Genomic DNA, 72,089 nt, shown 5'->3' on the forward strand with positions numbered 1-72,089 from the left:
CTAAATATGACAAGATAAAATAAGAACTTTAAAAAATCACGCAATATTTACTATGTGATTGCATGGTGCTGGCATAAAAGTGTATAAACGCGACTGATTAAAAAAAGATTGATAAAAAATTAAGGTCACCTAAAACGTTAAAATCCATCAAGCCGTTAAAAGTGAAAAACTCGTAAAAGAAAGATAGTCAGCATGATATGTGTAAATATACAGCGTATTGTAGTTTAGGGTGACCATGATTGTAGAGAATTCAATTCCCTGTATACTGTATAGGCAATGTTTTTCGCCCTATATATCTATACATCTATACATATAATAAAGCTGAAGACGGTCGAAAGTCTGTACATGGAAGATATTTGAAAAAAAGTTGGCTGGGGATACTTAGAATCGATAAAAGAACACGTCCCAAAAGTTTTTAGAATTTTTGTCTGTTTGTCTGTTTATCTGTTTGTCTGTTTATTTGAACGCGCATCACGTGAAAACGGCTGAACGGATTTTGATGAAAACTTTATTAATCTGTCGAGAAAATCCCCGGCCAGGTTTTAGGCTATAAAAATTCAACCCCTAAAAGGGGAGGTAGCCAAAACACTCGATTGACTTAGGTTTGCCCCTGAATCTTATGGCGTTACTTAGGAAGGAGGGGCAAACTTTTTTCAAAAAGAATAGATAGTATAGAGGGGTCCTGTCATTGTCAATTTTGTAGTCACGGTACATTTACTGCCATCTATCGACACACGATTAAAACTTAAAATAAAATTGAAAATGTATAAAATAATCAAAATATGTTTACGGATAAATGATTCTTAATTTTTATTGTTCCATACTGACCCATGTTCTTTCACTGATATGTGTTAAAATTGTTAAATACCAAACGGTGTCGTTACCGCCATCTAGCCGAGAATAGGCCAAAGGTAATGGCGCCATCTATTCGAGAATGACTTTTTCTTGGCCGTCCGAGGCACGTTTTTTTCTTAGGCTTTATTTATCTTATACGGAGTTATATATAGTTATCTCTGCTTTTTTCAAATATGTGCTACCACTATAGAGTACCCTGGTAAACTAACAGATGGCGCTGAATTTAATACGTGCTGACATGAATAAGCCACCGAGGAAGGATTTTGCCAAATTAACTCTAAGTTTAGAAGAGAGGGTACGAATATCAACAAATTTAATTGAATAATTATGTTGATTTAATATACAACAAAATTAAACGAGTAGCGCTTTCGAGTGAAGCCAAAGAGCGAGCAGTAGAAGAGCCGTGATTACATGTACAGATTCGAATTCAAGCCACTCTTTTGCAGTTCGGCGTTAGGTCTTATGCGAGGCCTTCTACCTTACGGCAAAGTTGATCTGCTTTAATTATACTTGGGCGTGGATCCAAATCCAAGCTTTCCTCTTTCGCAGCTGGGCCTTCTGCCTTGCTCACACTTCGCCAATTCAATTCACTTGGTCAATTCCAAGCTCTGCTTTCTTGCATCTTTTCACCTCTCTTGCATCAAACAACCTCGCTGAGACCCTTAAATATCGAGCCCTATGCGAAGCTAGGCTGACAAAAACTGTCCCATCCCTTCTCTGTATGAAATCCTGGATTCGCGCCTGGTTGGGACTAAAAGTAAAAATGTACAACTGTCTATCAAATTGTGTTTTTTATATCGAAAAATTTTCGCGCTCGCTTCTCTCGCGTTTCAATAACTTTATAAAGTCTGATAAAGGTGACATTCGGGTGGCGAATGCAGCAGCATTACTCTGTTGCAACGTTACTGCTGCAGCACTTTAAATTTTTGTGATAAAATTATGTGACAGATTTCCATACTAAAAGTAAAAATGTATAACTGTCTATCAAATTGTGTTTTTTATATCGAAAAATTTTCGCGCTCGCTTCGCTCGCGTTTTAATAACTTTATAAAGTCTGATAAAGGTGACATTCGGGTGGCGAATGCAGCAGCATTACTCTGTTGCAACGTTACTGCTGCAGCACTGTAAATTTTTGTGATAAAATTATGTGACAGATTTCCATATTAAAAGTAAAAATGTACAACTGTCTATCAAATTGCGTTTTTTATATCGAAAAATTTTCGCGCTCGTTTCGCTCGCGTTTTCTATTACTTCCTGGGATATGACAAAGGTGATAAAATCGTGATAAAATGATGTAAATGATTTCCATACTAAAAATAAAAATGTACAACTGTCTATCAAATTGCGTTTTTTATATCGAAAAATTTTCGCTCTCGCTTCGCTCGCGTTTTCAATTACTTTCTAAGATATGATAAAGGTGACATTCGGGTGGCGACTGCAGCAGCATTATTTTGTTGCAACGTTACTGCTGCAGCACTGTCAATTTTCGTGATAAAATGATGTAACTGATTTCCATACTAAAAGTAAAAATGTACAACCGTCTATCAAATTGCGTTTTTTATATCGAAAAATTTTCGCCACCCGAATGTAATCTTGATGACCCTAGGGAGAGGGGGCACCATGGTCTAGAAATGCTTAGGGCATCAAAATATCTTAATCTGGCACTGGTCGTTTGCGGAGTCATCCGATTTGGGACTCGCATTTTATACGCATTTCCATGCCTTCCCGAAAAAAATCGAATCGTTCGCAAAAGTCTCGCAACGCATTGAGGTTACAAACGGCACGCGGTCTTCCTCAGGAGTCTGAAGAAGACCACGGTGAGTGGCGCTCTAGCCAGGCAGGCCGCTTCGCTTTCGTTCGCGCGCGTATACCTTACTGTATCGTCCGATATACACTCTGTCGTTAAAATCACGTGTAAAATTTTAATAAGGGCGAAAAAAAAACTATCGATTTTGGAGTGTAGTTTTATTTAGTGGTATCTAAGTGTAAAATATTTTATCTGGACTACAGTCCTCTAGCATATCCATCTGTCAACTTTACTTCAAGTTCCGGCGCCAGGGGAGAGGGAGAGAAAATAGCCGCTTACTGACACAAACCGAATTCCACGCGGGCGGAGCCGCGGGCACAGCTAGTATATATATATATATATAGTCCTCCTCATCGTTTTCGATGACGGCGACTCCAGATAAACATCATGGACGCTGTCTAGCGTGAGCCCTTATGTGGCTGGCCAGGCCGAACTTGGTCTTAAACACTCTATTGCACGTGTGACAATAAAGTTGGCCAGCTCACCCTACCTACATAGTAGACTGTCAGGCCAATTCAAATGTACTTAAATGTACACTGACATAAGAATTATATTTGAAGATTTGAAGCATTTTATGAGTAGTACGAATGAAATGCACGGTATGTCAGTATCACATTCGAATTAGCCTGTGTGTGCTGTGTATATACTAACTGTTTGATATTTCAGGTCCCAAGCCGTTTGGTAACCACTCATTATATATGCGATGAAATTGAAAACGATACTTATGGACATCTGAAACAAAATAGTCACAGTTTTATAATATAATTTAATACCGTGAATCCGTTTTATTTTGCCCTGGAGCGTAAATCTGCTGTACTCTAAAACCTACCTAACCCTCAAATTATGGTTTTGAGATAGGGCCAACTACAACGTTGGCGTGCAGTTCCTATAGAAGTTGCAGTCGGGTTGCAGTTCGTCTGTACCGGCCCTTAACACTTTCGTAGAAAAGGGGACTCTGCTAAATTTGAGACGTTTCTTAAGTCACTTGGAGTTGGGCAACAAGCTCAATTTTACCCTACTATAGTTCGTTTATTTTAGCATTAGAAAGAACTTGAAAGAAGGTAAGCGATCTTGACATGTCTTTTAATTGGAAATCGGCTTTTTAAAAATCAGTAACTGTTACTTATGAAAGCAGAAGAATATAAATGATCGTATTACATTCATAATTGTTACATATTTGCCGTAACTTATTTTTAGAACGTATTTTTCAATTAAAAGGCACATCAAGATTGTTTACCTTATTTCTAATGCTAAAAAAAACGAACTATAGTAATAACGATGATTACGATCAGCTTAACATGCACTTCTTTTCTTCTGCCACTTGTTCTGGGTCAATGAAATTGGACACCCTTAACTTTCTTTCAAATGCCTCAACTCCTGACTATCACCCCCTTTTTTCTCTTGCTCAACTTACTGATAGTGACGTTAAGAAGAACGTAATAATCAGTGATCGGAATTTAGTGAACTAAAATATCTATTCTTCGCAAGAGGACATAATATAGAGTGGTTACATGTTTTTTATTGAATACCGGATATTTGATATTTATCCGGGTACTCCAAAATATACTTATAACAAACAGGTTATGTAACATTAACATGACCAACAGAAAAATTAATGTACTGTTTCAAACGGAATCACGAGTTCCATTTCCTGGCAGCTTAAACGGTTTTAGAGACAGAACGGCAGAAATTTTCGCTATGAAAAAATTTACATAACGGATAAAAAGGATAATTTTGTAGTTCAAATACAAACAGTTTAAGGTAAGGTGGGATAAGACTATCATCGGGGTAAGATTCGACTATCACTTGTATAGAATCCCCATACTGTTCGTCTTGCCCTGAGCAAAATGAACTATGTTAGTCTTACCCCACCTTATTTACCTTCCTTAATATTCGTAGTCTCATTGTAATGGGTGTTATATATGTACCTCCAGGGCAAAGTTGATCGGTTTCACGGTACCTATCTGTAATAAACTTCAGCTGATAAATAGATTCCTAAGCTGTATTTACCCGCAACTTTTCCATGTCAAAAGTGTTGTTTAGATTTGCCATAATTTTTTTGTATATGACTAAAGAGTTTTCTACCATAGTAACATGATGACTTTCGTTATAGGTATTGGAACTTCGTTGTTCGAAATAAGCTTCCAAGTGGTGCCGCAATAGTTGCAGTCGAGAACGCACTAAATCCAGCTGTGTAATGGCCATCAAACAATCCATTTTGTTGGCAAGAACCATTATAGAAGTTAAAATGAAACTCCAACTCAACCGAAACTTGTAAAATACATAGGAATAAATAGAAAAAACAATTGCAGATTCTGCAATAACTGTCAAAAAGAAACATTGTAATCGGGAAGTGATTAACGGTAGATGTTCCAACCCCATTATTATATCAGTTTCTTGAATTCCCTTACAAAAGCGGAAAAAAAGTTGTTCTTTCATTACTAACGATCCAATAGAGTTTGCATTGTAACGTATAATTAACATTAGGAATAAGGTCAAATGTACGAATTCTTGATCTTTCACCCAATCCAAAAGCGTTGCGTTGAAGATGCAGACCAAAGAAGCACAGTAAAACCAGGCCATTGCGTTTAATATATTATTGCTGCTTATGTCGGAGTATAATCCCAAGAGTATCGTACGCGTTCGCAACATAGCTTGTAAAGTTATCAGACTGCCTCGAGAGGTCTTGGACACTGACAATGTGCCTATCATTGTGACAAGCCCAGTGTTCGAACTTTATGAAATGCGCCGAATGACTAAGTATTGATTTCGTTTCGTAGCTTGGGACATCACATTTATATTCTAGGGTAGGCCGCGTTCAATTGGACCACTTTTGAAGTAATATATTGTTACATTGCATTTCGTGTTAGCGAATTTTTATTGACGGTTTTAGAATTGTATTGTTTTCCAAATAGTTTTAAGTCATAATGTATCTCAGAAACGCGTAACTTTTTAGGATTGCTATAAAACAAACCTAACCTAATCTAACCCATCTATAAAATAACCTTACGAAAATCCTGAAAAGTTAACGGTTTCAGTTTTATGACTAACGTTAAGGGGTCATCCATTAATTACATCACACGTTTAGGGGGAGGGAGGGGGTCAAGAAAATGTGACATATTGTGACATGGGGGAGGGGGGAGACACAAACTTTGTGACGTCACTTTAACTTCATCAGTAACCGAAAATTTATTTAAATTATTTTATTCGCTGTACATTTAATCAACAAGTTTTTAAAACGATAATCGTTTTTATTCGTTTAATTTTCTTTCCTAAGCAGTTTTGGGTTATAAAATTACTAATATTTATATCGTCAAAAATATTTTGATAAAATATTAATACGTACTTACTTAATTCGATTTGGCGATTTCGTAGAAAAAATGTGACGTCACACTAGGGGGGAGGGGTTTGCCAAATGTGACCAAGTGTGACAAGGAGGGGGGGAGGGGTCAAAAAACCTAGAAATTCGTGTGACGTAATTAATGGATGACCCCTAATATGACAAACAATACATTATGACTTAAAACTTTATGGGAAACAAAGGGACCCCTATTTGTAATTTATTTCTTATGGTAACGAAGTTATTGATCTAGCAACAATATCAGTATTAGCTAATTAAACTGCAAAACGTAATTCAAGACCGAAAAAAGGAAGACAATGTTTTGCCACTGCAATAATTTGTTTGTAAAATCGCAGAATTCGCGAAGCGTCTGGTTGACGTAACTGGTGACCGAAGAGCTGGCGGCTACCTCGCACAACGTATCAACATTGCGATACAGCCGGGAAATGCCGCCAGCATCCTTGGTACAATGCCTCAGGGGCCTATTTTAGATTTAAGCTAGTTATTAATTTCGTTTAGTAGTACCACTGTATATATATTTTATGTAAATAAATGGTTTGTAAAATAGTAAATTCCTTTTTATAAATAAACACGCTAAGATAATTTATTTATTGGTAATTTTACTCCTACGATTTGAAAAAGTACTTTTATTTACTTATTTTTGCATAAATACAAGATGCGCTAGTAAAAAGTGGCAACATTGTCTTACTTTTTAACCGACTTCCAAATCCCAAAGGAGGAGGTTATCAATTCGGTTGTATGTTTTTTATTTTTATTTTTATTTTTTTTATTTTTTTTATTTTTTTTATTTTTTATTTTTATTTTTTATGTTTGTTACTCCATATCTCCGTCATTACTGGACCGATTTTGAAAATTATTTTTTTGATTGTATGTATATGCATACAGATTGGTCCCGTTTTTGTCAAAATCCAGTTCTGATGATGGGATCCATGAGGAATCGACGGAACTCATCAAATCTTAAAGGCATACATATGGTGATCTTTGTGTTTTTATCAACAAATCAAGCATATACATTCAAAAACGTGACATTTGATGAAGTGGAACTGCTGATGATGATCAGAACGGAACTCTTCAACGACGCATAGTTCACCTTTGGCGATTTGTCCTCATCGTTATGTTTGTTAAGCAAGTTAAGTTTTTAAGCCACAATTTTATCAAGCTTGAGTTCTGATGATGGGATCCATGAGAAATCGAGGGAACTCCTCAAATTTTAAAGGCATGCGTATAGAGATTTTTGTATTTTCATCAGAAAATCAAGCATTTTCATTAAAAACTGTCGCATTTGATGAAGTGGAACTGCTGATGATGATCAGAACGGAACTCTTCAACGACGCATAGTTCACGTTTGGCGATTTGTCCTCTTCGTTATGTTTGTTAAGCAAGTTTAGTTTTTAAGCCACATTTCTGTCAAGCTCGAGTTCTGATGATGGGATCCATAAGGAATCGAGGGAACTCCTCAAATCTTAAAGGCATACGTATAGAATTTTTTGTATTTTCATCATAAAATCAAGCATTTACATTAAAAACTGTCTCATTTGATGAAGTGGAACTGCTGATGATGATCAGAACAGAACTCTTCAACGACGCATAGTACATGTTTGGTGATTTCGAATTTCGATTTTGACTTGGACTGGGACCCGGACTCATACCCGGATCCGGTTCGGACCCGGACTCGGACTCGGACTCGGACCCGGACTCGGACCCGGACTTGGACCCGGACCCGGACTCGGACCCGGACTCGGACCCGGACCCGGACTTGGACCGGGACTCGGACCCGGACTCTGACTCAGAGACCCGGACCTTGACCCGGAAAACCACTATGATACCTAAACTAAATAAACCACTATGATTACCTACCATAAAATGTGGGTATGATGATGCCAAACCCCTCCCGCTCAAACTCCCGTACACCGCACCGCATGCGCCGTTAAGTGGGTTAGGTTAGGTTTGAACTGCGATCCTCACAGAACCGAACAAAAGTGGGTTAGGTTTGGTTAGAACTGCGAGTCTTACAGAAATGAAATGCTACTAGAAAAGTGGGTTTGATTAGGTTCGAACTGCGATCCTCACAGAACCGAACTGCTATCAGAGAAGTGGCGGGTTAGGTTAGGCTAGATAACTACGACCCTTACGGAAACGAAATGCTACTAGAAAGTAGGTACTGGTTTTACCTCCTTTTCTACATAGTGCACCATCTACCATAATCTTTCACCGGGCCCCATAGAAGTCGGTTTTTTTTTCTTAAAAATTATTTTGGTCTTGAATTACGATTTTCAGTATAGTAGAAAAGTCACATAACTGAAAAAAAATAATTATACGTACATCAGACTCTGCCGCCGATGTTTTAATTAAATAAATTATAAGATAAATGAGTCCACCCCAAATGGTGGGAAAATGCCGATGACAGGGTCGGATGGAGAAAACGAGGGGAGGCCTTTGCCCAGCATTGGGACACCAAAGTAGGCTAACAAAAAAAAAAGATAAATAATGAAACTGAAATGTCCCTCTTGCTCATTAATTTCGTGCTGTGCTGAGCGGTTGTCTGATTAGCAAGTCGAAGCTTGCTCTAAGTATGCTCGTATCTCTCACGTACCATCAGCCACAAAAGTGCATGGCGAATTTATCAATGAACTCATTCATAATTTCTCCATGCAATTTCGCAGCTCACTGTACAAAAACAAATATGTACATGTTTAGGTACGGTGTAGTATATCATAATATGGATGGTTTTTCAATTACCCCGTGGTTCAATTGACACCGGTCTACCCTATTTGTATTAATACACTTTCATAATTATAGCTATTGCATTATGTTGGCTACATAAAGGCATTGTCTTTAATTTTATGTGTGTGTTGGACCATGCATTGAGGAAATTTCCATACGCTGATACGATTCGAAAAACTACAAATAAAACCTCGATGAAGCAAAACAGAGTAGGTATGTTCGCTGCATTTAGTCTAAATAATAATAATATAACCATGATGTCTATCAGCCGTATTCGAACCTGTTTCACGAATATTCAATAGCATTCCTCCGGAAAGTGACTGCTCAACTAAACAAATATTTAAAAATAAGGTCGTCATTACTAGAAAATTCTGTGAAACAGAACCCAAGTAATTAGTCTGTAGAATTAGCAAGTAGTAGAATATCGCTCGCAGATGTATCTGCATGTTTAAAAAAGTTTATTTAGCAAGTAGAATTAGATTCACAATTAAGTAGATTTATAGTGTATTATTTTAAGTTATGTAATTTATGTAAGCGCACACAATAGCTTAAGAAAAGAGTGTTTTTATTCGCCAACAAACTGTTTCGCAGTTTGGCGAAATTTCAAATATGTAAATTTGTTTATTGTGTATGTTAGAACTAAAAAAAAAAAAAACAAAGAAAGACGTCAAATACTAGAAATTGAAATGATATAGATTAGATACTTGATATGTCAGTGTCAAACAAGTGTCAAAATTGACGTTTCTTCAAACAAAAACGTCACTTTTGACATTTGTTTGACACTGACATATCAAGTCCATATCGTTTCAATGTCTAGTATTTGACGTATCTCATTGTTCGAATACGGCTGTATGCCTTAAATATAATAAGTACCTACGTTTAGTAGGTACCTGTTTCACAGATTGCTGTCAGTCCTGGATTCGTCGCAATAACTCGGTCATCTAAGTTGCAATGCAATAAAGCTGACGTTTTACGGTGAGACGTAGATTGTAAAAGTAAGATTGGAGCAGAGGCGTGCTGTCAGCTCTAAAAGGGGACTTAAGGATAAAGAGTCGGGAGATATTTTTATTGCGGCCGTAAAACTTTTGTATTTATCTAAGTAGTGGTAGTAGTGTATGATATCACTGTAGCTTTCGCTTAATCAATTGTTTTAATTGCGTATTTTATGTATTTTTAATTAGTAATAGACAATGTATTTGTAGGAAAATAAGTAAATTAGGATTATTTAAAAAAAAGGTAGACTTACTATAAAATAAAAATAAAAAACGAACACTAATAAAAACTAAAATACAACATTGGGCTTCTTTAGAATGGTAGCCCAGAATTTCCCCGCTGTATTGTAGCTGCCAGTAAAGTTGAACATTATTTTAGCTCTTTAAAAAGCTGAAAGGTGGTAAGATTCCACAGGCTTAAGATCCCAAATATCAAGGTTAAGATTCTCAACGCCAAACGCATTATAATAAAGTACTTAGAGCCGAGACCTCTGTAGGTATTTTTATAGTGCTTAAGTTTATCGATCGCTTTAGCCGCCGCTTTTATTTCCTTAATTGGCAGCTCCGGTGAGGTGGGAAAAAACCAGTGTCATTAGTTAATTGGGGCATTATCAATGAAATCGTCGGGCGGCATTGTATTTATATTAGAGCATCGTTAATAATGGCGTAAGCACCATCGACAATGAGGTCCCTTTTCATAGATAACGTCACAATTAATTAATTTATTAATCAGCTTAAGCCAATAAATAAAACTGTACTATAAGAGCGACAAAGAAGTCATTCTCGATCCTACCCCATTACCTGCGAATAACCAATATGTAATACTAAGTAATATATCAAAAACAATTTAATAAAGATTATAAATTTTGAATGACGCTCTATTTATCAATCAAACCCGGCCGCGTAGCCAAAATGCCAATCGAAAGAATAACTGTCACTAAACGCAACTGTCACTATCGCACTAATATGGAAGAGTGATAGAGAGACACAAAGCGTTTCGTTGTCGAAGCGATAGCGATTGTAACCTTGGCTAGGCCGGCCGTAAATTGTTAATATCTATTCGCTGTCGCCTCTGCCTTGCATTGCCCGCACAGTCCAAGACGTGAACACAATAATGAGTGGAGCATCAGAGAGCGAAGTTTTGGCTAACCTAAAGTGCTTCTAGTAATTTTTCGCGACTGTCAAGTGCTATTCTTCGTGTAGAAAATCTGAGATTTTATTTTTCACTCTCGGAACGCAAAGGTAACGCTGTCGAATGTTAAATATTGTTGTTTATTGACAAGTGACATTATGACATACATAGATGACATTCGATTGTCAACTACCGTTGCATTACTGTTGCGACATTACTGTGGCGGCGTTCATGCCGCCCGTTGTATCTGCCAATTTCCTTCATAAAATGAGTGAAGGATCGAACGTCGTAATCGTGGCAGTAATGCGGCGGCGAACGTCACTCATTTTATGAAGCGGCGGCATCAACGGCACTGCAGTAATGTTGCAATAGTAACGCAGCTGCAGTTGACGTCCGAATTTCAACTTTGTTTTGTCACAAAGTGACAAGAGCATTTCGTCACTATTAATTAACCAGCTTATTTAATGGAAGGAGGAATGTAGCAATTGAATAGGATATATAAATATATAGTTATTTGTACAACAAGAGATCAAAGTTTGATATTTCTTCGAGTGCTTATTTTGAGTCCCGTGCAAGCGAAAGATTCTATAATAGATTCACGAGCGTAGCGAGTGAATCTAATTTAGAATCTTGAGCGTAGTAAGGGATTCAAAAGCGCACGAGATGTAAGTAGCTTTGATCTCGTGTAGTACACAAAATTTTTCACCCTAAGCAGTGAGAACATACCTAGAGGGACAGAGATAATAGAACCCAAGTATATCGAACTTGTATTAGACCCCGCATGTTGAAATGACATTTGACTATAAAGGTCACTTGAATGACATTTTGTCTCACTCAGTGAGCAAAATGCGATTTTGCTCACTGAGTGAGACAAAATGACTCAGTGAGCAAAATCGCAGTTTGCTCACTGTTTTCAAGAAGCAAAGTACCCTTGTTCGAGCTGCTGGGGTGAAAAGTATATATGTAGTTTTACGGATGTAAGTCAACAATTAAGTGCCTGCTACGTGAATTGACGTTACGCGTCTTACTAAACGTTAACAACGACGCCGCGCTTGGTTAGAAATATAAATGGTTGGCAAATATTAGGTTCACCTTGCCTTTATACCGTCGTAAATTTAGATTACCCTTCACGAGCTCCACTCTAGTTTCGTTATTGATACATACCCGTATATTAAGTGCAGGAACTTTGTGATTAAGCTCGTGGCGCATTTACCTCGACGGAGCCTTCCATTTAGCCCACCTTTTGATACCACCAGTTGATATTAGTGCGTTGTTCTAATTAGCGAGCTGGTGCACTTACCTAAAGTAGTAACTTTACAGAATTTAAACTGTTGTGAGACATACTAACATTGAATAATTTGTTTGTTTGGAGCTAAACCCTAAAATTATCAATAAAATATACTGCTCATAACGGTAATTTTTAATATTAATAATAATTTTGATTCACATTTATTATGAAAACTGTTCGCCAACAAATCACAACGTTTGCTAACATATATTTTTATGTTGAACAGAATCAATTAATGTAGTTAGAGTCAATCAAACCAGACCCATGATAAAAATAAAATATTCTGTAGTCAACAAATGCTCAAACACGTACCATGGTATTTAACTAACTTTCCAAGAATACATTATATACCTAGTTTTTGGTAATTTTTTTGTGTAATTTTTCTATTTAGGTAGGTGCAACAGGTATTCGGTATTCGGCCGAATAGTAGGCAACATTCGGCCGAATACCGAATATTCGGCAAAGTGGCCGAATAGGCCGAATACCGAATAGCTGATAAGTTAGTAAAGTTAATAATGAATATATAATTTATTAAAATGAAATTGTTTCCGAGTTAGTTCCCGGAGTATCCCAAAGTGTCTCCATTATCAATCATATTTAAGCGTGAAGAGTTAAGGTCTCTGCCCACTACACCGTATCATACCATGACCGTGCTATGAACGTGTCAGGCAAAAAAATATTCTTTGTATGAAAAAGTATGAAACTATGCCCACTAGCCCGTTCCGTCACCGACCATACCCGTCGCGTGCCATGCACGGACAGTCAAAAATAGTCGGCGAGGATATTTTCAATATTTTGCCGGTGCCGAATCGCTCCGTGCATGGCACGCAACGTTGCCAGAACGGTGAGTGCAGGCGGCGAAATGGTGGGCATACGGGTTTTAACCGCGTATGGTGACCGTTCTAAGCCCGTTATAAACACGTTGCTATATTTCTTGCTCACTCTTACCAGTCTGAAAACTATTCGCTGGCTCTTTCTGACGAGTATTGCTCTCGCGAATAAAACGCGGGTACTAAGGGGATGAAACGCGGATGCTACGGGGATTATAGGCGGATATGCTATGGGGATGATGCGCGGTTACTACGGGCACTAAACCCGTTATGTACAATGTGGATACAGTGTAGTGGGCATAGTAGGCCGTATCGCGTTACATTCCGTGCCTGATACGTTCATAGCACGGTCATGGTATGATACGGTGTAGTGGGCAGAGACCTTTAACAGACAAACGCGCAGACAGGGCTACCTTCGCATTTATAATTTTATTAGTAGGGATGTAAAAGTGGCCAATGCTCCCCTCTGCCGTGTCACGCCTAACTCTGTTAACTCGAGTTACATAAGTTACGGATAACCAGTCTAAATCGTCTTAAAAACCATTAAAGATGTATCTTCTCAAATATTTTTTTTATAATCTTCATTATTTACTGAGAAAAGCATATGACTAACTCATGTCATGTAACTTCATTTTTTTGCCGATGGCGTCAGGCACAACTCAGTTAACTTGAGTTGCATGACTGACACAACCAAAATATCACCATCGTTTTAAGAAACGAGTTGCCGGAGTTAGGCTTGACTGGCCGAGCGCTTGGTTTATACGAAAACAATATTGGTCAAGTAATACGTGTCACGTTTGATCACGCGTATGTCATGTAAGAGTGAAATTCCATTTCCAACTGCAGCTGCAATACTGTTCATTTTACTATGGAAACGCGTCGCTGTCATTGTCAATTTCCATAGAAAATACAACAGCATTGCAGCTTCAGTTGGAAATGGAATGTCACTTTAACTTGACTTACATGACTTCGTGGGACCACTATAGTATGGAAGAGCTGATCATGCGGAACCATTTAATTCGAATAAAATGAAAACTATTCAATTATGCGAAAAAAATATTAATGGGCCTATTCTGTGACCATATTTCCTACATGTAGATTAGAAAAAATAAAAAAATACGATGAACTGTCAACGATAACAGCATTTGAATCCTTAAAATTTTAAACGTAATTATCTCGAAACTCAACTTTTAAAGTTACATGACATGCACGTGACACAGCAGCCCTCTTCCCTAAGAACTGGTTGCAGCATTCACAGCATGATCCTAACTATTCAGTCAATCTAGCTAGTCCTAGATCCTACTCTATCTATCGCCTGCGTTAGCGACAAACTTTACCGCCAAGCGATTGCAATTTTATTATTATGATTTAAAAACTTGGCCCGTTTATTATCAATTACCTTGTAATTATTAACTTACTAATGTAACTCATACAGCTCAATTCAAAACTTACATCGTGACATCAAAATGATTGGTATATATGATGACAGTCGAGTCGCCTGTGCGTCTCGCTCGCATCAATACATGTGCCTTATACGCTCAAGTACCAACGAAACGAAATGCATGCGAGAATGATTATTAAATGTCGTAATTTAGATATTAACGTGGCTACATTTGTACGTTCAAATTGGTATCCTTGTATGTTTCAATTAATTAATACTATATTCATTTTTTATTATCAACTCATTGAACAGAATTACGTGTGCAATAGCACGCCGCAGCAATAGCCGCTTTTAAAACTTCCATTAATTAATCCACCGTTGAACCAGTGAATTAGGGCCCGATTCGGATTGTGAAATAGACATCTATTAGACATCACCAAGATACTATAACGATATGTTTAAGATCTAACCTGTCAAATTTAACATTTGCGCGATTCTGGAGATACTCTTGAACGATTTCCACAGGATATGACTTAGAGATCTAATTCACATTTAATAGATATCTTACTCTATCTAACGTAAAAGTGACATTAGTTGCCCGAATTGCGCTGCAAAAGAGAACTAGTTGATATCTAAACTATAACGTATCTAGAATGGATCTAGAACGTGTCGTCTTTTGTGAATATCTTGAAGTTCGAATACGGCAGTTAGGAGGTCCAATCTTTTATTTGCGCTGAATTAATTAAATTGAGCACTGGATTAGACTGCTACATATTTTTGTGATAGGTTAACAGTAACGAAAAAAATTCTAAAGCCAAATTATTAATATGTTCTCTTCATACTAACGTAAGTAACGATACTTATTGATCGACTTCGACAAACTTATTCGTCTTTCGTCTACGGTTTGTGAAAACTCTCATGAGTGCCAGCGAGTTAGTTTGATTTTTTATTGAAGGAAACAGTTAAAACTTTCTCAGAGTTTACAAAGATAAGTCCGCGACTGTAGAGGCGATAAATTTTCAAAGAAAAATGTGTTGAAGTTTAGAAAGGCGTGAAGATGCCCGTAAGGTGTAAATTGGTGTGAAATCATACCTAAGAATTTTTTTTTTTGGAATTATGATAACTAAAGAATAAGTAACTAAATATCATACCTAGGATAAGTAGATACCTAATCATGAAAACAAATCTGGTTTTCAGTAATCACTTAAGCGAAACTTTTATCATCATATGTCAATATATAAGATAAAAATAGAAAACCGATACATGTGGTAGGCCAGGTAATAAGTAACTAAAATATTGTTATGTGTTTGACGAACTATAATTTTATGCAACAAGTTTTGTGCAAAACTATCTTCAAAAACTCAATAGGCAACTGTGAAGGGAAGAAGTCTAAATAACTTAATACGAAATTGAATCTCTTTCGTCTAGACTTTTAATGATTTCGACGTGACCTGGAAGACATCTGTCGTCGACCTGTCTGGATCTTTTGAAGTAACCGACAAACTTCAAGATTTTGTGTAGTTCATTGCTGCTTCGCAACTAGGGTTACTTCTGGTAGGGAATGAATGCCGGCAGTGTATCGCTGCGGGCGAGAAGTTTCGCTTATTCTACACCGTAGTTTAGTTACATAGTGCAGGTTACTAATGGAAGGGGGTAGCAGTAGTCACGAAGGCGCAATTAGATCGAAGCGAGCTAAGGAACCCTTTACTGATAATTTTATGTAGTTAGCACGCCTGACACAAAGGACTTGCAGTATAGCGAGTTTGAGCAACTTTTACGCTCTTTAACTTTTATTAAGTCTTAAATGCCTTGCTGATGTTGAAGTTGTCAGATTTATTCGTACATCCGATACTTATTAGGGTAACATTCCATTTCTGACCGCAGCTGCACTACTAGTACGAACGCGTCGGTGTTATTGTCAATTTCTATAGTAAAATTAATGGTAGTGCTGCTGTCGGTGGAAATGGACTGTCACCTTTAGGGTAACATTCCATTTCTGACCGCAGTCGCACAACTAGTAGGTACGAACACATCGGTGTTATTGAGAATTTCCATAGTAAAATGAATGGTAGTGCTGCTGTCGTTGGAAATTTACAGTGCTAAATCGTTACAAATACACTCAATGCACCTAAAATCTTCTAAAATATGTTTTCTAAAAACGCGGTTAGTTGAGCAGAATAAAACGCGTTGATTCCAAATTAAGGGTCGCAGGTTTAAGGATGACTCACGCTAGACCGGGCCGAGGCGTCCGACATGCCATTTTCTATGACGGCTGATCGGTGATCACGTGGTCGTTTTCATACAAAACTAAGCGATAGACGCCCCGGACCTTGAAGGTGACAGTCCATTTCCAACGACAGCTGCATTACTGTTCATTTTACTATGGAAACTGACAATGACAGCGACGCGTTCAGTACCGGTAGTGCAGCTGCGGTTAGAAATGGAATGTTACCATCATCCTAACCGCAACTTGTGTCATTGAGTTTTTAGGCATTCATGTAAGAAATATCATTAGCTTTTCGGTGAATGTAAATATCATTTGGAAACCTTCATAAGAAAAGTCTAAGGTTTACGATCGCATTTAACTCATGTGGGAACAATAGCCTAAACCCTCTTGTATAATGAGGGGACGACTGTTCCCAGGACCCCTATTCGACAAGCGACGTTTGACGTATCGTGTTGATCTCCCGTTGATGTGGGAAAAATCATAAGTTCTCGAATACGTACAATGTCAACATTTGACATTAACAATCCACGGTTAGGGTGACAAGCAAACCAAACCGAACCACCCTTAGTTTAGAGTTGAGTTTTGGTTGTACCAAATGATATTATCCACCGTTGATGGAATCAACACTCAGTATGCAATAAAATCAACTGTTGATTTGACGTGGATGCAAAATCTGACAGTTGTACATGTCGAATTTGGCCCCAGCAGTAGGACGTACAATTATACATATGTTGGTGATGATAAATTGTCTCATTCCTAAATTTTATGGTAGAATAATTTATTCTTCCTTTGAATTTAGAAAGGATACTCGTACTCACATAATAACATTACATATTGCATTTTTTGATTAATTACTTTGACCAAGAGTGGCAAGAGTACGTACTCTTCCACGTGGATAAGTTTAAGGGCATTTATAAATCTGAACAAGCTTTTATTGTTATCTTTATGATAATCTACAAGTTCTCGACTCAATGTTCACTACTCTGGAATACTTAACAAATAAAAAAAAGATAAATAATAAATTCTCCCTAATAAATCGTGCAAATCCTGTATTTTGTTACTAACTGGTAGCTCTTAAGAGGATAGCGGACGCCCGCTTCTCCATATAAACGTAGCTCGTAGGCTCGCTATAGGCGCCAAGGGTATATGAATTGGGAGCGAAAACTAAATTCCATTAATTTTTTTAAAAGCTTATAATTTTTTTAAATCTAACGAAAGCTGTTAAAACACATCAAATTGTGTAAAATATTTCCTATAATGTCATTATTCAGAGCTAGAGAGGAAAATGAGAACTACGTTTGTAAGGAGAAGAGGTCTTCCCCATTCGTTTTAACAATCTTCAGGTGTCATCAGGCGTTACAAACGGTGTGTAGAGACCAATAGGTATAAGGAATCGGACCTTCGGGCAGAATCAAGGTAACACGAAACTCTGTGAGTGTACCAATCATATGGCCATTGTTAGAAGGATCGGGAGGCAGCCAGCCTAATTGCACTAACGAAACACACACCTCGTCACTAAATCAACAGTACTAGAACTACATGGCTAAGGGAAATAGACGCAAATCCCACGTAACACGGTCACAATTCAATCCGAGTTGGACCGCGGTCGCCCACTAATGACTGGGCCAACGGGGCCAATCGTGATTTATTCGCCACGAGCTACGTTAGTACTTGGTGGGATAAGCTATGAGAAGTGGTAAAGGAGGCTAAACAGAATGAAGGTCTAATCTGATGGCGTCTACGAAAAGCTCAGTAGGGTTTCTACAAGCTTTTATTTGACTTGCACTGTTTGTATGTATGCATGTATGAGGTCAAATCTTGCGAGCTAATTTAGACCCACTTTTCATTATTCGATTGACATGAACCTTCACATTTATAATGATATATGTTTGGGTGTCAATGCCATATTATGGTACCATCCAGCTGACCTAATGATGGACACAGGAGGTGGCCCTTGAAACTCTGTGATAAAACAACGTTTATTTGAATTGTCTCGATGTGTTTTCGAAGCTTTTTGAAAGAAAAGTACAGTCAGCGATAAAATCTTGTAGGTTCTATTAGACATAAAAAAATATATTATTTATTGTCACATTCAGCTGTAGCTATAACTCTTTTCATATAATATTCCTAGTAAGGCAGTAATAGGCTGATGGTCCTCACATCGCCGGCTCTTGTGACTTGGCACCGGACCGTTACGTGCACCTGCTACGGACTTTCGATATTCGAACGCGAAAACGATAATTGGTTTCGATTCGCCAGTTGTTTGCGTGAAACGGCGTCAATTAAATTTTGTTTGAATAAGACTTGTTTTAAAGGGAAGATGTTCTAATGTTTTTTGTAACAAAAAAAATAGCCATTCCTGTAATGTTTTTAAATTGTCAAACTGCACAACGGGACTTAATCGCGTATTTAAGTTTTAAGATTTACCTCCGACGTTTCGAGGACGGCGTTGTCCCCGTGGTCTCGGAGAAGACTGGCTCAAGTTGACATCAACATCTTCTAGCCGCGCGAGTTTTTCGAACTACCCGCACTTGGTCTTGTTTATCAGTTTGAACGTTTTGCGCACTAGGGATGTCACTCTGTCGACACACAACACTAACGATATTCGATTTATCGACTGTCGATATTCGTTTCCGCTTACATTTACTAATGACTGGATTCCATGTGGATGAGATCTTAAAACCCTCGTCCCGATTAAAATTGCAATGTTTTTTGATTTCAATGGCTTCCCGCACTTTTCTACTGTAGAAATGGCGATCCGTGGAGAGGATTTTAGGGTTATGCAGCTCAATCCAGTGGTTAAGCCCCGTTGTGCAGTTTGATAATGTTTAATAATCGTGAAAGTTTAAATCAGTGTTTTTAAATTGCTCAGGAAGTAACAAGACTTGTGCTGTTATGTGGCACTTAATGGCCATCGTGACATAATACTTGCTTTAATATTTATCTCAACTTTATATAAACAAATATAAATGACTGCTGGTAATGAAATCTGGTTAAGTTTTCTAATGGCTGTGCGTCCTATGGCAAGGATACGAGCAGCAGCATCCGTTATCCTTAGCGCCACTTGCACAATTCCACTAACCCGGGGTTAACCGGTTGAACCTGGAGTTACCATGGTTACCAGTACAATTTCACACTGGGTTAACGGTTTAACCGCTTAACGCTTAGTGGATGGTGCAAGTGGCGCTTAGTGGGGCTTAGTGGGGCTTCGACTCCGCGCACACCTCGCACCACCCAATACCATTGTGTGGTTCAGTGTACCTGCGGAAAAACAATAATTAAATTTGTTTTTTTTGTAGGTAAGTATATTTTATAGTTTGTATTTTTATTTAATTTCTAGCTTTAACTTTAGTTTTAATATTGTATCCGTTATATGTTTTTTCTTCACTTAAATAAAGTAAGGCATTATGTGCGATTGCCAAGGCGATAAAAAAAATTAAATTAAACTTTTAAATTACTTAGGTCTCCATGAATCTGCAAATGAAACATCAAATATTTATATTGAGTAGGTTACTACTGATTTTCCGGGATTTCAGTTTGCCGCGACCAACCGAAACCTGTGTCGAAACGTCGGTAAATAAAGGTAATTGAATAAATTTCGCGTTAGAACCATCTATTATAATGTGAGTTAATGTGTTCAAAACGCTAAAGTTTTTAAATATTATACTGATTTCATGATTAGTTGTTGTTATATTTGCTGTTTATGATTATTCGTAAGCAAGATGTTATCGCGTCAAAAATACTTGGCACCCAAGCGGCTTTCGAGTTTAATTTCACAGTTGGTTTGAATGAGATACTTAAACCTGAACGTCTCATTTTGAAACGGATGCCAAACTGAGACTATGCCCACAACATGCTTGGCAAAGCACCAGTATTTCTAATGAGTGCAATACTTTTCTATTTATTTTAGCCATTTGTTTCTATTGCCTATAATAGGTACCCAGGAACAAAATGGTTACAGAATACAGCTTCAACATAAAAACGCTGGAGCGCCTGGAATTTGATGTTTTTGAGGAGATATTTTGATTATTTCATGTTTTGTTCATATCCCTGGCTGGAATTCCAATTTTCGAATATATTGTCGCGGATATTTCAATGTGTCTGTCGTATTTGTTTTTTGCCGTTTCTAGTGTATTTAAATATTTTGATCACCGAAAGCACAGAATAAGTAATAGTATTATCATACCGAAAGTCAATTAAAACCCTCCGGCCGTTTTGGCAACCAAGTTTCGCAACCAGTTGTTGAAAAATAAGAAATAATCTTGTTACGCAACTAGTTGCCCAAAAAGAAATTCTATTCCTGATCCACAACTACCGTAGATGACAGTGGAGTTTCGCAACCAGTTGTCGGAAAGGAATTAAATGTCTTGGTTTACAACTGGTTACCAAATAAGACTGTCATATCTCATTTCACAGCTAGTCATTACGTGACATCTAGAATATCTTAAAATCACCTGGAACGAGCGTTTGCAGTCAACATTGCGGAGTAGGGGAAAATGGGTGGACACAAGTATTTATATGCCCCAACAACCGCACCGATTTCGACGCCCGCCACGCACAGGATATTGCTGATCTGCTTAGGTTCTCGTTAGAGATGGTGAATTCCGTGGTGTCAAATATGTTAAGCAATGTTGTGGACTAAAATATTTTTTTATAAAATATTAACCTGTACGCGTTATTTTGTATTTTTTGTGAAATTTAGTAAATCGCAGCCATGGTATTTGTACTACCACTCAACTAGGGGGCTGTCCATAAATTACGTCATCGATTTTTGACGATTTTTGAGCCCCCCTCCCCCTAGAATCATCCAAAAATCATGCTTCGAATGGCCCCGTTTCCTCCTACGTCATGCTACCATCATCCGATGTCCAGACTCCACCGCCCTAATTTGAAATGACGTAATTTATGAATAGCCCCTAGGTAAGCTTTATAGCTTATTTATCTGGCTTTAATTATTAAAGTCAGATATATAGCTATTTTTAGCTAAATTAGCTAAAAAATCCTGATTATTTTTATTTGACTAAGAATAACTTATTCCCATTAAATTTTCTCATCTACGAATTATTCCAGACAAAATTATTCCGGACGAATTATTCCAGAATAAAATCACCGTAATTTTATTCTTGCAAATTCTAATTCAAATAATGATTTTATTCTTGAATGCCCAACACTGTATGTAAGTACTTTTATATGTACATTTGTTTTTGAAGCCTTGGAAACTAGCCACATTTTCTCTAAGTGTCTGAGCTCTATTCTTCGTTGGCAACTGGATGTCAAACAGGAATAGAATTTCTTTTTAGGCAACTAGTTGCCTAACACGATGATATATTCTTTTTTGACAACTGGTTACGAAACTTGGTTGCCAAAACGGCCGGAGGGAATTAAAACTTACATACATGTTGATGTCAAAACGATGTCATTTTGTTATCATTTACCCGTGCGCCTCGCTCGTGCTTTTTCATTTACGAACAATATATTAGCGAAATGCACGCGTAAATGATAAAAAATTACAATAATATTGATATCAACATGTCAGTTCGAATTTGCGTTGGTCAACTGGGCAACGCCGAAGAAATTTCAATCATTGACAGAGATAATCATAACTACTATCGTTGTCTTACACTAGTACTAGCATCCAAAAGAAAAGGATGAGTATAGTGTTCCATGTTTGTTGACCAACTATATAGGAGTATGCAGGTTAAACAGGATCAATGGATAAACCGCTGAGAATTTCGAAATTTAACGCAAGCGAACGGTGCGAGTGACGGCTCCTGTCAACGCATATCTTCTAAATACTGCTGCAGAGATTGTGGCTGGTTTAATTCTAGCATTGATGGGTATTAACGTGTAGATACCTCTTGTTTACATTATCGCAGATTCACAATTACCATGTTTTTAGGGTAAAAACGGGACCCTATACTAAGACTCTACTGTCCGTCTGTCTGTCAGTCTGTATCTCATGGACCATGACAGCTAGACTGCTGAAATTTTCACATATGATGTATTTCTGTTGCCGCTATAACAACTAATACTAATAAAAAAACAAACAAAATATAGTACATTTCGATGCTAGTGCGGAAGGTATGTCATTACTTCACGAGTACCGAGATATCTTGCCACGACCCGCGTGGCGAGTGGCAAGACTCGGGACGAGTGAAGAATGACATTTCCGCACGTGTATCGAACGACGTTTTTTAATACAGTTGCGAAAAAATAAGAAAAACATTGTTAATCGTACACTAAACAAAAGTGGTAACAGTGACAGCTCGGTTAGACGTCGTCTTTAAGTATATTATATCTATGGGCGTTTGGCAGCTATTCCGTTCCATTCAGTCAACTTATTAAGAACGGAATTTTCAATATTGAATATTAAAAAATAAACGTGTTATAATTATGAAGAGGTAAGTAATTAAATATGAAATATGTAATTTTTTTCGTGTTCTTACATTAACGGTAGGTTTTTATGCTGATTACGACGTTTAAAGGAAACTAATATTAACACTCATCAATAAGTAGTCGTGAATTGGAACAAGTATAAATTTAAAAAAATCGGAAAAGTAAAAAATCACTAGTTCGAGATAACCAACTTTCCGCACGCTAAACAGCTACGTAAAGTAGCACTTTTTGAGCAACTGTATTAAAAAAAAACTGGTCAAGTGCGAGTCGGACTCGCGTTTCAAGGGTTCCGTACATCACACAATTTTCAAAAAATTTTTTTGTACGTGTAACGCTACGTCTTACGTAGGCGAACAACGCGCGAACGCGGCGCGGCGCGGCGCGGCGAAAGCGGCCGCCGCCGCGCCGCGCCGCGCCGCGCCGCCTGACATTCGCGTGCAAATCGCGCCGCACCGCGTTCGCAACGAGATCGCTTACGTAGGACACTTCTATGGGCATCAAAGGATTGATTTCGCCGCGCCGCGCCGCGCCGCGTTCGCGCGTTGTTCGCCTACGTAAGACGTAGCGTAACGTGACGTGAGTGAAACGCCTTGAAAAACCCGAATGAGTCAATCAAGTTTTCAACACATGTAACATGAAGTTTTCTGGCGTGGTGGCTTATATCTCTGCAAATATGCAAAGTAGCTTCTAGATAGGAAATTAAATGCCGAACAATACCTACCTACTGAGCAACATTTACTATGGGACCCGAAATCGCGAAAAGAAATATATCCTCCCATAGAAAACGGACCAGTCAAAACATATGAAACAGCCAAATTTTTCTTTGCGATTTCGGGGTTGCACGTCGGCAACGGAAATACACTTAGTTTATTTTTTGGCCACCATGTATAGTGCTTTTTAAAACACGTGACAATACCTAGTAACCTAATCAATCAGTACTACAAGTAACATTGCGGCTGTGTGCCAGATACAGCTTAGTCGCATTTTTTATCTTAAGTCCGACTCACGCTTGAAGCTAAAGCCACGTCTCTTCGGGACGCTTCGGGTCTTCGGCCTTATGCGGATTTCGGCCTAGGGCCTTCGCAATAGCTGTCTAGAACTCTAATACATCACGTTTCACTTAAACCATTGCGGCTGTGTCCCTAAAAAACCTAAACCGCATTTTTGTTCTTAAATCCGACTCACGCTTGACTCTAGATTTCTAATAGGTTTTCCTGTCATCTTTAGGAAAAGGACTATTTTGTGTATTTTTTTCAGAGTTTTAGACTTAGTAGTTTCGGAGATAGAGGGGGGGGAATGGTCATTTTTTGTCTATTTTCTTGAATAACTTCTAGAATTTTTATCGTAAATTTATAAAAAAAATATATTTGAGATTGTCACAATGAGCTCTTTCGTTTGATATGTAACACGACATAGTTTGAAAACTTTGATTTTTAATTTTATGGTTTACCCCCCAAAAGTAGCCCCTATGTTTAAAATTCATTTGTTAACGTTACATATCCGTCTTTGGGTCACGGACTTACATATGTGTACCAAATTTCAACTAAATTGGTCCAGTAGTTTCGGAGCAAATTGGCTGTGACAGACGGACGGACAGACAGACGCACGAGTGATCCTATAAGGGTTCCGTTTTTTCCTTTTGAGGTACGGAACCCTAATAATTTAAGTACTACAAACGTAACTTTTTTGCTTTTTTTTGCGTAATGGTATGGAATCCTTCTGCATGTATTTAATACCAATTATGTGAAATAATGCTCACACGCACGAAATAATTAATAAATCGGATAGAACTAGAAAAAAAGAAGGTAACTTGACCGTAACGTCACTTGTTCTGTTTTTATATAAATTCCATAGTCGCTAATCGTTTGACTTCGGAAAATGAAACTTTTTTGAGTAGTAGGCCAATACCCTAATATTACATAATAAATTGTCTCGTATGCTAGTTTTTTATTGGTCAGTTCTTTCCTGATAAACGTAAAACTTATTATCATCATGCAAGAATCATTTTCCCGGCTTTTCTACCTTAGCTTACTGTGGAAGCCCGGTTTCCCGCTCGGCAACCTGATTCCAAGGATTTACGGAGGAACTAGTTTTTATGCGGAAACAGTACGTCGAATCATAAAACGACTTTCCATTTCCAAGCAACAATAGTTGATTTATTCTCAACAGAAAATTCAGCGAATTTAATAACAGTTTCTAGCGGACAGGAAGAAAAATGACTGCGTGATAACGAGCCCTGCTTTAAATCTAGCGCTAGATCCAGATATTCTACGAGATTCTTATTGTGTCGTTTTTGAATGAATTCCAGTCACAAACCGTAATGTACAGGTCATTATAATAATTCTTATTGGTTATTTTACTAGTACGTAATACTAATATACTTAGGTATAATTAAGATATGCCAAAAATAACTAACAAAAATATCATTTCATTCTAATAATAGTAATCCATCCAAGCAAAAACCTTCAATAGGTATAAATAGCGTTTGAATACATGTCTTAGTTCGTATCCCAGTTGTGCTTTGTATATATAAGTCTCATGATTTCCAGCTATTCGTGTGCTTTCCGACTCTAATTGAAATGTTAAATTTTCTGTTAATTTTGAGGTAGGTAGTAGTCAAACGTAGTTGTGGTGCATTGTGTTGCCAAAACGGACAGTTGCAGTGGTGGTGGCGCATGTTTACGACGTGCTCCTGGGTCCCGTTGTGGCAGTTAAAGGCAACGTTCACGGCGGAGGTGCTAAGGAATTTATGTCGTAACACAGACAAATGGAATAGTTGTTTGAAATAGTACAAGAAGCAAGTTTAGGACGCGAATTCGATTAAGCTTTATGAAAGACGCCTTTTTAGGGTTCCGTACCAAAAAGGTAAAAAGGATCCCTTAAAGTGCGACTCTGTCCTATTATGCGATAAATTACACTAAACACTCCTTTCAAAAAGAAACAAAATAATGTTGAAAATTTCTTTGAAATAAAAAGTAGGTACGGTAGCTTTCATTAGCAGTCACTATTGGGTACTAAACATTTCTTAGTATTTACCAACACCACCATGTGCTGAAAGACGTCTACTTTAGGTTTAAATATGCCGAGTAATGTACTCTTTTCTCACAGTGAGTGTACTGTGCTCTAAAGAAAGTACTTTTCTGATTGCGGTCTTAAACGCCGCGTATGCCAATTATGCACGCCACTCTACCAGCCTGGTCCTGGTCGCTTTTAGACAGTTTTGTAACAATCGCTGTTTAAACTATACACTAAAATACGGTGTATGTAATAAAAGGTGTATCAAAAATAGTGGGGATCTGTTAAAGGTCATATTTATTCGGTATCGTGTTCTGATTAGGAAAAAGAAAGTAGAACAAAAAAAAAGATTTGCTTGACCAACTATAGTACCGTACAAGCAATAGGGTATTTGACTACGAGAGTCAAATCAGTTTCTTTTTACGAATTTTTTTTGCAATTTATAAGAAACACTGGCATGTCGCGTCACAATCAAATGACCTACCTACTCTTTATAGTTTTATACGGGTTTTAAAATTTAAATTGTGTCTAAAAATAACTGCAGTCTACGTTTCTCTATTAATTTTCTGGTGATTTATCTCATGCCTTTATATTATCACTATTGGATTTGATCCTAAAAACGGCGTCACTAGTGATAATAATTTTTATTCATAGTCATTATAAGTAAATACGTTTATTCTGCCCCATCACAAATAACAGCCGAGCTTAACAGCCTTTGTCAAGTACATTATTTACTCCATTCTTTCACAAAAAGTCCAAATGCAAATTGGATTTTCAATGGCGATTGTTAATTTGTTACGACTGTTATCTATACTGGAGCAGGATAGGCTTTTATTTTGCCGTAAATTTTTCTGCAGATTTTCGTTTCACAGAAAAATTTTCAAGTAATTTCAAATCGCAAAATAATCTTTACATAGAATATTTACTTTAAATAATTTTAGTTCGGATTAGTTACGTTTCACCAAAAATTTAAAATATTAGTTTTGTTTCAAGAACAATTTGTTCATATAATTTCATTTCACAGAATCATCGATCTGTAGTAAAGTCACTTCTTATAAATACGGTTCACCAAAATTTAATATACAGAATAGTCATTTAGCCGAATTTTATTTATTTAGTCGTTAATTTAACGCAATCTGCTTCTCTGGAAGGAATTCGTTTTTAGGGGTTGCCGTTCTAACCTAACCCACTTTTCTGACAACAGTTCGTTTTCTTGGGGGTCGCAGTTCTAACCTATAGTCCGTTTTTTTTAGCATTAGAAAGAACTTCGCAGAAGTTCGCTTGTGGTTCTAAATCTGGCACTTTTAGCGGTAACAATTTGAAGTAAATTATATGTATTGACCATGCTACATTAGATAATTCAATAATAATTAACAATTAACGAGCCTGATAAAAACTGCACGCTTGCTTCTGCGGAGTTCTTTCTAATGCTAAAAAAAACGAACTATAACCTAACCCCTCTTTTATGGAAAAAGTTAGTTTTTTTGGGGGTCTCAGTTCTAACCTAACCTAACCCACTTTTCTGGCAACAGTTCGTTTTCTTGGGGGTCGCAGTTCTAACCTAACCTAACCCACTTTTATGGAAAAAGTTCGTTTTTTTGGGGGTCGTAGTTCTAACCTAACCTAACCCACTTTTCTGGCAACAGTTCGTTTTCTTGGGGGTCGCAGTTCTAACCTAACCTACTTTTCTGGCAACAGTTCGTTTTCTTGGGGGTCGCAGTTCTAACCTAACCTAACCTAACCCACTTTTCTGGCAACAGTTCGGTTTCTGGGGGGTCGCAGTTCTAACCTAACCTAACCCACTTTTCTGGCAACAGTTCGTTTTCTTGGGGGTCGCAGTTCTAACCTAACCTAACCCACTTTTCCAGCAAGGGTTCGTTTTCTTAGAGGTTGCAGCTCTAAAGTAACCTAAACTCCTTTCCAGCAATTTCAGTGGATACTATGAGTATGTGAAAGGTAATTTAGTAAAATAATAATTGTTGAAATAAATATTCTGTGAACTGTAGTGTCGCACAAATAATATTCAATGAATGATAATTCTACAGTCAGTCTTTTATTTTATTTAAAATTCTTTGAATAAATATTCTGAATTTTAATCAAGTTACAAAATTTAATATGTTTCTTTGAAATGAATAATCGAAGAAACAGAATTAATTGTAACAAAAATGTGTGATTCGATTATTCTATGAATAATTTTCTGTCTAACAAAATTCTGCAAAAAATTTGGCGGTAAAATAAGGGTACACCTTAAGTTTATATCTTCTCGTATTAATGAAATTTATTATATACATAAGACTACCCTTGAAGATGCCTCAAAAAAGAAAAATTGGATAAAACAAAACTCAAACTCGATAGTAGGCAAAAGAGGAAAGACATGGAAAGTGGCTTGACTTGCGACTGATGACATGCGGGAAAGGAAGATACCGAAAACAGGGCAAAGTGGAGAAGAAAAATTGGGTAACCGGAATGTCAGAAAACATGAGTTTAAAAAATCACGCAGCAATCATTTTGTTCGGTGTGATGGTTACTAGTTGCACTAGAAGAGTAAACGTCGCCGTAATCACAATTTTAAAACTTGGTTGCATGGTAGGTACTTATGACTGGCATACATGGGAATTCACGGTGTTTTTATTTTGAACAGCTGCGCTGCGACTAAAGGGTGAGATTTTTTCACCATAAATTCAAACAAAACAAAACGTAGTTCAACCTTATTGTTCGTTTGTTTTACTTTTATTTTCTCGGGTCCCTAAGTAGCACATAAAACTAAAATTCCTTTTGTAGAGTTTACTAAGCTGACTGTATATGCCTACTTCTGCTCTGCACATTGCACAACCACAAAGTGTGGCAGTGGCTTTAAACGTCATATTTTCATAGAAATTTGACGTTAGTGGTGGCAATTTCACAGTCGGACACTAGGTATAAAGTCTGAGCAAAATTAGCTTCGCCCCAAGGCGCGTGAGGGGAACCGACTTTCGGTTTTACTTAGTGAAAAGTAGCGATTGGAAGAATAGTTTTAATTTACATTTATCTTGTTTGGTATATTCTTATTTGAAATTCAAAAAGATGATGTGGACAAAATTGCAACAACTGATCATGTTACGACAATTGTGAGGGGAAGTAAAATATATCACTTTGATAAATGTTATATATTTGCCCATATCACTCTTCAGCATTTCTGTAGATATGAAAACAATTCTGATTCGAAGAGAACGTTATCGGGCATATAAACATTATATTTTCAATGCTCTCTCCCCTCCGTAGAACTCCCGGTAGACGAATTTCCTGAGGGTTGCATGCACGCCACAAATCAGAGCGAGGGGGATGCTGCAATTTGCTTACAGCCACTTGTATACCGTCTTCATGGGAAATACAATGAATATTAACTTTGTTACCTTAGAAATAATTTTCCTGTCGCAAAAATCACGAAAAGGAGAAGATAACAGAGTTTTTATAATATTCTCCTACATATATAAATATAGTATGTTAAGAGTACTACCATCTAAGGAGCTTTAAGAAACTACCGGAAAAAAGTTTCTTAAGTGCATGTAATTTAATCATGGATTATTATGTGCATGATATAGTTATGGGTACTTAAAACACAGTTATAATTAATAAAATAATTTGATTGGTACTATTTCAGTTGTAGAAAAAGAACTTTTTTGTAAACAATAGATTATACAATTTGGTTACCCGCCATCAGTCATCACTTATCGGTGTTATGTTGCTTCATAATATTATTATTTGTCAAAAGTACTCCACTGATATTATGGTTGTTCACGTCTTTCAATCGCACTCTGTTAAAAAGTGAAGGATATTTTGTCACGTGGATAAAGCCATATATAATAGGCCTGCTTTTTTAATTGTATGGCGTATACACATAACATAAAAACATATTGTTTGAGAATAGGCCTGCTGCCAGCGTATTATGGATAGCTTTATCCATCTTTATCCACGTGATAAAATAACTGTCACTGTTTAACACCGTGGGATAGAAAGTGACAGACACCGTTTTATCACGCTGTCACGTAGACAAGAACGACCATCATATCCGTACTGATAGAAAAACATGCGCGATGAAAATTGAAGAAGAGATGAACACTGTTTGCGTGTATTTGTTTTATTTAAAAAAAAATATTGTTTGCTTGATTTAGGCTTAATATAGGCTCACGTGCCGAAAAATACGATCTTTTGATATTTAGCCACAAAATATGGTCAGGTTTACTTATGTTTCATGTTGCGTCTAAAATAACGGGACTAGGGTAAATAATCTACCGTAAACATGCTTCGGATCGACTTGTGTGCTTAAGAACAACACGGACACTTGTCGGCCGTAATGGTGTAATTGAGTTGACTGCAGAAGTTATGAAGAGCGCGGCGACGCGGCGGCGCCTCTCCGGATATCAACCGCCCACCCCCCTGCGGATACGGGCGTAAGGGCAGCATAACAGGTCGGGGGCACAACTGAAATTATTAAGTTTAAAAAACATTTACACTGATATGATTTTAATCATACCATAGGGAAACAGCTCACTCCATACGTCGATTTTCTTACCAAAACGCTTATTACTTTCGTAGTCGATATTAGCGTCAAGTAGCGGATTTATCAATACTGCTACTTGACACTAGATTTCACGAGTGTCGCGACCCCGACGAAATGACATCATGTTTTAGACATCATTATTTTTTATTATACTCAACAATTTTTATAGCTACATGATAGATGTGGCCATACTGGTCATGACTCATGAATAATATCAAGTGACTTACATAAACATTTTTTTCTGTCACGTTTATCGTATCGCTTTCAGAAAGGGAACTTGTCGACTAAATAACAATTTTAATGCTTCAGACATGTAACGTTGTCTCGAGAGATGTTGCAACTGAGACCAACCTGTTAAAATAAAAAAACGTACCAAAATAGCTGAAAAAATTGCAGCGTGCAGCAGTGGCGGCGCGTCAAACATATCCATAGGCAAGCTGGGGCTAATTTGACTCACATATTTCCTTTACAACTCTGCTCATACGTCCAAAAACAGGCAAGCGGTGGGAATCGGCTTTTATGGACACGCCGCCACTGGCGTGCAGTTGTTATACTGTTTTGCAATATTCTTGAACTTGCAGCGTGTATGGTGCTATGAGGGAGTTTTACAATTATACATGTACACTTCAGTCCTTTAAAAAAAGAAACAATAAAAATCATGAACAAACTCCCTTTATTTGTGGACGCTACCGAAGACGAACTCATTCTAAAGATCTTCCGATGAACTCACAAAAACTTATTTGAAGGAAGCTAGGGAGTAGTTTATTTTTATACGCCACTATTGTTTAGTCATTTCTCATTTGGCCGAGGGCTGCTGGCTTTATGTGCGTCGTTATGTGATCTATTTATTGCCACTTTATGTATTTTCTTTGGGAGGGGTTCGATCATTGAGGCATTGCGATCTGTAGGTATTCGTATACAGCTATTGTGTCATTATTTGGGTTAAGGATGGGTTTATTACATGTTAGTACAGTCACAGGCATTTCATTCGTACATTAAGGTCCTAGGAAATAAATTGAGATGTTTCTTTTAATAGGTAATACATAAAAGGGCCCTAATCTAATACCCACCTACTTCGGCTACCCACCATACGCTACGGATACGATTATAGATTAACAACTCAACATAAACATAATATATTTCGTTTAAAAGTAATATATTTCGAAACAGTAGGTAACTTGTTTTACAATTGAATACCTACATAATATTTTTTTTTCGTTTGTGTTGTCACAGGAGGAGCTACGTATTATTTTACACTTATGTCTTAATCTTATCATTGTATTGTATATTTTTTATAAGATACTCATATTAAAAACAAACTTTTGCATGATAACATTTGGTCAATAAATGTTCGGTACCATTTTATGTGTTTTGTGTAAACCCCACAAAGTTTAGTATAAGGAATAGAAAATAAATATAATTGAAGGTAAAGCTGGAACATTGGCGGAGTAGACGTTAATGAAACTCGATTTATCATTCCCACTGCCAAATAAAACTTCGCAACGGAGGTGCGGTGCAAATCAAGAACGCACGATCACACTGCTCGCTACTTTTACGCTATTAGAAGTAACAAAGTATTGAAAAACAACTTACTGACGGAAGGTGACTAAAGGATGACTCACACTAGACCGGTCCAGATCCGGGCCGGGGTGCCTGACACTTCTTTTTCTATGACAGGTGGCGGTGATCACGTGACGCTTTCTACAGAAAACTAAACAATGTGGCTATTTTGTTTTATTAATCAATTTTGTCCTTACTTCAAAAAATATTGATTTTAGGTCGGTACCATCTTTTAGGCTGAGCAGGGCAGGTATCTCAAATAGAAACATTTTTTTTTCTTTTATAGTATGTAAATGTTTACTTTTTAGCAGTAAAAACATTGCCTGTGAGTTATTTGTCGTTATGTCCTTAGATTTCTAGGAAATTCCTACCTTATAAATAAATACGCTATATTGAGATAAGTAAATGACCAAGAATAGTCGAATAACATTTATTTATGTACTTACGGGACGCTTTCTTCCAAGAAAATAAAAATAAGTGAAGAATCCTAAAAGTGTGAAATATTTTCTTAATAACCTCATCCTATAGGATAAAAATAAACATCCTATTTTATGTCTTAGCAAAGAAAGAAAGTTGCCTCATTGTACATGTAACTACTGCAAAAAAAACAAATTATTTGGCATAATTAGTGGAAAATCGCAGCTTTCTTATACTAACTACGGTCAATTAGTGATCACTGACAAGCCACGGATGAACAGACAGATGCGGACATGGCGAAACTAAAAGGGTTCCTAGCTGACCACGAAACCCTCAAAATCAGCAGTTCGTTCTTGACTTGAAAGTGTAACTAAAGACGTGAATTCACAGACCTCGCCATAACTTTAATTAGACGCTGCAGAAAACAAACCCACGGCGGACTTAAGAAAAATATCTGCACTCTTGATTATCGCCGCCGTTCTTGGACAACTCTTTATTTAATTTAAGTTTTGTGGTATGTCGATACCGAGAAGTTGTTATCATTTTACGACTGTAATACTTTTTGTCCAATTCATAAGTACGAGTTCATATTTATTTATTGGATGGACATTACACACGGGCATATTTAATACCACATTACGATATCTTGTTGAGTTACGATAAGTTGTTGTACATAATAGAAGGCCTCTAATCTGCATCAATCATATTCTTGAATTTTTCGCTTGCTCGGCTTTCAATAAGCTCTCACGATAAAAACCAACAAGCTAGCGTAGATTTTCTCTAGTAGTTATTTCTGACATCCGGATAAGGTGTCTTCTTTAATCTGCCGTAGGTTCGATTTCTGCAGGCGATTATTGGCAGGCAATATCGGTGAGGCACGTGGCACGTGCCGCGCACCCGGCGCAGGTCGCGTGACCCCGACTAACAAACACATCGGCTGGCATTTTTTGGCATTTTGTTTATTGGTTTGCAACGACGGCTCTCGGCAGATTTATAAATAAGCAAAATTCTATTTATGGTCTGTTGTGAAATAGTGGCATGTTTGATTTGTGCACATCGCTTGCTCGCACTACCGTGTGAGAGCGCAATTAAAGTTAATTTGACGAATTAATTTTAAATTAAATTTGATGTCACGTTCGGATGTTAACTGCGGTTGCATTACTACGGCGGCAACAACGAGGCCGCAACAGTAATGCAACTGCAATTGTCGGAATACACCTTTTCAGTAGTTTATTTCTAAAAAGATACAAGGCAAGTGCGGAGTCTGGTGTGATTCTTTTTTCGAAAAGTGACCTTATTTCAAGCCGAGTAGTCTTAGAATTGATATTTACTTAGATGGTTTATTCATTCAGGGCAAGTTTTTCTTCGAAATAAAAATTTATTGCACCCGATTTCAGCCAAGTCCTATACAAAACTAGTTCCAAACTACAAAACTACACATGTTCGCAAAACCTATAAAAAATACAGAAGTTTGTAACTAAAACTACAAACACGAGTCAAACCGCTGATCGTGTGTTCCGCTCATAAATAAAGAAGCGGAGTTGTCGCGCCAACTTCTGGATACATCGGCATATGATTCGCGGCCGAGTAAGTAATCAAAACTTGTTTGGCGACGTCGAATAAATACGAAATATATTACACTGGCGAATTTGAACGCCGCTAATTAAAATAGTTATAGCTGTTGGTCCCATTAGATGTAGGTAATTAAGAGGCATAGTATGTCTGGTAAATGTCACTACAAGCTATGATTTTAATATATTCCTCAATATATAAAAAAAATGTTAATTAAGAAATCCTAATTGTGATTTTTGTGACTTCAAGTTGCTAGTTGAGTGCAAAAATGTGGATTTACCGACATGACCCCTCAGATTTTCTTCCCATGAATAGCTTTAATTTTTACGATTCCACACCAAATAAGCAAAAAGGTACCTCTCCCCTCCGAAGCTTACGAAGGAAAAATATTAAATTATTATACAACATTAAGACAAAAGGGGACGGCGCTTCTCCAAACAAACGTAATCCCCATTTCCTTCTTACGCTACTTACGCATTTTTAATTATTATACGTGTATACTGAAAAAATCTTAGTTAAAACTTTGTAATTGCCACAAAGGTTTCTACAATTTCTTGTAGGACTGTAATTCTGGGGTTAGTAAAATAAATTCCTTCATCAAAACAAACCCTGAATGGAATTTGAAGCAGGCTTAGAATCAAGTGTTTAACAAATTACGGCCAAGTATTTGCGAACTGATCCGCCTCGTACCTTCAGCTGTTAACACCTTTGTGCCCAAATTACAAGTCAATTGCCTCACTGGCACTGTAGGGAGCATGCTGCATACTCAAGCGGAAACGACAACCAAGTCACTGCAATGTAGACCCTAAGCTTAGGAGCATAAGGGATCGGATGAGTGTATTCGGGCATACTATTTGGACCATTGTCAATTGACGAGACAAGACGGTTACCGATACAAGACGTAGTATCGTAGGCAAAGCAAGGAATGTTACGCATTAAGGGGTACTACAGCGAGGCATAACTCTTGTGATTGGAGAGCCGGGATCTATAGTGTTTGAGCATTTGTTATAGGTATTCATCTTGTTCAATCATGAGTTCTAAAATACGACTTACATAAATCTTATCAATAATGATAAAAATTAGATTTTTACATTAAAATTAGATTTAGGGACAAACTGTAGCATCGTTAAAATCATTCATCACTATCTTCATTTTTTGTTTACATCAAAGATATGAATATTCTAAGTGAAATAGAATATAGGTAGGGGTTAGTAAAGTTATACTTCACTAGGCTTCATAATGAGCATGTTTACATAAGGTTTCTAGGCTTGTTCGACATTGTATAGTTGAAAATTTTTAAGCTGACCATTTAAAACTATGAGCTCTCATAGTCCTAAACAGTCAGTTTAAAAAATCTCAACTATAACTCAAAATGGTGTTATTTTGAGTTATAGTGTCCGATATTATATTCGTCCAAAATTAGTGACCGATAATTTCAACATAACATAATCAACATCAGCAAATCTAAGAACCTAACCCTGTTACTACAATTAGAATAAGCCACATGTTTAGTAAAATAGGCGAAAAAAAGATCAAACTTAACAAAACGTTTACAAGCGTCACTGTGAAAGCCTCCTAAGAACGAAACAGCATCTCCAGCAGAAAAAAAGTGTTACAGTTGTCATGCAAAAAGCCAGTTGTCGTACCGGGAGCTATCAAGGGTTGCGGGAAAATAGTTTTTCGGACTCTTTCGGATGACGGCGGTTTTATTTATATCTTTTACATAGTGCATATTTTATTCATGTACATAGCTCTATGGGCTCTATATTTATTTAGTTAAGTTAAATTTAATGTATTGAAGGTAGGTAGTTTAAATTTTAGGTTACTTTGTATTGTAAGTTTGTTATTAATTAATTATGTTTTCTAACATAACAATTTGTTGTAATTAAAAAAAAAATGTATTGAATATTTGTACGCCATATTATGGTCAAATAAGGAAAGAGAATGAAAACTTTGTGTACCACCAGTTTTGTACCCTTATTTATGGAAATAAATATTTTGATTGATTGATATATAGATAGATGGCAAAAAATTGATTTTGTACCGACCGAAGCGACTGGATTTTTTTAAACTCTTAGTTGACAAGATGTGTACACTTATTTTTTTACCCGACGCAAAATGCCAAATACTAATTGAAAATTAATCGGTAATATCGCTGCGAATTATATGTATTACGTTCTGATTAAAACCACTTTTTGCGGTGCGAGCGGTTTGGGCAGCGATGTAAATAAACGCGTTTTTGGTAACATTAAACGGGCAATTTGTTCTCGAATCTCGGGTATACCTCTGTGCTCCAATTGGTGAGTTTAATGTTTAGTTCTACATTTAGCAGCCAAAACCAGTACCTTAATTTAACAAAGCATTTACCTTAAAAATTTTAACACTGTTGGTAGTGTTGGTACGATTTGAAAGGAATAGTAAGCCAAGAAATCTTTACTTCCCGGCCCTCTAGAATTTAATTTGACTTCGCAGCGAAAATCTTGGGAATTAACGGAGGCTGCCATATCGCCCTCGATTACTTTTACCTTCCACCTCTGATAAATTCCAAATTTCATTTCACTCCAATTTTATTGGAAAAGTTAACCTATATAATTCTCGGGAAATACGGCTGTTACGTTTGTTGTACTACGCAAATTTTAATACAAATTTTGAAATTTTTGATACTAGCTTTAATTGCTCACTATACTTATTTAAGAGCTAATGTAATTCTAGCGCAACCACAGTTAGGTTGCGTTGTTTTATCACAGAGTTCCTATGGCCCCCTCCTGTATACACCATCACATCAGCTCGATGGTACCATAATATTTTGTCACCCATGTGAAGATTCAGCTAAATCGATTAAAAAGAAATGATTCTAATTTAGCTTGCATTTGTAATAAACTGATGTCATTCAGTTATCGTGTATTTGGCTTAATAACATGATTGATATATCATTCTGATGTCAGTTTACGTTCGAATTATCCTGTGAGTCACTCTATTCTATTCTGAAAACTTTTTTTCCTTCGTATTTTTCATTTTAATATAAATAAATAACTAGTAACTACGAATTAAGGAACAAATGTACGGTTTCAGTTTTATGCTCAATAATCTTTCTAGCCATGTGTGAGGTGAGTTAAAACAAAGCTCAGACTCAACTCGTCTGTCGCGTTTCTTTTATTGATCCCTGAAGTTTATTAGTGAAATTTCACCTGGAGCATATAACATTATATCGCGCGTGGAACGAAATGTAGGAGACAGCGGTGGTTTAAAAAAAATCATAATCACAAAGGCAAATAACTTATTCCGACTTTGTTGATCCAAACAAATATACAAAAAAATGCGTATTATGATATCAAAATACAATATGTGTCACTAAGTCGCAAGTAGTAATAACACCTACAAAAAACGGTGCGTTGTTCTTCAAAATCGTTAAGATCAATCAATATGTAGTTGTTATTTTATTGAATGTTTTTTTTTTACAAACAGTAAGCATTAAGGGGAATAATATTCAGTAAAATTATATCTAATAAAACAAATAAACGTACGTTCCAATATTTCGTATTCAGTCAGCCAGGGACATTTTATTAAGGCATTCCGGCGAGGCTCAGGCTCTTCTAACTAAACCGTAAATCTTTATGCTAATCGTAATTTGCGATTTTTTAAAATACTTATCATAGAGGGTTATGATATCTATGTAGATAAAGAAAGCAAGTAGCCTATGTATATAAGTATAATATCCACGGTTTTGCGCGCAGTGAAAATCGCTTATGCGCCTGGCCTGTTCCGCGCCACGCCGTAATTGTTTTCGGACGCACAAGTTCGCCGTAACGTGACAGATTGGCTGTAATATCGTGGCTTGCGTAAAAACTTGATTGGCTTCATCGATGACTGCCTTTCACAGAACGCCCGATTGTGTGCCACCTATACCTAAGGATTTTTTTACCCAGTACACACGCCGCGCGCCTAATTCTACATATTGGTGATAAAGAAGACATATAAGACCTAAGCATTAACTAGTAAATTGGTATGAATGATTGCTATCATCTGCTTGGACAAGTCTTAATTTGGATATAATTTTAAAAATCACACGAACCTAGCCGCGGCCATACAATCGCAGTTACACTCTCATTTTAAAACGACTTTCTGAAATAAAATTAAGTTTTCATCTAATTTAAGCATTACTCATTTGAAACTTTCAAAGAAGTTAGTTAATTCAACAGCAAACAAGTAATATTAGTATAACAAAAACTGTTATTTCAAACTGTACTCTGTAAATTAATTTCGGTATCTCTCGGTATTGTATTCGCTCGTCCCGCAATTAATTTTAGTTTCGCAACGCATGCAAACTCGCGTGCAACGGGCTGCAAGCTGTTCGCACCGTGCATGCTTTGCCGGCTAAATAACGATCGTTACCCAAACGAAACTTGATAAACCCAGATAGAGCACAATAGGGGAATAATAAATGATTTTTTTCTCACTTTGAAACTGTATATTTTTCGCTTCTGACAAAGTAAACAATATTGTGTTCCTAGGATGGTTTTATTTTCATACATGTTTTTCCAAATCTGTATGTCTCACATCGAAAATTTATTCGGATTATTCAGAACATCCTTGTATTTATGTTCAACCAAGATAACTCTGCACAGATTTTGCAGTAACATAGTGTAGGAATGACTTCATAAACTAATAATATCTACGACTTTATAAGTGGCACTTTCAAAGTAGGTGCAGAGTTAGCGTAGACGGGCGAGGCAGTAGCAACCTTCTTCACCACCAAGGATTTAATAGGTACTATATTTGCTGTAAGTACCTTACTACGAACTACGAAACTATAGGTACCTAGGTAGTGGGTTTTCTAAATACCTATATATTTTACGTCTGTGAATATTTGGATGCCCTGAAAACCAGCGCCGCGTCTTACAGACACTGCTTATGCTGAGCGGCATCCTAGTTATTTGGAGTATGTTTCTTTATTTAACTTGATATAAATTTAATTTGTTTTATTAAAAACCTTTAGAATAAAACAGATTTAACATACAAATTATAAACTAAAATAAAGCTAAGAATGAGTAAAACTAACTTAACAAATAAAATATTGCCCCCCACTCTGATTGTCTCCCGGACCAAATGTGCCGTAAATACTGGCGTTGTACGTTGTACCCAATGTATGTTTTTACGCCAAATAAATATTTTATATTTCTATTTCTAAATATGCTAGTAAATGTTGACCAAGCAACAATTCTACTTGTCTATTATCCCATTTGTGAGATAAAATAAAGTGGAACTTAAGCTCTTACCTACCTTACACTTTCAAAAGAACAGAGGTGGTCGGTTTACTGCGCCTATGTATTCTAACGAAACATCGTTATTATTTTAGTAAATCGGTATAGAAATGGCTAAAGCTCTAGAATCGAATAATTTAGTGTAATATTTATTCAAGTGACTAAGCTGTTTTTTATTTCCTTATAACTCAGCGGCAAGAACCTATAGATAGATTCGAGTTAACCAAGTTTGCGTATAAATCACGCGCACAGCGGACAGCTTCGGAAAAACTAAAACTTTTACAAACTTAGCGCTTTCGTAAACACAAAAAACAGGCTTCCATATTGACGCTCTGTTTACTTGTTAATATCTTTTTGATATTTAAATCTGTGTGAAAACTTGAGCAGGTGTACATTTTTAAACGTGATGAAAATAGTCTTTTGGTTGGCCAAATTCAACATTGGTATCTTAACATAAATAAACATAAAACCACATTAAACTGTGTGTACGTAACTGTTTGACCGTCAATCTGAGAAACACATATTAAAGTTAGTACCTATGTACAGTCCTACCTCAACACAGCTCACCCCTCGCACAAAAGAAACAATGGCTTTTATCAGATTAGGCGTAAAAATCATTTGAGAAAATTTATACTATATTAAATGGCCAATTAATATTGGTATTTAGAATTCTGTTAACATAATTTAAGTCGAAAATCATAATTGCATCTTTATCACATGTCATGTCATGCGTCACTTTCACACTTTCATATTTGTTAGAACGTGACAGGCATGGTAACAGATGATAATAAGACGGCCATCTTAGCCCTACTGATATTTATTTTTGGACTAAGAAGAACACCTGAGCACTCTATGTAATTTATACCCAGAAGAACTAAGCTACGAAAACTTTTTTTCGCATTCCACTCGACCTGTTTCGATAGCAAAGAAACTTCAAACAACATTACGACTTCATCTCATTTTCAATGGATGCCGTACACAATATGCGAGTTAAATGAGTTTGTTCTTAGTTTATTTGTTAGAAAACAATCAGCGAAGTCGTATGAAGGCGGGTCATATGTCTCGGTTGAAACGGGTCGCGGCAGAAATAAATAATACTAAGGGAATTCACATCATAGCAGCCGTTGATCTCAGCAGATATATAACGGGTATATAATATAAAATAATAATTGTACCTATAGCATTTAACATACTTACATTTTTATGTGCAAAGAAAGGACGGAGATAATTCAAATGTACGTTATTCAACCATATTAAGCTAATTGTTAATTAAAACTAATACCTGATTAATTGTTTCTATGTTTTACTAAGCAGCAATCATGTTGTAAACGTATTTTATAGTATTTTTAATTATTGTTAGGTAGGTTTCTATAAGTGTAGGATCTCGTTCACAATTATTCTGCAGATCAATATTTTTAAAAGCTCGTTTAAAATATCTGTTTTTAGTTTGTAAGCAAAATTATCTCTGCATTTATATCCTTATTACTATCGTGGAATTCGTGGACATACGCTAATTAATCTACCTTTAAATTATGTATTTCCGACTCTAACTTTAAATTTAACAAAAAGGATAAATCTTGTTAGGTTGTAAAGAGAAAAGAACGTACCATTTTAGTTCAAGAATTGGAACGTTCCAATCTAAAATCAGTTACCTAATATTCGATTTAAAAAATGGTTCCATTTTTAAGATAATGCCGCGTTTACATTGGGCGAGCACGTATTGGACGCCAATCTAATCAACCTCTACGTCCGTAGTTCATAAGCGCCCGGCTTAATACAAAAATCTCTCCTAAATTGCTTCATTTCGATGAATCTCGATAAGCGTTCTTTAAGATATAATATACTAAACGAGACACCTCAATGTAAAAAAGTGGCCAACTGTGAGTAGGACTCGCGCCGCAGGGTTCCGTATATATATATTTTTCTTTAGAGCAACTAAAGGTGACAGTCCATTTCCAACGACAGCTGTACTACTGTTCATTTTACTATGGAAATTGACAATGACAGCGACGCGTTCAGTACCGGTAGTGCAGCTGCGGTTAGAAATGGATCGTTACCATACGCTTAATTTTTTTTTCAAATTGTAGGTGTTTGAGATTCTCACATTCCCTTTCATTTACGAGTACCTATATAACATGACTAACATGTCACACGACGACAAATTGGCTGTGACAGATGGGTGGGCAAACACGAGTAAGTTTTAGTTTTATTTTTTATTATTTTTTAACAAATTTATAGTTTTCAGTATTTTCATTGTATTTTTAGTATAGGACGATATTACTTGTAAAATTTCATCGCTCTAGGCAAACAGGAAGTACCTACCCTATAAATTATGACCTGACCTATTCCCTTGAGAAATATACGTTATTTCGAATAGGTTTTTTTGCGGCATAAACGTTTTTTTAAGATAATTAAGAAGTTTTATTATTTCACAGCTTCAATAGACTGGACTGTACCTACAGTAGACCTGAGTACCTATATGGTTTTATTTTCAACTCGATACCTCCACGCGTTCCCGAGATAAAGGGTCTTGACAGACAGATAGGCGGACAGAAAACAAAGTGATCCTATAAGAGTACCGTTTTTACCTTTTGCGGTACAGAACCCTATAAAACGATGAACAACGTATTTGCGGAGTGTGTTTTTACACTTAGATGCATTAAAGAAAATGCCAAATGTAACCAAATTCACTTGTACCAGGCGTGGCTCACTCCGCGATTTCGTGGCTTTGTTACAGGTAGCTAAAAGTACATCCATTCCACACCAATTTTGGTGGCTAGCCATAAGCCGCGCGTGGCGCTGTCGCCACCTAGCGGCCATACCTGTCCTGATCGTAACAGACTTTGTTAGAGAGTGAGTCTTCTGTACCTAGTACTATTATTTATTCTGTGGTTGTACGTAATCGGTAACCGCTCTTACCTTGTAGCCAGCTACAATTTCGCTGGACAACCTCCAAGTGCTTACTGTATGCTGCCTCGAGTTTAACGTATATAAAATAGTTGTATACGCGTCTGATTGCGACTGCTATCGCTAACATAGTAATACAATTATGGGATTTCAGTTGTGGTCACTTGTAAGGTTGTATTTTGTAGAAACCTTCAATTGGATTTGTCTGTTTGTTGACTTGCATTTATCGAGGAATAAACATTGCACTTTTTGGATTTGATTGAATTATTATATCCATTAATAAAAATTGCTCCACCGACAAGAGTCACTCTTATATATATATATATATATATATATATATATATATATATATATATATATATATATATATCTTCTTCTTCTACTGCCATGCCCTAGCGGGCGTCGGTGGCCACCTTTGCAAAGTCTTCTCTATTCTCGGCCAGTCTTGTTAGCGTGGCCGCGTCTTTGATGTTTGTCCATTTTTTGATGTTGTCGAGCCAGTTCATCCTCCTTCTTCCCCTTCCCCGTTTTCCCTCTATTTTTCCTTCTATTATAACTTTCAGCAGATTATACTTTTCATTTCTATGTAGATGTCCAAAATATGCAATCTTTCTCCGCTTAACTGTGGCTAGTACTTCCTTCTTCTTCTTCATTCTTTTTAAGATCTCTATATTCGTTATTCTTGCGGTCCATGATACTCTCAGCATACGCCTGTACAGCCACATTTCGAAGGCGTCTATTTTCTGTTCTATTTTTTTATTCAAGGTCCATGTTTCAACACCATAATAAAGTATGGATAATACATAGCATTTTACTAGTCTCCACCTTAAATTTAGCTTAATGTCTTTATTGGTATACAATTTTTGCATTTTAATGAAAGCACTACGGGCTATTTCTATTCTCACCCTGATTTCCTGTTCTGGATCCCAGTTTTCACTCAGCCAGCAGCCCAGGTACCTATATTTAGAAACTCTTTCTATTTGTTTACCATCAATCAGAAGCCTGCCTGTTGGAAATGTTGTTTTGCTTATTACCATCAGCTTGGTTTTACTAACGTTCATTTTAAGGTTGTAGTGTTTTACCTTGGTATTTAAGCGGTCCAATAGCTGTTGTAGTTCTTCTATACTGTTAGCTAGTATTACAGTGTCGTCTGCATATCTTATGTTGTTGATATATCTTCCGTTACACTTTATGCCCATCTCAATACCGTCCAAGGCTTCCACAAACAAGCGTTCTGAGTAAAGGTTAAATAGGCTTGGAGATAATATGCAGCCTTGGCGTACACCTTTTAGAATTTTCAACTCTTTTGTAGCAGATTGTCCGACCTTGATATGTGCTGTTTGATTCCAATATAGATTCGTAATAATTCTCATATCTTTGTTGTCGACATCTGTGCCATTTATAGCTTCCAGCAGTTGTTCGTGGTTCACAGTATCGAAAGCTTTTTCGAAGTCTATAAAACACGCACATACGTCTTTTTGGTGTTCTAGGCAGTTCTGTACGATTACCTGGATTGCTGTCAGAGCTTCCCTGGTTCCAAGTCCATTTCTAAATCCAAATTGAGTTTCCCCTATGCTGTAGTCAATTTTGTTGTACATTCTGTTGTGTAATATTTTCAAGAAAATTTTAAGGACGTGGCTCATAAGACTTATAAGACGATATTCATTGCAGGTTTTTGCATTGGGTTTTTTAGGGATTGGCATTTTAGGCACGATTTCAGCCAGTCGTTAGGTAATTCTCCAGTCTCATAGATGTTATTGAATAGTTTAACTAGTATGTCTATTCCAAAATTATCTAATAATTTGATTAATTCTACATGCACACCATCTGGGCCTACAGCTTTTCCTATTTTCATGCTACTGATGGCTTTTTCGACCTCTCTACGAATTATCGATGGTCCTTGTAAATCTCCGGTTATAGTAGGAGGAATTTGGGTTCTATTGTCTTGAAATAGCGTTGTTATATATAGGTCTCCCATTCCTTTTTCTGTTCATCTATTTCAATCAGGAGTTCATTTCTATTGTTAAATAAATTTGCTGTGGTGAATTTTCTTCCTGTATTAGTGAATTCCTTTACTTTTTTATGTAAATTGATACTGTCATGCTTAAGGTCTAATCCCTCTATTTCTAAGCATTTAGATTCCAACCACTTGTCTCTTTCTGTCCGGATATTGGTTCTGATTTCATTATCTATTGTCTTGTATTTTACGCTATCTATTTCTTTATACTGTCTTCTCTCTTCCATTTTTGTTAATATATCTTTGGTTATCCATGGCTTTTTAGTTTCCTTTTTCTGGTAGCCTAATATTTCTTTACCTGTATCAAGAGCAGTCGTTTTGATTTTCTCCCAAATATCTTCATTACTAATAATTGTACCATCGCTTGGAATGGTATCTTGGAAGCGCCTTCTTAGTTCATTATTAATTGTCGCAAGTGTTTTTGATTTTACTTCACTGTCTTTTAGCTTATCTACTGCAATTTTTCCATGTTGTGTATTGTTCCTTTTAACTATTTTCAATTTTAGATTAAGCTTAGCTACTACCGGGTTATGGTCAGACCCAATATCCGCACCGGGATATGTTTTTACATTAACTATTGAGTTTCTATATCTAGCAGGCACCAATATGTAGTCTATCTGGTTTCGCACTATGTTATCTGATGTGTGTTTGGGTGACGTCCATGTATATAATCGTCTGGGCGGATGCTCAAACCATGTGTTTGCAATGATGAGATCATTTTCCATGCAGAATTGTAATAATCGGTCTCCACTCTCGTTTCTAGCTCCTAAACCATGATTTCCTACATATTTACCCACCGCTCCTTTACCAATTTTTGCATTCAGGTCGCCCAATATCAATGTGAGTTGTTGTGATTTTAATGATTTCATAACCATGTCGATCTCCTTATAAAAGTTTTCTAGGATGGTAGGATCTTCTTCCGCTTTTTTAGCTGTTGGTGCATAAATTTGCACGATGTTTAAGTCAAAAGGCTGACCGCTTAACTGTAGTAGAATACATCGTTCTGACACAGGTAGAAAGTTGGTGACGAATCGGTTCAGCTCCTTTTTGATCATTATTCCTACCCCATGGTAATGATGTTTTTCTGTTGAGGGTTTCCCTGAATAGTAAAGTATGGTGTCATCAGCAGTATATTTTCCGTTGTCTTTCCATCGTACTTCGCTAAGGCCCAATATGTCAATATTTAATCTTTTCATTTCTTGTACAGTGTTTTAAATTTTACCTGGTTTAATTAAACTTCTTACATTCCACGTCGCAAATTTTAACCATTGTTTCTTCTTCTTTATTAGTTTTAATCCCCCGTTGAATTTTCCTGTCCTGGCATCTTCTGTTTCGTCTCTCACGGTAGTATATTTCCCATCACAAGACCCGGAAATCTCGTGACGCCGGGTCGGGCCCGGATCGCATCGAACTGGCTCACTTGATTGACTTTGCATGGTGGCTTTCTTGGAGCTAAATAGGTGTAGTGGGGCCCCAGTTCCTTTTACACCAGCTGTAACCTTGCTGCAAGGTTTGGACGCCGCCGTTGATCTCGAGAGATTCATCCGCCGCCTGTCCTCCTGCTTGCTCCAGCCCGAGCCAGCAGCACGCCCACAGTCTCTACTCCGAATACGTCCGAGAAGCCTGTGGGCGGGGTTTTTTGCGGAGTGTCCATCTCCGGCCTGTGCGGTCCGCGGGAGGTATTTTATTTCCCTCCAGCCCTCTGGTAGTCTCTTCCGACCACCAGGAGGGCCTCCCCTATCCGCCACCTGGGGACGCGCTCTCTAGGGATATAGGCTTCCCCCGAGAGTAAATATATATATATATATATAAATAGCAATTAAATCACTTGAACAGCATACAAATATGTATTTTGTTGGCAATAAATAAAAAATCGTAGTTCTTAGACATATGAAAATTACAATCATAATCATTTATTCTTTGCATCCATAGTATTTTACAAATGTGTTTAATAAAAATAAATAAATTTAATAATTCAGCCTATATACGTCCCACTGCTGGGCACAGGCCTCCTCTCATGCGCGAGAGAGCTTGGGCTATAGTCCCCACGCTAGCCCAATGCGGATTGGAAAATTACTATATGAACTTGAAATTCTTATAAGTAGTTATTTATAAGAATATACATCCTAAAAATAGTAAAAAATATTAGTAGGTATGTAGGTAAGTGTTGTTATTCTGTCGGTTCCGCGTATGCCATCATATTTAGCATTACCTCAGGTACCCGCGACGTATCGCGCTTCCATCAGCGCGACGGTAATCTCGCGTCCGCGCGACAAACGCCGTCAAAGCACTCTTTGTCCCAAAGAAGCGACGCTACAGCACCGGCCAAGCACAGCGTTGTCTGAGAAACAATTTAATTCCTTTCCACAGAACACACTTTTTGAAACTATCATTATGCTACTATAATGTTATTTCTAACATTCCGTGTTACCGCTATAAATAAGTCCTCACAAACAAATTTACTTTTCATATCCCTTTACGGCCGGGAGAAATATTTTGCAAAAACTAATAAAAAATGCATGTGAACCGTTTTCATTTGTTATAAAATACACGTAAAAAATGATAAAAAAAATCCAACGACCCTTCATCATAAAAAAATTCGCATGCACGAAAGTGACGTTCAGGATTTATCTGTAAATGCACGAACGTGCAAATTCATTTGGATTTGTAAAATGATATGAAAAAAACGCAACATTTTACAACAATACACTAGTATAATAATAAGTTAAAGAACTTTACATAATCATCGCAGTTCTCTTTAAGAATCAACACCGAAACAATTATAGAATGATTGAAAACAATTATAAAGTAATCTCATTTCACCTACGCACATCATTTGGAAATCCTTGAAAAAGTTCTCATAAAATGAATATTGATTAATTCACAAGTAAAAAGAAAGTATTTACATGTGTTTAATATAGTTTATAACTAATTCTGGAGCTGTTACATCAACGATTTGATCGAATCTTTTTCTCTCATCTCTTCACAACCCTAATATTGATTGTGCCTGAAAACTTGAACAGTTAGAAGTCGAGGAACATAATTTACTGTCTTTCCACTTAACTAGAACGTTATTTAATCTGTCATCATCAGCCGACTCTCTCCACGTCACATATCATTGTCGTCTTTGAATGTCAAACTCGATCTGTCAGGAATTCAATTCACCATTACTTTACCCGTGCTGTGTCATCTGCTACGATTGAGTTTTACAGCAAATAATATAGTTGTAAATAATCTATGACGATATAAAGTAACTACCTTGGCATATACTTCGAGAAAAGATCGAGTATAGACCAACAGCTGGACCTAACCCCAGTGACATAATATCACAGCCAAACTGCTTTATATGGATGTACCGAATTCAAGCATAAATCCGGCAGAATTATAATCACCATGCTTTTACCCTACTGGACGGGTTTTATACACCACGACCTGACACAGCGAAGATAGAACATCGTCTGATTTTTGGCTTTCATAGTGAATCCATTCCAAAAGCGAATAAGGGGAATGAAGTCGTCGTGAAATTCTTCAATATTTGATACCTATATCACCATAACACAAAATTCAAAGAATTTGTCTAGCTCCTAATGGACGTCTTAAAAAATACAAACCTTAGAAACGGAATATATTATAAAATGATCAAACATATGCTATCTATTGTGATTTAAGTTTTTGCGCAAAAGCCGGATACTCACAAACTTGCAAATAGTTATGACAATTGATTCACGGGCTACGGCCGAACCCACAAATTCGTGCACTTATTTTTTACGAGCATTTAGTTTTCCCTAAATAACATATGTTTGCTCTAATTTGTGCTTAATAAACTCATTTAACTCTTTTACTGTAATAATTGAGTATTAAATAGCAACTTTGATACCAAAATTATACGAAATTATGAACTTACGTGTGTCACTACTCACACCAAAATACGCCACCATCTTCACCACTGTCTTGCGACCGACTGATGCCATTGATCTACGGTATTTAGTACTCAAACGTGTCTCTAATATCTGCAGTTTAGATCGGAATAGGTTTGAGCTCGAAAAGACGATTTGCTTGCGGACAGGATTTTTTTAAAGTAGTTTGCAGGATTATATCGAACCGGTCGGAAAGGGATATGTCAAGTTTTCATTCGAAACATTGATGGTATTAAATATATTTAACACTACCCAACCACGCACAGCAAAATTTGCTAAGCAGTTTGTATTTAGAATGTATTAGTGTTATAAAATACGGCAGACGATTGAGTTTACCTCTAACTGAAATGACTGTTATCCGTGGTGGAGCAGAATGAAGACTAATTCTAAAGTGTATCATAGTAAAAACAATAAAATAATAACAAAATGCAAACGTACACATTAGGATGGTTCAAAAAACATTTTTTTTTATTTTCCGACGGGCCACCCCCTTATTTTGTTACACTTATTATGCTGATAAAATACACCAAGTTTCGTAATTTTATCTCAACTACAAGGGGGTGCTCAACCACTTTGAAAATTTTGTATGTTGTATGAAAACCAAAAAAAAACAAGTATTTATTATTCAAAATTTTATTTAAGTGTCTGTTTTCACATTATTTGCACATGTGATTTATAAGTTTTTAAGTAGAAAAACATTTTTATTTCAATTTTTTATAATTTTTCAAAAGTAAGATTTTTTGAATTTCACCTAAAAAAATCATAAAAAATAGAAATAAAAATGGTTTTTCACCAAATAACTTTCAAATAATGTGAAAACTACTACTTACATAAAACTCAAAAAAATAATAACTTCATTTTTTTGGATTTCATACAACTTTGAAAAATTTCAAAGTGTTTGAGCACCCCCTTGTAGTTGAGATAAGATTACAAAACTTGGCATATTTAGTCAATAAAACAAGTGTAACAAAATGGGAGGGTGCCGCTTCTTCTAGCTAGAGTTTGAATTTTTCCCATACAAACGTGAACCACCCTAGTACACAATCTGACATAATGTTAAAACTCTTAAATCAGATACGACTAACAAAACAGACCGACGTAGATACCCCAATACCATTAAACTGCCGAAATCTAATGTGACACATAACGTGTACCTATATTTGTTGAAGAAAGTAAAATCTTTACGAAATGCACTTTATCTGTCCCCAACTGTATCCGGATACTTTGATGTAGGTTGTGGCGGACACAAAAAGCGCTTGCAGCGAGAAATCTCATGGAAATTGGTTTTGGAATGAAAAAGCTAAGCTGTTTAAATGTCTCGAATAAAAATTGAAGTGGATAAACTTGAATTCAATTTATTCCTCGCCTCAACAAAAAAATATTGCAACCAGACTGAGCTAAAGTAAACCGGCATACAACAGCTTATGTAGGTCGACGATAGACTTTTAACGTTGACTTAAGGTAGCCACTGACGAGCCTTCCACGAGAAACTAATTGCACAAATCACAGAACAGGCCGCGTAGCCAAGATGCCAATCGCTAACGCTCCGTAGCGATCGAAACGCAACTGTCACTGTCACACCAATGGGGAAGAGTGATAGAGATACATAATGCTTTTCGTTGTCGAAGCGATAGCGATTGTAACCTTGGCTAGGCGGCCAGCCATTGCGCCAGCGTCTTTCGTTGCGACCGGTCGATGTTTTTATTTACGTAAAACCTGTCCATAATTTTATTAAGGCTCGTCAGTGGCCTGCTTAAGTTATAGGGCAAAGCTTCAATTTTACATAATTACATATTACAGGGTTAATTGAAAGAGGTATCAGTTATCAAATGACATCAACGTTAATTTATCCTAAACACCGCAAATTATACGTTAAATGAGCAATCAAGATATTTCATAGACGCCGGCATCATATCCGCGCGTGTAACGATGCTATGTCGTTCGTTACATGCGGTTACTGAACACATTATACAGAACTTGTAGATAAGTACATCTACAAGTCAGAATAACAAGTAAATTAAATTGACATGTATCGTCATACGTACGGTACGTAGATATCGGTGCAGATGTAGTGCATAATTATTTTCCATCGTATTTTAACGGAAACGTACGAACGTGTCTTGCTATTTCAGTCATCAGCCTCGGTACAAATAGTACAGAGTATAACTGTCGTAGCATGACAAATACGAACGTTTCCGAGAAAATAAGATGGAAAACAATTATACTATGCATCTGTACTGATATATCTATAGATAATCTACGTATTTAAGTCAGGATGAAGACTAGTTGAAGACACATGTCAATTTAATTTACTTGTTACTTGTATTACAAATAATGATCTCATATTAGGCCTCAGGCACGCTTCCGTAGAATTTGAAAGTTGTTAAGTAATGTAGTCCGCAACTTACATTAAGCACTAAACTTATTTTCCCATAAAGCACCCAAACAATAGAATTTAAACTGTTGGGCATTTCAGTAAATAAAGCAGGTGGGATTAGGAAGGCATAAGTACGGACCCTGCTTAACCCTTCTGCCGGGTTCCGAGTTAACGAAGTTTATTTTTATTCGCCATACATAGTTACAGATATATTATTGTAGAAGAAGACAGGAGATTTGATTTTAAAGATAAAAGTGTTTTATATTCATGGCGATATATATTTTTTACTTACTAACTCCTCGTTAAATATTTAAACAAATGATTCGCTGACAATCGTCAGTGAAATTCTAAAGTTCAGAATAGTTCTTCTAGAATTAATCCATTAAAAATCCAGTCAAGTGCGAGTCCTCTCACAAAGTGAGAACAAATGGTAATACACCTTTTTATGTGGCGACATCCCGAAATCGTCCATAACCAATCAGTTGTTTCATAAATAATTTTTAAGAAAAAAAAACCGACTTCCATGGGGGCCGATGAAAGATTATTGTAGATGGTACACTATGTAGAAAAGGAGGTAAAACCACCCACTTTTCTACTAGCATTTCGCTTCTGTATAATGGCTCCTCTACAGGATGGGCCAACGCCGGCCACTCCAAGGGTTGCAGCCATGCGGTAGAATGAGATAGCAATATCACTTGCTCCCTCTAACGCATAAATGCGTCCCTTGGAGTGGCCGGCGTTGGCCCATCGTGAAGAGGAGCCATGAGGGTCGTAGTTCTAGCCTAACCTAACCCACTCCTCAGATAGCAGTTCGGTTCTGTGAGGATCGCAGTTCGAACCTAATCAAACCCACTTTTCAAGTAGCATTCCGTTTACTGTAAGGCTCGCAGTTTCAACCTAACCTAACCCTTGTTCGGTTCTGTGAGGATCGCAGTTCAAACCTAACCTAACCCACTTAATGGCGCATGCCGTGCGGTGTACGGGGGTTTAAGCGGGAGGGGCTAGTAAGATTGGCATCATCGTACTTTATACCTACATTAATTTTATGGTAGGTAATCATAGTTGTTTATTTAGTTAAGGTATCATAGTGGTTTTCTGGGTCAAGGTCCGGGTCCGAGTCCGGGTCCGAGTCCGGGGTCCGAGTCCGGGTCCGAGACCGGGTCTGAGTCCGGATCCGAGTCCGGGTCCGAGTCCGGTTCCGGGTCCGGATCCGGATCCGAGTCCAGGTCCGGGTTCGAACCGGATCCGGGTATGAGTCCGAGTCCGGGTCCCAGTCCAAGTCAAAATCGAAATTCGTAATCACCAAACGTGTACCATGCGTCATTGAAGAGTTCTGTTCTGGTCATCATCAGCAGTTCCACTTCATCAAATGCGACAGTTTTTAATGTAAATACTTGATTTTATGATGAAAATACAAAAAAATCTATACGTATGCCTTTAATATTTGAGGAGTTCCCTCGATTCCTTATGAATCCCATCATCAGAACTCGAGCTTGACAAAAATGTAGCTTAAAAACTTAACTTGCTTAACGAACATAACGAAAAGGAAAAATCGCCAAACGTGAACTATGCGTCGTGCGTCGTTTAAGAGTTCTGTTCTGATCATCATCAGCAGTTCCGCTTCATCAAATGCAACAGTTTTTAATGAAAATGCTTGATTCTCTGATGTAAATACAACAAAAATGTGGCTTAAAAACTTAACTTGCTTAACGAACATAACGAAAAGGAAAAATCGCCAAACGTGAACTATGCGTCGTGCGTCGTTTAAGAGTTCTGTTCTGATCATCATCAGCAGTTCCGCTTCATCAAATGCAACAGTTTTTAATGAAAATGCTTGATTTTCTGATGTAAATACAAAAATCTCTATACGAATGCCTTTAAGATTTGAGGAGTTCCCTTGATTCCTCATGGATCCCATCATCAGAACTCGAGCTTGACAAAAATGTGGCTTAAAAACTTAACTTGCTTAACAAACATAACGACGAGGACAAATCGCCAACCGTGAACTATGCGTCGTTGAAGAGTTCTGTTCTGATCATCATCAGCAGTTCCACTTCATCAAATGCAACAGTTTTTAATGAAAATGCTTGATTTTCTGATGTAAATACAAAAATCTCTATACGCATGCCTTTAAGATTTGAGGAGTTCCCTTGATTCCTCATGGATCCCATCATCAGAACTCGAGCTTGATAAAAATGTGGCTTAAAAACTTAACTTGCTTAACAAACATAACGAAGAGGACAAATCGCCAACCGTGAACTATGCGTCGTTAAAGAGTTCCGTTCTGATCATCATCAGTAGTTCCACTTCATCAAATGTCACTTTTTTGGGTGTATATGCTTGATTTGTTGATAAAAACCCAAAAATCACTATATGTATGCCTTTAAGATTTGAGGAGTTCCCTCGATTCCTCATGGATCCCATCATCAGAACTGGGTTTTGATAAAAACGGGACCAATCTGTATGCATATACATTCAATCAAAAAAAGAATTTTCGAAATCGATCTAGTAATGACGGAGATATGGAGTAACAAACATAAAAAAAATAAAAAAAAAAATAAAAAAAACATACAACCGAATTGATAACCTCCTTCTTTGAGATTTGGAAGTCGGTTAAAAAAAACATCTTCACATGATTGGCCTATATGTAAGAAAAGGAGTTTGCTCTAACTCATAGTTATAGTTGCTGAGTGTAACCTACATATTCAACTCGCAGAGTATGGTCGGACATATCAAAACCAATCCGTATAGTACAAGAACAATTATTAGTCAAGTAAGCACATAAATATAATACATATACCTACATATAAACATACATAAATACATAATGATAAGTAATAAATATATTAGAACTTAAGATTATGGAATATGTCCCCCTCATTTAAAAGATTATAACTAGGTTAAGAACGTGTAATGTTTTTTTTTAATAAACAGATTTAATAATTAATTAAATTAAAAAAAATAATAACGAGCCTCTGCCCTTTTTCCTGAGATATACCAAACTAGGAATGTCATACTCGAAATTGTGAGGCAAATTCTCGTTATTGAACGTTCAAAACGTTGCAAACCAAGTGACAATCACCCCTTTGGCCACAAATTGTGTTTTAACATTACTGATATGAATATGAATAGTTTGGTGTTGACATCGCCACTATACTCCGTCTCAAAGAAACCGAGATTGCAAATTCGCATTCGAAATTTATTAAAGTAGTAAATAAGTATAAAATAAATTTTTGATTAACTTCGTTTTCTTAGGAAACCAATAAAATTACTACTTAATAAGCCGTTTTGCGATCTTCGATACGATTAAAACAGATTTATATCGATATACATATAGAGGTACTCCTCCGTCGTCGTATTACTGAGGATCGTGACTCTTTCGAAGAAGTTTCGGAACGGGTCTCGCCATCTGCTTTTGTTTTGTACCTCGTGACGTGGTAACATATATACCTAATATCCTCCTATTCGACCCTGCATCTGCCGCTGACTAAGCGTCACTTGCACCATTCCACTAACCCTGGTTAACCAGTTAAATCTGGACTTACCATGGTTAACAGTACAATTTCACACTGGGTTAACGGTTTACCCGCTTAACCCCGGGTTAGTAGGATGGTGCAAGTGGCCCTAGGTATCCCATAATGTTCACTGAAATAAATATTTCGATGATTCATCGATTAAGGTGGTTCGCCTAGGTTACTCAAAACTTAACTCTCGCTAGATGGCACCACTTTTGCAAAATTTCAGATTTTATTTTTTTGTGTAATGGTCTTGGTATTTGTATACTTAAAAGTATGTTTCGCGCACTCTTTAAGTAAATATTGAACTATTAAAATAAACATTGAATACTTCATTTTGCAAAAACCACCTTTTTAATTCGACGGAGTGTTGCTGTCACGCTTTTTCCTACTATTACTCACACATGCAAACAGTGTTTCCGTGATCCTTGTAGTAGACAATTTCACACAACGTAAGTATGTTGCAATAGCGTAACGGTATGTTCGTGGAAATACGTGCAAGAGGATTGGTGTTCAAGACTGGTGCGAGTAGGTAATTTCTTTTTGTTTCTCCTTTGTGTTATCTTACCTTTAAACGAGCAATTATTAGATATATAATTATTTATTTATATATTTGGATGGTATCAGAAACGGCTCTAACGATTTCGATGAAATTTGCTATAAGGGGTTTGATCTCTTAGCTAGGTCTATGAGAAAACGCGCATTTTTGAGTTTTGTAAGCTTTGGTCGGTCTCCCAGATATTCAATCTCCGCTTGGCAACTAATCCCAGAATTGGCATGCGCACTAGTTTTTACGAAAGCGACTGCCCTGACCTTCCAACCCAGAGAGTAAACTTATTTGGATTAGTCCGGTTTCCTCACATTGTTTTCTTTCACCGAAAAATAGGTATCGGTGTATAAATAGGTAGGTATCAAATGCTATTTCGTACAAAAGTTGGAAAAATCATTGGTACGAGCCGGGGTTAGAACCCGCGACCTCCGAATTGCTTTCCGCTAGGCCAGCAGCGCTTCCCCCACATACTCAGTGTTATCAGGTTTTTTAAAAATCAAAAACGATTACTTATGAAAGCAGAAGAATATAAATGATCGTATTAGATTTATAATTGTTACATATTTGCCGTAACTTATTTTTAAAATGTGTTTTTCAATTAAAAGACACGTCAAGATTGTTTACCTTATTTCTAATGCTAAAAAAAACAAACTATAGTAATAATTGTGTTTTTCATTCATAGACAAAATCCATTATTTTTAACCACAGGAAATTTTATACACTTCTTTTTAGGGTTCCGTACCCAAAGGGTAAAACGGGACCCTATTACTAAGACTTCGCTGTCCGTCCGTCCGTCCGTCCGTCCGTCCGTCCGTCCGTCTGTCACCAGGTTGTATCTCACGAACCGATGATATATTTCTGTTGCCGCTATAACAACAAATACTAAAAACAGAATAAAATAAAGATTTGAATGGGGCTCCCATACAACAAGCGTGATTTTTGACCAAAGTTAAGCAACGTCGGGAGTGGTCAGTACTTGGATGGGTGACCGTTTTTTTTGCTTTTTTTTGTTTTTTTTTTTGCATTATGGCACGGAACCCTTCGTGCGCGAGTCCGACTCGCACTTGCCCAGTTTTTATTGCAGTGAGGATGTCCTGATTGTAAAAATCAGAGAGATTAGGTAGAGTATAATTTCTAATTATCTTTGTAAAAATAAAAGAATACGTGTAGCCCATACTTAATAATCGATTTATGATAATAAGAAAAACTAAATAAAAATAATAAAACAATACGAAATTTAGGTGTAACAAAAATACAAAAAGTTATGTTCCAGCATACAATGACTGGGGATCGAACCGGGAATCTTCCGTTTGCAAGCAAAAAAGCGACTGTATGCATAACACGCCATGATAGTTCTTAGCTAAGCTGACGAACTTCTCGCTTAGGTCAATTAACTACCTGTCAAATATCACTGTCAACAAAATTGCACTAAACATGACGGCACTCCAAATTCGAGCCGTGGTCAGCCCGGCAACGTCGGAAATGGTATGGCAACGTCGCAAATGTATCTGTACACGACATTTGTGACACACACATACGTAAAATTGATGAAAAGTTAACTATGATTTTTGCATGATTTCTGTATGAAACATTGTTTTCCTGTTAATTTCGCGCAAACGAATATTCGAAAGAAGATAAATGCGGAAATATTTGTGTACTAATAGTGTGTAGTTACTTAATGAGCTTTGATTGAATTTTGTATGAAAAGCGAACCACCTTAAAGTGTTTTCATATAAAACAAAAGAAACCGGTTTAACCAGTTTTGTTGTAGGTATTCCTGCACTGTCATTTAACATTTTGGATAACAAACCGCACCCATAAAATGTACCTACCCAGTAACATCCTATTGACAAACTTTTGTTTCAACCCCAATTATAAAATTAATTGTATAAAGTTTCCTTTCAAGAGCCAAATACGGAATCTGTTGGAGCTAAATACTAAAAGGGTTTCTTTAAAGCCTGTAATCTCGTTTCTCAGTTGGAATTACGGGCGTAATTAAATAAATCAAGCGATTACGGCGGTCCATCGTTCCGTCTTGTAATTTAGTAATCTTTAATGTCTTGGAACTGCTGAATTAATTAAGTATGCTAATAGATCGGAGGTTAAAGGTAATTCTAATTTAAGAAATATTTTCTGATGTTATTTTGTTAGTTTTAAGACACGACGAGTGAAAGCCTTAACCGACCTATCAGGCCATCAGTCACCTCAAATTCAATTATGTATTTTGAAGAATTAATTCCCAGCAAGCGGAATATCGGAATACCTTTGTTTGGTCCTTAATGTGTGTTTTCCGAGTTTGCCCAATCCCAGTGTATCTACAGGTTGAATCATAAGTCGTGAATAGAAATATGTTTTTCTAACTCCATAAACAATGAGCAATTTAATGCCCCTAATCTTTCTAAAATCAGACTAGATTTTTTTTTTATTTTCGGGGCACTCAGCGTATCTACAGTGTTTTTACCCATTTTTTTGACAGATTTCTAATTTTCTCGCCACAAACCTATAATACGTTAAATATAATTACACATGTTAAATTGTTAAGTAAGTGAAAGTTCACCACCTTGTTGGAGACAATCTAAAACCCTCAACAATCCTCAATTGAAAACACTCATTGGCATAATTATTTCAGTACGAGAGACGTTGAAAATGTTCGGTTCAACATAATCATTGTCGATTTGATTATACCAATACTGTATTAAAGAGTACTGTAGCCCTAAACGGCATCTCCCGTTTGGATAACCCTGGCCGGGCTCCAAATAATTACGCGGCCCGCTCTGCGGTTGCACCATCCTCTGAAATCGTCTGTGACTCTATTTGAGAATCTTATTGTTCCCACTTAAATTCAACGCGTATTTAACTACTTAGAAGCATAACTATACGGCTACCATCAGTTTGGCATTGACATAAACGCTATCGTGAACGTAATTTACTTTCTATGCATCTCGCTCGTACTGACATATTAGTGCGAAAGAGATATATAGAAAATAAATTACGTTCACGATCGCCTTTATGTCAATGCCAAACTGATGGTAGCCGTCCTGGAAAACACCGGCCAAGAGCATGTCGGGCCAGGCTCAGTTAAGAGTCCCGACGCTAAAACCTGGAGTAATTCTTTGTAATATATGTAGTCAAACTAACTCCAACAACCTTATGCTTTAGAATTTAGACCAACATCACACTTTGGTTTAATCTTGTCCTACTGTTTAGAGGAGGATTCTTATAGGCACTCACGTTAATCACTCGTAAGTAACTCGAGAACTATTAAAAACATAAAAAGGAAGCCTTCTATGGACGTTAATGACATGTCAACACACGTTTTAGATTACTATCCCCCGACTGCTGTGTCTATCCTACTTAATTTATTTAATCAGTGCGTTAACAGTGGAGTATACCCAAACCCTCTGAAAATAGTAAAGGTGCAACCAATATATAAAGGAAAGGGTGACATGGACGCACTTAAATGCTATAGGCCCATTTCCATGATACCTATTGTTTCTAAAGTATTAGAGCGGCTAATGAGCATGCAGTTAATGAAATATTTTAATGAAAACAAACTTATTAACCCCCAACAGTATGCATACCAGCCGGCGCGGGGCACGGTGGACGCGGCGCGTGACCTGACGCGGCGCGTGCTGGGCCACCTGGAGGGCGGGCGACAGGTCGCAGCCACATTCTGCGACCTGTCGCGCGCCTTCGAGACCGTGGACCACGCACTACTGATTGCAAAGCTGTCACGGTACGGTGTAAATGGTAGCTTTTTAAAAACAATTAAATCCTTTTTGGCAGATCGTAAACAAAGTACCTTTGTAAATTCGTGTAAATCTAACCTAGAGGAAATAGGCTCAAGTGCCGTCCCACAGGGCTCATCGATGGGGAATACCCTGTTTTTGATTCTTGTGAATGATATCACCTCTGCCTCTGATGACTCAGAATACGTCATGTTCGCAGACGATACCTGCATTATAACATCAGCTGATAATTTCGCTGCCTTAAAAACTAAACTAGCTCGAACCTTACAAGATATTTCTAACTGGTTTTCTGTGAATGGCATGCTACTTAATATTGAGAAAACAAATGTAGTACACTTCCAACTTAGAAAAAATACAAACGATAAACTCGATATATTCATGAATGATATTCCTGTGCCGCAGGTCAACGAGGTCAAGTACTTAGGATTTATTATAGACTCAGGACTATCATGGTCAGCCCATATAGAAAATACTTGTAATAGGCTCTCCTCGGCGTGTTATGCGTTATCCAGATTGACCCATAGCCTCTCTGAGGAGAACCTGAAAAAAGCGTACTTTGGATATTTCCACTCCATACTAATATATGGAGTGGACCTATGGGGTACTGCTGCAGATCGCGATAAAATATTTAAGTTACAAAAACGTGCACTCCGCATAATGGCACAAAAACCTCAAGACCACCCGGCGAAGGAATTGTTCATTAAATTCGAAATATTAACGTTGCCTAGTGTATATATACTTGAAGCATGTAAATACACAAGACGGAATCTTGCCTGGCTGCCTACCAACGGGCAGATGACGGGCACTGTGACGCGCAGGCGTAACCAACTGCGGGTGCCCCCGCGCCGGCTCGCCAAGTCAAAAAAAACCCTGGACGTACTCGGGATAAAACTATATAACACATTGAATGACAATATAAAACAAACACCAACCGATAAGATGTTTGTTAGGAAACTAAAGGCTATATTAATACAATTAGCTTGTTATAAAATAGATGATTTTTTCTCCGACTACAAGTCATTGGCCCAATCATAAATTAGGAAATAAAAAAAGGCAAAATGGAAACTAAAGTTATTTAATAATATGTTAAGATTGTTAAGTTAAAATTATGCTATGTAAATAAGTATAAGTTTAAATGTGTTTACAACCTTGTATAATATCATAATGTACCTACTATGACGTGTAAATAACTATTTACCAATAAATCATTATTCATTATTCATTATTATTATAGAACGGATGAAGTTCAGTGCCGTGTTATTTAAATTAATCATTCAAAATTTGATGGCTACTTAACCTAGTTGGACTTGACTCCTTACGAAGCAACTGGTGTGATCTAGTCACGGTAAGGCATTCATTCATTTATTTTATTGATTTAAACGTTATTCCACAAAGACATGCCATTATGGACTTAATGGCAAAAGGCTCTACCAGTCAATCATCGGGCCAAACAGAATCACTAAAAGTTTGTGCAAGGAGAAACAAACAATCCCATAGAGACTGAGACAATAAAATTGATAAGTATGCAATACATTATAGTTATAGCCGAACATTGCAGTGTCTATATGTACCTACTTACATAAACATGCCTGTATATGTTATATGATATGAATAAATGTACTAGGTAATACATTCCTATATCGAATTTATTCGTGAAGTAAGCACGGATAGGTAATTTATTCTAAACTTGATTGCACATCAAAAAAGGTACAAATGGTGGATTTAATGCCTCCTGCAGCGAACTGATATACATGGAAGTATTCTGTCCGCTTAGTTATGACCCAACGTAAACTATTCGATTGTAGGCGGTGCTTACAAACTATTCGATTCGCAACTTCAGTTCGTCCGAGATGACAGTCAGTGACGGATGGCTAAATTGATTTATAAAAACAACGTTTTTTTGTAATTAAAAATGTTTTCATGTGTCGTGTAGTGGTGCAGAAATTATTTTAGTTCATACCAAGGATAGTGGAATCACTTTTCACTTGTAGTAAACAGATAACTTCAGTAAAATTTGGAATAAACATGACGATTTGTTTTCAATACTACCGTGCTAAGCTAAAACGTAACAACTGCATACGACTTTCATAACAACATACGACTTTTTAAATTGCGAGGATAATAGGGATGGTGTTATGCCAAATGAAGTAGACTATTTTATTAACTTGTGCTTGGTTTAGGTATTTTCTATATAATTATAAATGTAGTAGGTAATGAATTCTTTCTTACAGATTTGTATTTTCCTTTTTTATTTCATGAGATGGAGCTGTAAAAAAACTACCTCATTCATTCAAATTAATAATCAAATTTGATATTATCATTTTACATTACTTTCCATTCAGATTCCCACAAGATGCTATTCGCAGAGAACTATGGAAAAAAGCTGTCCAATTAGAGAGACATGAAATTAAGTGGATGCCTGGAAAGATATCTAGAATATGTTCTATTCATGAGATATAACTCGTGAGATAATCATACCCGGTCTCCTATATGTAGATACACTTCCACTGAATTAATTTAACAAATACACACATTATCTGAAAATGTTGATCATTCGAATCTACCCTCTACCGTCACATATATGTAGGTTCTCTCTCAAGCCATTTCCGTCAGTATAAAAGAGCGGCAAATTTAGAAAATGTAAGCGCGCGAACGGGTGTGGTCCCATACAAAATTTTAATTTTGCACCTTTTTCTACCGACAAACTTGCTTGACCGGCTATATACATATAAAATATTTCCATTGGAACTGAAAGTGGGGATTTATTGTGACTCCGCCTATTAAAATATTTTTGACCCGATTCGTGTACCCATGTAAATTTTGCAGGCTGTATAGACAATCCGAATTCTAAGATCAAGTTTACCATAATATATTTACAATGGCGTACTTGATCTTAGATAAACGGACAGACGATACCCGAACGTGACTTCGCACTGCCATACAAATTTATAATAAAATATACAAAATACTTATTATAGCGGAATACATTTATACAACAATGATATATTTACTTATGTTGAGTTAGTCTGTCATTTCATAACAACATTTTAACTAGTTATCTTTTAATCTGCATTAAATTATTATACGTGAATTATTTGACTGGTTCTTCAATGTATGGCATAAACCTATCCCTGTCCAAGTCATATTCTAATCAAATATGAACCGCAAACTCTCAGCGGCCAGTACGTACAGCAAGAAGATTATTAGCGGATTAATGTCGCTGATTGGTAGTTATTGACATTATATGCATTTCATCTACACTTAGCTATGTACCATTAGTGTAATAAAGATGACTATTATTTTGTTTACCAGCTTTGATTACAGGCTCTGTAAACGCGTCGTCTTATTTAAATGTAGGCGTAATTTTGTATGTGTGCTAATTTGGCCCGAGAATTTGAACGGTAATGTTCCTAAAGGCGGTTTCCATACTAAATATATGCGTTCACTGGCCTCCTGGCATTCTCTACTTAATTATCCTCTAATTTACTCTTGAAGAAAAAAATAAATGTTTTTTCTCCGATGCCATTGTACATAAAATAATTCTACACGCAGTACACATGTTCCACTTTATTTAATTCAAATTACTAATGAGGATATTAAATAATATGTTAAAATGTAATTTTCCGAAAAGTTTATATTTCGCAGCTAAGTTTATCTCCGATGCTATAAATCATTATATTAACAAAGTAACCACAAAGTAAAACGGGGGGATAGATAGGCCATTCGAGTTGGCGAGCAGCCAGCGAATCATCAAAATATTTACGTTGCAAAGATTACAGGCCCCGATTATGATCTCGAAACCGATGAGAATAGGGTAAAATGGGTGAAAATGATGACTATGAGAGAGGTTAGATACATAGAAATTATACTTTACTGAAGTGCTTATACTGCTCTGCTTTTATTGTTCTTAGTGCTTTTAGTGTATGAGGAGGTACTAAGAAGAGTGAATGAAAGGAGAGCTATCCTGAACACCATCGCAAATAGACGCGGGAAAATGATTGGACACTTAATACGACACGACCACTTCTTTAAAACTATCCTGGAGGGGCGGATAGGACACAAGCGGGGACGAGGAAAACCCAGACGCAACTTTTTGGAGCAAGTGAAAGAAAAAGTGGGGGTCGTGTCGTATCAAAAAGTCAAAGAGCTGGCGCAAGATAGGGAAAGCTGGAAGATACTCCACCGACAAGAGAATAACTCTTAAGTTAATGATGATGATGATGAAGTGCTTATTCTTCAACTGAATCAGATGTACAAATATTATTCATTTTAACATAAAATACAAGTCAGAGGTTACAAGAGGATCAATCTCGATTGATCTCCTTCGTAAACATCTATTGAATAACTTGTAGAAGAAGCAAAATATTATGTTACTTTTGCTAATTATAACCACAATACCTGACATTGACCTCCATCGTCGTGTTTGTTTATTAATACTTATATACAATATACGTATATAAAAAACTTTTTTGGAGTTTCGTACTTACCCGAAGCAAATCGAAACGTTAGGTATTGGTTTTACCTACCAATCTCACGCGTTCTATCTCTGTCTGGCAGCTGGATATATCTTAAGAACCGTTATTAGGTATACTGGGTCAAGCAAATCTTGTCAGTAGCAAACGGCGGCAAATTTGAAAAATCGCGTGTTAGCAACACTGTGTTCTAATAATTCGAAAATCGCGTGTCATCTGTGTTTTATCTGTGGAATGTGGATCGCGAATGACAGCCACTATCTTGTTTGTTTACAAATGGTTTACAATGTTTACATTCTGAATCCATTCTATTTCAAGAGATATTTCTGCTGTGTCACCATTAAATACCAATATATTAAATAAGACTGTGCTTAATTAAAGCTAAGGTGCCTACAATGCCTACAGTGCCAACTGAGAAATCTAATAAAATATGAAAATCCAGTATGACATCTACCTGCTGAAGCAATGATTTTATTTATACATTCTTGTTTAACGGCATAGTCCACTTACAATTTTATTTTGAGATCTTCAAATTAGTTAATCATTTTTATCAACATCACACACTGCTTTTAAACTGTCCGTCCATACGTATTAATAACAATTTCAAACATTTTCAATAGAGAATCCGCGAGTGACAATTTGAATTGACGTACGTGACAAGGCGCGCTCAGCGGAAAAAAAAGTTTTGTTTCGATGTACATTGTACATTGCTGCTTTTCTTAGCGCAATACTACTCTTTGAGTGTTGCCCTACTTTAGTTTGCTTTACATTGCTACTGACAAGATTTGCTTGACGCACTATAGTAAGTTATTATAGCCGCATAATTAAAAAAAATACTTACAGATATTTTTCAGTTTGGCAATACTTTTCATTTATTCTTATTTACCTGCTGAGGTTACCTAATATACCTAATATTTTTTAAAACAAACATCACCAAAAAAATTGCCTTATAAACCTTATAGTTATAGCTTAATTATTACTTATTGTCACATTAGAAAAAAGCTTTTAGAATAGGACGAAACGGAGACAGTAAACCGAAAAACCGGAGTAAATATTTACTTCTTTTTTTATTTTTACCCAACATCCACTGCCCACTTGTTTATCTTTTTGGTATCACAGATATTCCCGTTACTGCATCAGTGATTTTTGCGCCGTTAGTTCGCCGGTGCTTCGTTTTCGTAGTGACAATTTAAGCGAACTTTTTTAATCTGTATCATCAAAGTGTGGGAAAGCTATGCAGTTAGCATGGTATAGCTTTTGTTTCTCTCTTCCTAGCTTATATAGGTACCTGTAATGTTGATTGAAAGTTAGCAAAATACACGGTCATTTTATTGTAAAAAAATCAAAATGAGCTTTTTATAAATTATTCCGAATTCATTTGACGACCCGAAAGTCCAGAAACTAGCGATTCTCTTGTCCAAATGTATTTGCATAATGTGCGACTTGCAAGTGTACCTATATGCGCGTAATACGCACTGCCCACTTAAATAAATGGAAGTGATAAGTGCAACTCAAAGGCTACCATTTAAAATTTGGGCAGGCGTGGCTCACTCCGCGATTTCGTTGCTTTGCTACAGGTAGCAAAAGGTAGCTAAAACTCCATCCATTCGACCCCAATTTCAGGGTTTGCCATAAGCCGCGCGTGGCGCTGTCGCTACCTCGCGGCCATGTCTGTGCTGATCGTGACAGACGCGTTTTGTTAGAGAGTGAGTCTTCTGTACCTAGTACTCTTATTTATTCTGTGATTCGGGCAATGAATTTACGATAACTAACATAATTATCCCATTGACCAAACGATGAATATTGAGATCACCCGCAGCTACAAAACGTTCGAGAACATTCAATGGGCAATCAAAATTGACTATTTTATACTTTACACACTTTTAACAAGCCACAGACACCTTAATAGTAATGGGGCATAGAGCCAGGAAATTAGAAAGGAACAAAAGATGCGAAGCTATTAGCGACGGAAGATTTGGCGATCGCACGGGGTTTAACGTTTTACTGCAATGACTCTGAAAATACCTAAGTACTAAATACCACTGTTTAAAATTTCGCTCGTCAAATCCCTATACCACTAGATATTTTATACTAAGTAGAGTAATATTCCTGTGGTACCTATGCATGATAATGCCATAAGTACGATTGAAATGAAATGAGAACTTGCTTTAATTTTTTTCTATCGAACCAACTTCAAACTTTTAAGTAAGTCCATATTATGTTCAATACATACCATGATTAATGTTCGAAATAAATGATTTATTTTTATTTTGACAAATTAATATGAATTTATGTATTGTTTTTTATCTAAGTATTATTGTATATTTTATGATGAACAAAACTTGAACCCTCCGTCATAAAGCCTCTTGGGTGAAAGATCTGATCCCACAATAGGTGTCATGTCCTGCATATTAACCGTCAATGTGAAACGGGTCCGACGGAATTACTCGTCGAAACTATGTGTTGAATACGAATTAACTCAATCACTTTGATAATTTGAATCCTATTGACATACAAATTAGGTCCAATTTGAGATTGGCTAAGACTTGATGCGTATGTCATGACGTTTCTGATCGAAGATTATTGCAAATTACGGCGCCAGAATGAGGTATTGATATATTTAGATGTATTGAATATTATTGGCTCGATTCCTAAAACATTTAAGGAGCCAAATTCCACATGTACAACTGTCAGATTTCGCATCCACGTGAAACCCACAGTTGATTTTATTGCATACTGAGTGTTGATTCCATCAACGGTGGATAATATCATTTGGTACAACCAAAACTCAACTCTAAACTAAGGGTGGTTCGGTTTGGTTTGCTTGTCACCGTAACTGTGGATTGTTAATGTCAAATTTTGACATTGTACGTATTCGAGAACTTATGATTTTTCCCACATCAACGGGAGATCAACACGATACGTCAAACGTCGCTTGTCGAATAGGGGTCCAGGATTCCGTTCCAAAAAGGTAAAAAGAAACTTAAAACTTGCGATGGATTAAAGAAGTAGATCGTTTAGTTTTAAACACGATGATTGTGAACCATTAATAACACAAAGTATATGATAACACAATTTAACTCTTACATGAACAGAAAAAGATACTGCCAGTTCGATAATTACGCCATACCATTCTCTTATACCTCTGTATCATAAACATAAAGTTTAGATTTCCCAATACTGTGAGCAATCTTATAAAAATATGACATAAATAACCCCCACTGTGTTATGAGGGAAAAATACATAAAATGTAACACCGAGTCTCATGGAGCGATACAGATAATTTCGGTACAGAAAAGGCCAGTCCTCTGGGAGCCGGGCACTTAAAATGGTGCTTTAGTAAATAGGACTCCACCGTACCCTGTTATCTAAACGATGTTTTTACTTAGCGTCTTTTTGCAAAGGAGATTTTACAATTTTCTGTGAGTCAGAGTTTTGAGTTATTAAAAATAGACAGCGAGCTGGTAATGATGATTGGTAAAATTTTCATAATATTTTGAAGTGTACCTACACTTTTCTTTGTTTGTTTTTGTACACGTTTTATATGAATAGATAATGAGTGCTAATATATACATACTTTTATAATAAGTTAACAAACACGCTTAATCGCTTTACATTATCTAACGTTCGCAACGTTTAGAAACCTGGATGTGAATAGTTAGGTGGTAAAATTACGGTACTAGATAACAATCCAGGCGACGAAAACATAAACACGCATACATAAACGGTATTAGGTAACCTTCTACGCATGTGTTAAGATATTTTTGAGTCAGTCCCAATATCCTTCCATTATATCCTTTTTAGGATAACTCTGGTAAATAAGGAAGGCAGCGTAAGCGCCATTTTATGGGCCCTACACGAATTACATGTGACGTAGTTAGTGTGCACCGTAATTGAGAAGAGCGTCGCACGTCGGCATACTAATATAAAGCTGAAGTGGTAAGGCGTTAATTAATAACGGGACACAAAATTCAACCATGATACCGTCATCATTTATAAATGAAACTTGACTTTTAATGCATAACTCTTGAAAATATTTTGTTTTTCAAAATTAACATAGTAAGTTAATGTAGAATATAGGAGTATTTTGAATTAAAGTAAATCCTGACAACTACACAAATACACAAGGCCTACATTTAATAGATTTACCTACAGCTCGTGGTAGCTAGACATAAGTTTAACATTTAATCTTATTTGATTTAACCTAATAATAAAAGGAAATTATGATAAAACGACATAATATTTGTTTGTTTTTCTCGTGTCAGATTAAACATTGGATTCAAACTATTATATCATTATTGATTCCAAATAGGGAAATCTGCGTGACAAGTTGATCGTTGGTTGTAGAAGTTATGCCCGAAAAAAAACAAGTCTATCTTCTTATTATAGTATTCAGTATTCACCTTAGCATTTAGATTGATTTTAATATTCTTTTATTTATTTTGAAGTATATTATTTATTACACTACGACTAATAAACGTTATCACGTTTTATCGATTATATTACACCGAACTCAATCGACATAGGTATTATAAAATTAATGCATAGGGGTGCTAAGTAATGGCCTAGGTACTGTTATAACGGCAGTTATACCATTATCCAGTGTTGGAAGCTGTATTCAAGTTCCATTACAGGCAGATTATCTGCTATTACGCGGATTAGCGCAGTTATTAACCGGGTAGCCGGTATTTGGTGCATTTTTACCTGATGCATGAAACACGTTGCGAAATACGGTACCGTTATGATTTTCAAGCTTAGATTTAAAATTGATTTTAATTTATAATAAAAAATGTCGTATTAAAAAGTCAGTTGCAAATGGATAAATAATAACTAAACATATTAACTATCACACTCAACTCAACCTCACAATAATTTCTTACTATTTTCCAGTTTCTACTGCAACTGCAAGTAGCATTACCGCGTGGTAATGTAATGTCAGTGGCAATATATATGTATTGAATAAATACCTAATTAATCCAGTTTCTTTGGAATTATGTTATTTCTACAATACCTATACATTATTTCTACATAGAAATTGAAATAAGTCAAGTAAACATTGAAACGACATGTTTTATGTTAAATATCTTTTTTTTTGATACACCCTCTGTACCTACTTATTGTCATTATTGCAACTTTTTTATTATATCGCAAATGGAGCATCACCTAGTTTTCCCCTCTAGGTTAAGCAATTAATTACTTTCTTTTGTGCAAGAGGAAAACAATAAGAATTGTTAATGAATGTTGGCCATTGGCGTTTCGTTTTTATTATTCTTTATCGTTTTAGGGTACTACGAAAGCTTAATAATTATGATTCCGTTTTTAAAATCTTCGTGAAATATAACTTTAGAACTGTACAAAATGTAATGTTTTCAATTAACAATCGTAAGCAGGTGCATAAATTAATTATTAATACATACCTAAATGAAGTAAAAAAAAAAGTAAAAGTACGTCACGTAATGAATAGACTTATCATAACGTTTCAACATAAGCCACATTCCGTTTGGGATCCTGCCTCGTCCTCGAGAGTACCAAGTGGTTCAAAGAGAAAAAAAGAGACGAAGGATTTCATCAAAAGAATACCCAATAGGCTGTAGTGTAGGTACCTACCATAATACATGGCGAACGATGACGATGGAATGTCCTTTCCTTTTGCAGAGTTGATCCTTTTTGATTAAGGAACACCCCGCCGTATTTTTGATTGACACCCTTCTTAAATAAATCGGTGAGTTAAAAGGGCCAAATTTGCAAAAGGAAATTCCATCATCATCATTTGCCGTAAATCGCTCTTTTTTGTAGAGAAGAATAAAACATTGAAGTGGTGCGGACCTATACGGCTTCCACGCAGACATTGACATATTCGCCAGCATACAGGGTGTAATTTTTTACGTGATACAAAATATGTTTTTCTAACTCCATAAACAACTAGCAATTGAATGCTCCTACTCTCGTTGAAATCAGACAATTTTATTTTTATTTTTTTTATTTTTTTTCGTGATATTTTTTGTACTTTTAAAGGATATTATGATATTAAAACAGCTTTAAAATGTAAAGTGAACTAAATTACTTTTCAAAGTAGCGTAAATCACAAGTCATTAAACATTTTTTGTGATTTAACTACTTAGAAAAAAATTTAGTTCACTTTACATTTTAAATATCTTATAAAGCTGTTTTAATATCATAATATCCTTTAAAAGTACAAAAAATATCACGAAAAAAAATAAAAGAAATTAAAAATAAAATTGTCTGATTTCAACGAGAGTAGGAGCATTCAATTGCTAGTTGTTTATGGAGTTAGATAAACATATTTTGTATCACTTAAAAAATTACACCCTGTATATGCGTAGCTTACTTTCTGTATATCTTGCTCATACTCGCATATTAGTACGAGTGAGACGTATAGAAACGCAGACTTTAGCGAATATGTCAGTTTGATACTGCTAAGGCAGTCGTTGAAGAACTATTAAATGTGGTCGTGGTGAGGCTACTGTAGGTACACTGTGTAATTTATCTGAATGACACTTTTAAAAATAAGCAGGAAATTCAAATACATAAACGGAACCCAGAACCCAGTCGACCAAAAGTTTACTTTGCATTATTATTTTGATATTGTGTATTCAAATCGAAGTGACTGGGCTTTCTTGGCACGAGATAGTAGCCAATGAATTGCGTATTGTTCACTTTTTTCCAAAGACTATGTTTAACATAGACCTACAATTACTGCTACAACCAACAAAGTTAATAAAATATCGTCTCGTCGTCGTAAATACAGGGTTACTTTTTTACCGGTACAATAAATTTTACCACATTGGTATCGATAATAGATCACATTGCACAAATAAAAAAAAAATATTTTTTATTTTGCATCAATTAATTTATCCTTCACCAATTTAGTAACTTCTGGTTGCACTAATTACAAGGTGTCAACGGTATGAAATCGCGCGCGATGACGTAAACAAACAGTTGCCAGTTCGTGCGTTTGCTAATTGATGCGTAAGGCATCCACATTTTCTAGTACTTTAGCGGATAAGTTCGGGCATTGGTATTTTTGTTTTTTTGTTCCCAAATAGTAGTAACAAAGAATGCTGGTATTGTTTATTTTTGGCAACAATTACGTATGTTGATTTATTGTACTGGTAAAAAAGTAACCCTGTATATAGTAATGTAAATGTTACTTTTACTTGTATATATGGGGCCTCAAATGATGAAAATATACACCAAATAGTTATGTAGGTACAATTGTACGGTGTAATAGTTGGTAGGTTCCTTCTACGTCGAGTGGTTTGTGTATCTTATAAATGTATCTTCCGAGGCTCCCAATATTTATCGCCTCGAATTTCATATGGTCGGATATGAATAAAGTCAGCTTTTCAGAAGAGCTAAAACAAAATTGGCACTTTTGTTTGCCATTATTTCACGAATTATGTGGGCTAGAAATACCATTATTTTATTGAGAAAGGCCTTTAGGTACACCTTCTATTTCGGATAAGTGACTTCGTTGTAGTATCTACTTTAGATACTAGGCGATATTTATTACACCCGACTTTTTAGATTCTTCCAATTGAATAGTAACAGAGAGGCACAAAGTCGTATTTTGACTTGCACTCAACACGTTGAATATTTTAGGTATAAGGTCTCAAGTTCAGATCCGAAACGTGGTAGGTATTGTTACTGAAATTATAGGCAAAATTGATACACACCTCACAATGCGTCTACATTATAGATGCATAAAGTCTCAAGACACTTAACGCAACCACAAAATAGAAACAATTGAGAGGTAAAAGTATGGAAAAAGAAGGATGTGAAAAAACGCATTAAGCTTCACGAAAATAAAGAAAATCATTAAATCCGATGTTATGCACTTTCTGTATCTCGGAAACTAAAAATGATTTAAATACGAGAGAGAGTTTGTTAGAAAGATAAGTTATTCACTATTTATTAACGTTATGTTAAAATGTAATTTTGGTCGGATGCGGATCGTCACATCCGACGTTATGGAATTGGTGTCGGGATTTATGAACACCTCCTGAGATTGAGCAAACTCGGATTACACAAATTTAGGACCAAGTGAAGGTATTAAAGCGATTTCCAGCTTGCTAGGAATTAATTTCTCAAAATGCTTCTTTTGGATCTTATTTAATTGGCCGATATTTTCTATTTTTTTTACAATATAAGTTGTTATTAGTGTAGAATATTTTACAACTTTTAAACTTAGGCTGCATACCTACTTACAATAATAATAGTCACATGAGATATTAAATAAAACCATATTTTTCCATACTTTTGGCCTGAGATGTAATTGTTATGCGTGATAATTGACAAATGTGTAGTCGACGAGTTAAACAAAGTACCCATTTATTAAGGTTTTATTAACGTATTTAGGGCAAAAAGAAATTCCATTTCAATTGAAATCTGTCCCATTCTTTACTCATAATTTTCCATTTAAGTAATAGGTTTTATAATGGAAAAAGTTTTTGTTTCCAGCCTTCGCGCCTTATTAATAAAAATCCAACCGAAGTTCTAAAGAGATTATTTTGTCTTTATAACTCTGCCGTTTTTATTGATTGGAATTACTTATATGACAGGTGTTTTGCGACGTTTATCTATCGTATCTAAAGAAACGTGTGTGAAAATGCGATTTTCTTTTACATGCTTTTCAGCAATGTTCAGAAAGTTTGTTCATATTAAACGTGCAAGCGATTTCAAAGATTTGTTGACGCTGTTGCACCTTACTGCTTTGTAATAAGGCGGAAATTGTAAACATATCTCTGACCTTCGACTGGCCAATACTACAAAGAAGAAATAGTACGAATATCTACATACTCGTACCACGCACATTGTATGATGATAATTTTGGCTTTGACTGTGTTCCGCGTGAAAGATGACGGCGTCACAAAAAAGTACTTAAAATAATAGTTTTTTTTTTAAATTATGAATGGGCTTACTCATGGCCACAGACTAGCCGAGGCGTAGACGTGGCCTACGATGGAGCGAGCTCGCCCAGAAGGTGCCTGTTCACTCTTGATTGATGAGTTATTGAGAAGGGAGGTACCCTACACTACACAAGGTGATTTGTCTGTAACCGAAGAAAATACAGAAGTTGCAAGTGTCTTGCCTGATAAGGAGCATGTAGTAACGTCACTTGATGACGCTCAAAAAGACAAGATTGAACCTGGGGCCAAGCTCTTCTAAAATTGAGACACCTTAAATGCTCCGTCCACATTCAAAGG

The sequence above is a fragment of the Cydia fagiglandana genome, chromosome 2 (genome assembly GCF_963556715.1).
Source record: "Cydia fagiglandana chromosome 2, ilCydFagi1.1, whole genome shotgun sequence".
Lineage (NCBI taxonomy): Eukaryota > Metazoa > Arthropoda > Insecta > Lepidoptera > Tortricidae > Cydia > Cydia fagiglandana.